The sequence below is a fragment of the Cynocephalus volans genome, chromosome 17 (genome assembly GCF_027409185.1).
Source record: "Cynocephalus volans isolate mCynVol1 chromosome 17, mCynVol1.pri, whole genome shotgun sequence".
NCBI lineage: Eukaryota > Metazoa > Chordata > Mammalia > Dermoptera > Cynocephalidae > Cynocephalus > Cynocephalus volans.
The window spans coordinates 2,087,856-2,157,130 of record NC_084476.1 but is presented as its reverse complement, the minus strand read 5'-3'; the positions used below and the strand labels follow the sequence as shown (position 1 = coordinate 2,157,130).

At 57.4% G+C, this 69,275-nt stretch overlaps 2 protein-coding genes across 3 annotated transcripts; both read right to left on the bottom strand.

Moving 5' to 3' along the window:
* Positions 1 to 24,100: 24,100 nt before the first annotated feature.
* On the bottom strand, positions 24,101 to 31,314 carry LHX3 (LIM homeobox 3). 2 transcript variants are annotated; one of them, XM_063082586.1, is made up of 6 exons: positions 31,227 to 31,314; positions 27,272 to 27,443; positions 26,405 to 26,607; positions 25,666 to 25,817; positions 25,359 to 25,527; positions 24,101 to 24,519 (listed from the first exon to the last, which is right to left on the bottom strand). In XM_063082586.1, exons 1-6 carry the CDS (start codon positions 31,312 to 31,314, stop codon positions 24,101 to 24,103), a joined length of 1,203 nt encoding a protein of 400 aa, XP_062938656.1. The 2 variants fall into 2 exon arrangements, with proteins under 2 accessions (XP_062938656.1, XP_062938655.1); XM_063082585.1 differs by lacking the exon at positions 31,227 to 31,314 and adding an exon at positions 29,616 to 29,709.
* Positions 31,315 to 32,817: 1,503 nt separating this feature from the next.
* QSOX2 (quiescin sulfhydryl oxidase 2) lies at positions 32,818 to 68,198 on the bottom strand. The gene is made up of 12 exons (XM_063082480.1): positions 67,839 to 68,198; positions 54,001 to 54,101; positions 51,833 to 51,881; positions 51,072 to 51,177; positions 50,834 to 50,924; positions 48,674 to 48,819; positions 46,883 to 47,017; positions 46,554 to 46,683; positions 43,688 to 43,810; positions 42,101 to 42,251; positions 38,362 to 38,550; positions 32,818 to 35,732 (listed from the first exon to the last, which is right to left on the bottom strand). Exons 1-12 carry the CDS (start codon positions 68,158 to 68,160, stop codon positions 35,188 to 35,190), a joined length of 2,088 nt encoding a protein of 695 aa, XP_062938550.1. The 5' UTR covers positions 68,161 to 68,198; the 3' UTR covers positions 32,818 to 35,187.
* Between the last annotated feature and the right edge of the window lie 1,077 nt (positions 68,199 to 69,275).

Here is a 69,275-nt window from a genome sequence, read left to right as displayed (position 1 = left end):
TCCCCTTACAGGTCATCTTTAAAAAAAAAAAAAAAAAATCCCCAGGCAGGGGTTGATCCTGGCTTGGCCTGTCAGCTGTATCACCAGGGCACTGCCTATGTCCCTTTCTGACCTTCAGTTTCCTCTTCTGTGAAATGGAGCTCACTCAAGCCTACGCCCCAAAGAGCCCGTCTCATGGCAAAGAACACCAGCCCACCCTCTGCTCAGCCACAGGGGGCTCCTCACACTGACCCTGGGGCTACTCCCCTCCCACTTCCACTGCCCCATGCTGATGCAGGCCCTGGCATGACCCTGCTGATGCCCGTCCCCCACCATTCATCCTCCCCACAGTGATGGGGAGTGGCCATTCAGAGTGATGTGGCCATTCAGATTATGTCATTCCTTGCCTGGAACCTTCCACCTAAGTCCCTGCCAAGCCTCAACCTCTGACCTCCTTCTGCCCCCAGCTTCTCAGCTCCCTCTGTCTCTTCCACACGGGCAACCTCCTTCCTACTCCTGGGTTGTGCCCTGCTGTTCCCAGCCTCAGGACCTTTGCACTGGCTGCAAATGCCCTGCCCCTGACCCACACACGACCCTCTCCCATTGCCATGTCTCAACTGTGCCTGGGCACTCTCTGGTCTCCACTCCCTTCTAGGTTTCCTTCAAAGCACTGATCACGTCTGGAGGTATCTTCCTGGAGCGTGGGCTTTCTGTCCTCTCTCTGCTGGACTGTCAGCCTATGAGCACAGGGACTCTGCCTGGCGCTCACCCCACCCTCCAGACCACAGCCTTTGGCCCTGTGTGGGCTCAGCTGGCACCAGGAAGCTATCCCAGGGCTTAGAAGAAGCCACGTGGAGGTTGTTCCCAGGGTAACATGAAAACAGGCCTCAAGTTTACCTTTGCCACCTGCCCCGAACTCATTAGCAGGCCTGAGACTTGGGAACTGTAACAGGACCCCCAGGTAATCCCCTCTGGGGGCCACCCCAGACAAAAGCCTAAATTAAGTCAACAGAATCGCAGGGGAACAGCTGAAAGCCTGGAATTTACCCCCCAAGAACAAACAAAGAATCTCCCCTTCTCAGATGCAGGCTGCTTGGGGTCTAATTTCCGTCCTGTGCAATTTGATGCCACCCAGGAGCCCCTTGGACAGGCTCCCCTCCCCAGCCAACGAGAGAGCTCTGAGCTCAAGGGTTGGCACCAAAGTGTCTTGGCAGAGCCACGCCACAGCTGAACGTGGCCCTTGTGTCCCACCCCCGCTCCCAAATCTGGCCCCTGCAAGGTCCCAGGGCACTGAAGGGCTAGCTCCAGAACTTCAGCGTGGGCAGAGTGGGTCCCCTCCTTCTGCACGCACTGCTCAGGGACCTCTGGAATCTGCTTCCCAGTCTGCTCCCAGATCCTGTCCCCCCAACTGTGAAGGCTGCTCTGGGGAAGCTGGCAGGTACCTCTGGGGAGATGCTGGGACCCCAGGGGCTCCAGCTCTTCTGGAGAACTTCAACTGCAGGGTGTGGGAGATGGGGCAGGAGCAGGAAACACGCCTTTGATGTGAGCTGGATATGGCCTTGAACCTGGCTCCCCACAGCTATTATGTAAACTTGAGCAAGTGGTGCTCCCTCTAGGAGGCTCAGTTTACTCATCTGGAAATGGGGTTCATGGCCCCCACTGCATAGATTGTTACAGGAACCCGCTAGGACGTCGAGGGTCCCAGCTTCCCTTGGTACTATGACTGTGGTTGTTGGTGACAATGCCAGGGGTAGGAAGCCCCATGTGTGAGAGTGAGGGTGTGCAGGGGTGGGAGGTGGGACCCCTCACGTACCCTGGCACTGCTGGAAGAGCCCTGGAAGAAAACTGAGGTATTGTTAGTGACCGGGCGGCCTCTGAACTTGCAAAGCATGTGAGTGTGTGGCCAGGCAGGGGTCAAGGGCCTGTCTGCCTTCCCGAGGCCCACAGGTGGTGAGCAAGTGGCAGGACATGAGCAGATCTATGGCTACTCTGCCCAAACCCAGACCCTGATGCACCAGCAGGAGGGGGGTGAAGGCCAGAGCAGGGCTATCAGGCCAGGGCTTGAGTACACATGGGCGCTGCCTCCAACCCCCTCTAATGACCTGGAGAGGTGGCCAGCATGCCACACGGGGCTAGCTACCGAGGACAGGAAAGCACCCATCCCCCACTGATCTGCTGTTTCCTGTGCCCCAACAGTGCAAAAATAGCTAGAACTTCAGCTGGCTCAGGCAGTTCCCCTCTAGCTGGGCACAGGTGCATTTGGAGACTTCTGTTTGAGACCAAAATGCTTCACTTGAAGAGCAGGAAAACGCAGTGGTCAGCTTGGCCTGGAGGCCTTGAGTTCTGGGCCCACCTGGCTGTCAGGTGCATTGCTCTGAATGCCAGAATCACAGGGACAGGAGGCAGGCAGCAGAGGCTCTTAGGGGCCACTGAGTTGGGCTCCCAGAGACCCATGGGATAGCTCCCCACCCTCCACATTCCTCTAAGTGAGAACCGTTGTATTCGTCCATTTTCTGTTGCTTATAATTTATAAAGAAAGGAAATTTATATCTCCCAGTTGTGGAGGCTGCTGGGAAGTCCCAGGTCCAGGGGACACATCTGGTGAGGGCCTTCTTCTTGGTGGTGACTCTCTGCAGAGCCACGTGGCAACGCAGGGAATCACAGGCGAGGGCCGAGCAAGAGCGAGTCCACACGCTTCTTCCTGTCCTGGTAAATCTGTCCTTCTACTCCCTGATAACCCGTCACACCGTTAACCCATTAACCCATGAATAGATTAACCATTCATGAGAGCATAGTCTTCACAATCCAATCACCTCTTAAAGGCCCCACTTTTGAGATGCCATCCTGGAGAATTAAGTCCAACACAGGCTTTGCAGGGGACACACATTCAGGCCACAGCACCCCGCCGCGTCTGTCTTACAGACGAGAACTCGAGGGTTCCACAGGGCTCACTGACCCCCAGGACACAGCAGACCCAGGATCTGACCGCAGTGGGCTGGATGGGAACCCCAAGAAGATGTGTCCAAGTCCTAACCCCCAGAATCTGTGAATGTGACCATATTTGGGAAAAGGGTCTTTGCAGACGTGATTAAGGCAAACATTTGAGGTGAGATCCTCCTGGATCAGGGTGGCCCTGAGTCTAATGACAGGTGTCCATATGAGAGACAGGCAGAGGGAGATTTGAGACAGAGACACAAAGGGAGACAGCCGTGTGAAGACAGAGGCAGAGACCAGAGGGATGTGGCCACAAACCAAGAGACACCTGCAGCCACCAGAAGCTGGAAGAGGCAGGAAGGATCCTCCCTAGAGCGTCCCGTGGGAGCGCCACCTGTGACACCTGGGCTTCTGACTGAAGTTTGGCCTCCAGAGCTGAGAGAGAATCACCTCCTGTTGTCTTGAGCCTGCCAGCTTGTGGTGCTGCGTTACGGCAGCCCCAGGAGACTCCTCCACAGACCCAGATGTGTGACCCTGAGGCCGACCATCCCTGAGCTCGACTCTGCCCTCCTGCTCCATGCCAGCTCTGCTCTGCCCCTCACCCACTTTCACTGCCCTCAGACGCTTCCATTGTGTCCTGATGAGACCCAGCGTCACAGCATAGGCCTGGACCATACCCGAGTGATTCCAGGTGAGGAGGGCCACGGAGAAGGCCCAGGGAGGTCAGCACAGGCAACTGACCCGGGGTTGGGGAGGCCTGGGGAAGGCAACTCGGGGAGCAGGTGCAGAAGAGTGGGCGGGCAGGGGAGAGAGCAGGTGCAATGGCCCTGCGGCTGGAGACTTGGCAAAGGAGCGGGTAGTTGGGGATGGGGTGGGGGGAGGTTGGCTGGAGGGGCTGGGCGGGAGGGGCGGCTAACAGGAAAGAGAGCTTGCTCTCGGGGAGCATCAAGTGGGCAGCAGGGACATTGTGGCAGCCCCCAGTTGGTACACACCTGCTGCCCACTGTGAGCCCCCATAGGCCAGGCAGGCTGGCTGGACACTGCCCAGGGCAAGGATAAGAGGTGAGCAGATACTTGAGGAAGCTGGGGTGGGAGCCTTTCCCAGCCGCCTCTCTGCACGTGCTCCTGCTGCTTCTCTTGGGACCCCTCTGGCTCTAAGCTCCCTCCTTATGGCTCAGGACAGCCCAGAGAGCCCATCAGGATGCCCACGGGCTAGCCCGAGTGGTTCTGTGGTCCAGCCTTCCTGCCCATCTTGAGGCAGCCATGCTCGGGGCTGGGCCCAGGGCCTGGGTTCGGGGCCAGCAGACAAACCCGCCCGCAGCACTTCCTGCCTCCCTCCCTGCAGCTCGACACAGACAAAGGTATGTCTTTGTTTCCACCGTGTGAGAAGTGATGTTAAAATCACCAGAGTCCTACACCAAGCCCAAGCTCACACCAGGCAGCAATTAAACATCCATCAGCCTTCCCAGCCCCCTCCCAACCAAAAACCGAATAAATAGATGGGACTTCCGAGGGGCCCTCTAGGAGGGGCTCTCCCGGATGCAATCAGCCGAAAAGGCCTGAGAGCCTTGGAAATGATCTGACTCATCAGCGTAATGGCTTTGCAACCCGAGTCTGAGGAAGCTGGGGTTAGGGCTTTGTCTCTGGTGCCAGCGCCTAAGCCCCTACCCAGGCAGGAATGTGGGCTCCGCAGACCCCAGCCCAGTCCCACCACCCGGAAACCGGAGCATAGGGTGGGCCGTGTTGACTTTGGCTCCGGGGCCAAGGCCCCAGCTTTTCCCAGGCTCTGCAAGATTTCGTTCTGTGCAGAGCAATTTCCTGGGCACTCTTCCTGCTGGGATCGAGTGTTAACCAGGGCTATCAATCTTTTTCTTCCAAAACGCGAACCTCATTCATTTTGGTTTCTGACACAGATTTGCAGTATATTAAATGAGAGGGGCCTGGAGCTAGGGTTTAACGTCCTAAATGATTTTGTGAAATGCTTTCCTGGCAATGCTGGTCTGCACGGATGGTGCCATCTGCGGCAGGGCCGCACACTCAGACCAGCCAGCCTGGGGTTTCCCCTTCTCCTCTGGGTCCCAGAGGGCCCCAGGGGGCCTCCTTCCCTGGACCAAGCTGTCCTTGGCACCACATCCAACACTGAACCAAGATGGGGCTGGCAGGGAGACTGCCGTCCTTGCCGGTTCCGTAAGCTGCCTGTGCAGGAGTCGGAAATCCTGGTCCAGCCTTTCTGCCCTCTGTAAGTTAGGACAGGCTTGAGTCCTCACTGCAGAGCACGGCATCTCTGGTCGAGTGCCACTTGCGTGCTGCACCAGTTCTCCCAGGTGATCGTGGCCTCATTTTACAATTGGGAAGCAGCCAGGGGGCCCGTAGGGGTGGGCCAGCCGAGCCCAGCAGTTCCACACCATGCTTCTGCCTGCCCCATGCTCCAGATGCCTCGCTGTGCCAAAAGTCACCTGGAAGTTCACCTTCCGGCATGATGCTAAGGCAGAGCTCAGAGGGGCCTCACAGCACTGCCTGGCCCAGCCCACATCCCTGCCGTCTGAGAATGGCAAGAGTGGCTTCATTCCTTATTGCTATGGTGATTTCTGGGACTTTAGACTGAGACAAAATGTCCTTGAGAGGTGGAAGATCTAGAGGGGCCCATCGATGTGTCTGGGGCGCAGGTCATCGTGGAGGGCCCAGCTCTGCCGCAGAAGCTGCATGTCCTCTCTTCTCTGCCCTGGGCCTCTTCCGCCTCCTCCGCAGCTGGCCAGCAAGCGGCCCCTTGCTGCGGGAAGGCAGCTGGAGAGGCAGGGGCAGCAGGGGGTGGGCAGCGGGGCCTGGCCCGGGCATCTCCTTCTCAGCCACTTACTTTGGACAAACACAGTGACCTAAAGCAGAGCTGGGAGCTCCAACCTTTTCATCAAGAAAGATTTAATTTATTGGGAGCACAGAGCCACAAATCATAGGCCTGGAGATTTATCGCCTCCTGGGGCAGCATTGACCACGGAGAGAAGGCAGCCTTCCCCAGCTCAACTCACTGCTTTAATAAAGTTGAAAATGTAAAATACGCCCATGCTACGCTGGGCGCCGTGGGCAGCGGGCAATGAGTTTATGGAGGAAAGTCTCATTACGGAGAAAGACGCGTCAGGGACCTCCCAGGCCACTGCTCGGGCGCTTATGATTGAAGTGCTAACAGGCGTTGACCAGGGCAGGGAAGAGTGGCTTGGGGGCTGGGGACGGGGCCAGGAGATTCCCAAAGTCCCATCCAGGCATCTGCCAAGACTGGGGCAGAGTGAGCGCCTGGTAACGGGCCTGCCGGATGCCTGGACACACTTCCAAGGAAGAGGCGACATTCCCAAAGCCATCCTGAAGAAATGGGGAGGGAAAATGCCAGAACCCGGGATGCTCAGTGGCACGTGCAGGAGCAGGACGAGGACGCTGTCACGTGTTCGTGGTGGTGAGAGCCGATGCTTGCGGTGCTGGTGCAGCTGCCGGCCCCGGGCGAGGCTCTCGGCGGATGCGTCGTCTCCGCAGCCCTGGTGCCTGGCGTGAGGGAGTGCGCCTCCTCCTCCCCTGTCCCATGGACAAGGACACCAAGTCTCAGGCTTGGAGACCTGCCCAAGGTCACCAGCTGGTGACTGCAAAGCCTGCACACCTGGGCTCCTCACCCTGCAGACCTCAGGGTCCCAGCGGGGGCAGCTGCACAGTCTCAAAGCTCCACCCACCAGGGCTCACTCACATAGGGGAGGTCAGCCCTGACCACTGAGGCAGGGCCGGGGCGAAGGGAGTCCTGGGTGCCCCTCAAGTCCAGGGGAAATCCCGATGCCATTGGAGAGGAAATGGGAATGGTGCCGGGGGTTTGGAGACATTTGTGTGAGGCCCCCTTCCTGGCCACTGTTGAGAGCACATGTTTGGAGACCTCTGCTGGAGCAGCCCATGCTGGACACCGGTGCTGAGGCCAGGTGGCCGGTGCCAGAGGACCGGTGCAAACTGGGCAGCAAGCTGTGCTTTTCTCCAGCGTGCAGACAGCCGAGTCGCTGAGTGTGTGGGGACGCCCGCCTGGATTCCCGGCCCGCCCCTCTAGGTGGGCTGCTCCAGCTCCATCCCTAAAGACAATCTCCCCCATCCTCAGTGAGGACCCCAGACCTGGAGGTGTCCTCCTTGGGCCCCTGTTCTTCAGCCCTCCTGCCTGGGGAAGGTGATACTTCCTAGAAGAAAAGCTAATCCCTACCCTGCTCAGCCCTAATCTGCTTCTCAGGAGATGTCAGCTCCCAGTGAGGAGATGAGCAGCGGCCAGTTCCCAGGCCAGCACGGCCTCTCATGTGTGCTCTCTGGCAGGACTGTGAGGACTCAGGCAGGTCAGTTCCAGAATCAGAGACTGGGGCCTGGAATCTCAGGCTCTCAGACAGCCAGGCACGGAAGGACAGATCGCCGAAGCTCTCCAGTTAGAGCTGGGGAGGGAATTCACTCAAAGCCACAGAGGAAGCTGAGAGCTACAGACAGCCCCAGCCAGTCTCCAGCAGGCAGACAGACTCTTGGAAGAGACTTGCTGGCTGGGATGAGTCAAGTGTCCCCCAAGAGATCTCAGGGGCCCTGGACATGGCCTCCTGGTTCCCTCCTAACCCACCTGCTATAAAGACGCCTCTGCTGGGAGTCAGGCCACTGTGGAAGGGCTGTCTGGATTCTGTCCTGCTCCCCAGGCAGGATATTTGCTTCTTGCTGTGGTATCAGACTCGATGGTGGAGCCCTTTCCTTGGCTTGAGCAATCTCTACGAAACAGGGGTCCACCCCCATTACCCAGTGGTGCTTTCTTGCAAGTTTATCTACATGACAGGGTTGAGGGATTCCCTTTGACAGCCCAGGGCAGGTGTGACTCTGAGCCCCTCTAGGGCATGAAGCTTGGGAAATGGGGAAGTGGCTTTGACGGGGAAAGGGGGTCCAGGAGAGGCTGGTGAGGTGTGTGCGTGTGTGCAGTGGGTGTGCACATGCCTGTGTGTGTGCACACTTGTGTGCGGTGCGTGTGCGTGCTTGTGTGCATGTGTGCGTGTGACTGGGCACACTGTGGCCTACGCTGGGAAGGGGCAGCACCTTATGTGAGAAGGTGTGTGAATACACCCGCATTCCTTACAGGTGTGTGCACAGACACCTGCAGGCAGGTGCACCTTCTTGGGACCTTCCTGCATCAGGAGTGATGCTCTGGGCCTCAAGAATCCTGAGACCCTAGGATGGTGACAGCTCGGCAGCCCCCTTGGTGCCTGCCGCCCCCCAGCTGCCCTGCTGCTCAGCCCTGGCAGAGCCCCCGTGCCAGCCACTGGTCCAAGGCCCCACTCTCTCCGGTGCCCTCCCAGCCCTCCCCAGAGGCAGTTCTCCCTTCAGCTCTGGGACCACCCGCTTGTCCAGCCCCCACCCCCACCCCAAGCACTCTACCGAATGTCTCTCTCATCAGGAGTTTTAAATTATAAGCCTAAATGAGGTCTATAAATTTGACTTCATAAAATTCCACACACATCATTTTGCAACAGAAAAGGCTCTCTAAGAAATATTCTCCCTGTGACCCCCGACGCCCCCTCCCTCTGCGATGTAACATTTATTCTAATATTAAAACGGCAGGTGTTCTATAAATCGTGGGTCGCCGGCAATCTCCATTGATTTTTCCCACAGCCTCCAGCCCAGGGTAGGAGCCATGTGCGAATATCAGTCTATTCGATTGAGATTCATACCCTATTTGGGGGTCAAAGAGCGAGACCTTGTGAGTTTGAACTTCTATCAGCCCGGGGCTGATCGATACTTGGAGATATATTGGGGGCCTGCCGCTCACACAGATTAAGGCGCCATAAATACCAGGTGAGGGGGCAGCCGGCACCTCCTGAGGGAGGCAGGAGACCCGCGACCCTGCTGCCTGCCTGGCCAGGGTCTGGGCTCTCCTGGGGACCCTGAAGGGAGGGGCCACCAGAGGGCTGGGCCTGGGCTACAGGGACAGGGGGTTTTGGGGCTCGAATGCAGGACGGGTTGGGAGCCACGTTCAGCCCGATGAGTGGCCTCTTGGCTCACCTGGACTGGCTCGGAGGTGTGGGAGCCCAGGGCACGGCCGCTGAGGCCTGGGGAGGCTCCGTCTGGGGAGGTGTCTGGACCCCTGCACCTCCGAGTCAGGTCCAGAGTGTCCCCTCCTGTCTGCACCCTGCACGGCCCCTGAGCTGGCCAACATTCATCCAACGTTTCCTAAGCACTACCGTGTCCCAGGTCTGGCGAGCCATCAAAGTCTGCACGAGGCAGCCCCTGACCTCAGCCAGGAAGCTTCTGTCTCCGATCCCAAGTATTCAGAAGGGCACCGTGGGGTCAGAGCTCACAGGACACCCCCTCCCAGATGTGCGGCAGGGTCCCCAACACTGCAGGCCCGTCCTTGCTGTGCCCTTGTGGCAGGATTCCCCCACTCCCACCTCCTCATAGACGGCCCATCCCGCCGGGCACGGGGCCCCGCTGGCCTGCAGGCCTCCCACACGTGATGCATGCCATCTAGTAAGTTATTAGGGAGATAAATAATTTGAACTCCGGCCTTTTACCTTTTCGCCTGGCGGGCGGGCCGCCCCAAACCCGGCCGCGCACCACCCCCTGGAGCAATTTCATTAGGAGCACCCGCGGCAGCTGGCAGAGGCCACCCCGGGGAGGCCCACGAAGGGAATTTCTTTATGGAGATGAGAAACAGGGACATGAACATTTAAGCCGGAGCGGATGTAATTCAACTTTGCATTATTTATCAGGGACACAAATCCTCTCTAATATTGGCGGATTTGGGAGGGCCACGGCAGGGTCGTTGGGGCCTCTCGGGGGTGGCCGAGGCTTGCTTCCCACCCCCTCAGCCTATAAAAAGCCGATCGCAGGGTCGGGGCACTGCTGGGCAGTGGCTGAAGCCGTGGGCCGAAGGGTGAGAAGGAAAGAAAAGCCCCACGGGTGCAGGAGGGGCACCGCAGGACAGAGGAAGGGGCGCCAGGCCCCTGCAGACGTAGACCCCGAAGTGCTGTGGGCTCGCCCCGCACCCACTTGAGTCGCTCAGGACTGGGTGGGGTCCTGGGACCAGTCAGCACTGGTCAGAGACTGGCCTGGGGCGGAGCCAAGAGAACCTGCCCCAGCGGAGGGTGTTGGTTTCCCGAGGCTGCCCTAACAGTAGCACAGACTGGGCAGCTCACACCACAGAAACGCCTTCTCTCGGAGCTCCGGAGGCCACAGGTCTGAGGTCAGGGTGCCAGCTGAGCACGTTCCTCCCGAGGGCTCCAAGGGAGAATCCTTCCAGGCCTCTCTGCCTGCTCTGGTGGCTGCCAGCAACCTTTGGCGTCTCTTGGCTGTGGCTGCATCACCCCGGTCTCTGCCTCTGTCATCGAGTGGCCTTCTTGTCTCCTTCCTGTTGCTGTGCCCCAAACTTCTCTCCTCTCCTAAGGACCCCAGCCATTGGATCAGACCCCACCCTAATCCAGCATGACCTCATCTTGACCTGATCAGGGCTCCAAAGACCCTATTTCCACATACGGTCCACGCATGGGTACCAGGTTCAGGAGTCAGACGTATCTTTTGGGGGACACAAGTCAACCTTTAACAGGAGAGGAGGGTGTGGCAGGGTCGGGTCCGTCATCTGACACCCGCAGAATGCTCAGAGGACAGAACAGCCTGCATTTGCTGTGGGGCAATAAGAATTTAACTCGTTGGGCCGAGCCCGTGGCGCACTCGGGAGAGTGCGGTGCTGGGAGCGCGGCGACGCTCCCGCCGCGGGTTCGGATCCTATATAGGAATGGCCGGTGCACTCACTGGCTGAGTGCTGGTCACGAAAAAGACAAAAAAAAAAGAAAAAAAAAGAAAATTTAACTCGTTAAATAACAGCGCTCTGTGCTCTTGAGTGTTTTTGGTTTTTTGCATAGAATAAAGATTATTCAGCATATTTTCTCTGGTTTTTGAAATATTCAGTTAACTCAGAAACTAGTTCTTCTCTAAGCTTTTAAGTTTAGTTTACAGATGATTTTTTTTTTTTTTTTTTTTTTGGCCTTGTTTGTGACCGCGCTCAGCCAGTGAGCGAACCGGCCATCCCTATATAGGATCCGAACCCGCGGCAGGAGCACTGCTGCGCTCCCAGCGCCACACTCTCCCGAGTGCGCCACGGGGTCGGCCCTACAGATGATTTCATGATGAAGCTTAGCAGATTTCAAGAACAATGTTAAGGAACCTTTAAAACTCTATTAAATTCCCTCAAACGTTTAAACTTAGCATTTTGTTTCCCTTTTGTTGTAACTGCTTCTCTCGTTGGACACAGCAAAGAAAACCTGCCACAAACGTGAGCGGTCCTTACCTAGCTCCAGGGGCAGAGAGAGCGAACACGCAGCGTCCCTTCATCCTGAGCACGTCGACGCTCCCGTACTTAATTCTTAATTTTTTTGAGTTAAATTACGCCTACTCTGAAGGAAACCATGAGGGGTTGTGGGGGGGTTACTGTTCCAAAATATCACGGACTGGGGGCTTCTCGTGACAGGGACATGCGGCTGTGTCTGCCCAGCACAGGGTCAGAGCCATCACCCACTCTGTGTCCTCCTTCCCGCGCTGCAGCTGGCCAGCCTCGGCTTTACGTCCTCAGGCCCCGCCTCACTGCTGGACAGAGCTCAGGACTCCTGACAGCAGCTCACGTGGGTGGCAGCGACACCAGGTATGCGTGTGGTGGGGCTCAGGGCAGACCGAGTGCCCCAGGGCCCCGGGGACAGCCCACGACCCCCAGGGCACAGGAGGAAGGGGCAGCAGGGCCCCTCTGGCCACCTCAGCTCGCCCATCCCCCACAGCTGCCCCCCTCGACCCCGGCCCATTAACCCCTCTCTTTGCCTGTCCCGTGACTCAGGAGAAGTCAAAAGACACAGTTCCGTTTAAAAATTCCTCAGAGGGTTTGTTAAAAAACAGTGACAGGAGGTGGGCCTGGCCAAGTCTGGTGGCAGAGGGGGTTGGTATCTGACCCTCCTAGACCCTCGAGTGGCGTCCGCCCGCCTGTGGCCCGCACACAAAGGGCCAGATGGACGGCCAGATGCAGGGGTGGGGGCTGCGGGCCACTGGGATGGGTGCAGGGTTGAATGGGCCAGGCAGGCAGCCAGTGCCTGCCCCTCGTCACAGGGGCGGCCACGTCCCTGCTCCCACCCCAGGCCTCACCTGCCCCCGCAGGTGACCAAGCCCACCCCAGCTCCCTAGGCCCACTGTCCCCACAGCTCACCACCTCAGGGGCAGCAGGGCGCCTGCTACAGGCTGGAGGGGTCAAGGTGGGACCACCCTCTGGGTGGCCCATGGGCCATGGTGTCAGGGCCTCCCTGGGGCGGAGGGGAGATCTGGATGGCAGGGGGACAGGAGGGCCATCACTGCATGGCGGTGACGATGATGCCGTTGATAAGAATCAGTAGCAGCAAAGAACAGCAGCCACCATGTCCCAAGTGGCCGCTGCAGGAGCCACTTTAGGCATCAGCGTTGCCGAGTTTCCTCCTGGGTGTCTGGGACATACCCGAGCCTTTCCTCCTCTATGTCAGGCCTCGCCTCGGTGACCCTCCTCCCCCCAGCCCCCTCCCAGGAGCATCCATCCCCCACACCCCCGCGGGGCAGCCATGCTCCCCCGGGGCGTCTCCTCCAGCCTCTGGCTTCAAAACCACATCCCTCTGTGCTCCGGAGAGGTCAGAATCAGAACTGCCAAAACCCTACATCTAACCCCAAACTCGAAGCTCTCCCGTCCCCCAGCCCGCATCCCAGGGACAGGTGCAATGGAGCCCCCGCTCAGGTCTCCCCTCCCTCCCCCCCTTTCTCTCAGCATCCCCCAAATTCTCCCCAAGACCGGCACATCCACCCACACGTCTCTACCTCCACGCCCTCCCCCAGGCCCAAACCCCCATCCCCTCCACCTGGTCTGGAGCCTGGTCCCCCCACCCACTCCTGCCCATGACAGCCCACCCCGCACCGCAGCCAGAAGGCCCCGAGGTGGCACGTCCCTCCTCCATGAAGCCCGAGGGGCTCCAGCCGCACTGGCCTGAACACGTGGCTCCTGCTTGGCCCGTCCGGCCCCCCACAGAGGCTGCCTCCTTCCTCATGTCAGCTCCCCGGTCCTCTATCGGAAGGGAAGCCGTCCTTGGCTGCTGTCCCCAGACAGCCCTGGGCCACCCCGATGCGACACGCTCCTGCTCTCAGACATGACACCGGAAAGGACTCTGCTGCCTTGTCTGTTGTCACGCCCGCATGGTTCCCTTAGCCCTGCCAGCAGGTCTGCATGACAGCCTTCTCGTCCCCGTCCTGTCCCCACACTGCAGGAGAGGAGACAGGGCTCCAGAGGGGCAGGAGCGCAGCCCCTCGCATCACAGACCTGGCTCGCTCAGGCCCCACGCGACTGTCCTGGAAGCTTGGAAACCTCTCCCAGGCCCTGGCACGGACATCACTGTCTTTATTGCCAGTTAAATATGTGGAAGTGAGAAGGCAGTGACGATCCCCACGCCCGTGGCTCCTCGGTGCCTGCGAAGTGCACTCGGATCGGAGCCCACAGCGTGTTGGGCTCACACGCTGCTCCCATGTCCTGCGGGAGGTGGCGGGGCCGGGGGAAGAGCCCGAGACGCGCTGGCGGTTCCCTGTGACATCCACTTCCAAGTTTTGTCAAAGCGTGTCGCACACCACGGTCTTGGCCTCTCCTGGGAGTGTGGCCGGTGTGTGGATGGGCCGCCACCTCCCCGTGCTGGGTCCTGCCACCTCCTCTGGCCAATGCAAGTGGGACCTGCTGGTGACCGGCTCCCCAGGCTGCCCACCCAGGACTCAGCTACGGGCCTCTGTCCCCAAAGGCTGCGTGGCCCCATTCCTGGAGCGTCAGTGGCAAATGCCCTCACCAACAACAAGAGGGTCCAGAACGCGCCTCCGTCCAAGTCCCGAGAAGACCCAATCGTGCGTTCTCGCCCGTCTGCTCATCGGAATCACAGGGGGCGCCTCCCTTCCCCCACCTTTTCACACACTACAGAAAAGTTGAAGGAAAGAAAACGGACCCCACTCTCCCCAACCCGGGTTCTCTCCGTTTCTCCCCTGCATGGACTCTGACCCCTGACACTCCGGCACGCACCTCCCAAGGACCAGAAGCTGCTTCCCTCGGCCGTCTACCGTCACACGCACGGAATCAATGGGTGACGCGGTGCCCACGTCCAGTGTTCAGCCCACCTGCAAATTCTACCTGGGAGCTTTTGGGAACCCTCAGTGTCTAGGTTTCAGACTGGGGGTCTTGGGGCAGGGTCTGGCCACCATGTTCTCTGTTTCTAGCCCACGGGTGATTCCAGTGCCCCGCCAGGGTTGAGAATCACAGACCAACCTGAAAACACAGTTTTAATGATTCTTGCAGGGCCCCTGGGATCCCCTGGGAGTACTAGTCCCTTGGCTGCAGCCTGAGAAACTCCCAGCCTGGGACCAGCGGAGAGGAGGGGAGAGGCGGGGATGAGATGGAAGGCAGGAGGGTGACCTTGGATGAGGTCCCCAAAACTGGTCAGAAGCCCCATCAGAGAAGAGGATTATGGACAGGGGTTGTGGAGTGGCTTGGCGTGGAAACATGCTGGAAAGGGAGAGGTGGGCTGCACAGGGGAGACCCCTAGGGGGTCGTTCCTGTGGTCAGGGAGGTGCTCCAGGGGAGGGGAGATGCTGACCCCTGTAGGTGGGTCCTGAGCCACTATCTCCGGACTCTAGGCTGTGGGGGGAGGAGCAGGCTCCAAGAGCCCCGCTGCTGCCCAGTGGCCCCGCCAGCCTGGCGAGCTGCCCGCACACCATCCAGCTTGGATGTGCTTGGTGGCTGCTGGGAACTGACATCTCCAGGAGCCCAGCAGAAACAGCAGAAGAGGCCTGCGTGGCCAGCCCAGCCGCAGGGGGCCCACCCCCACACCTCTGCCCCAGCGTGACGCTCAGGTGAAGAAGCAGGTGTCAGAGCAGTGCACCTCGTGTGACCCAGCCCACAGGTGCGCCTGTGCGTGGCGTACGGAAGCCCGGGGTGGCATCACCAGGTGCATGGGGCGGGGGGGGGGGGAGTAGGGACTCCAAGTGTTCCAAGTTTTCCACAGTGAGCATACATTACTTTCATAACAAAAAAGTAAGCCATGTGCTTAAAAACGCTGAGAGTGGCCTCCCCTTCTGCCTGAGCCCAGGCGGTAGTGACCAGGCCAGCCCCCAAACCTTGGAGATGGGACTGGAGAGGAGAGACCCTAGGAGGGCCTCAGGGTGGGAGGACCCAGTGGCCACCCTGGGTGTCTCTGTCCTGAGCCCCTGTGGGGACGGAGGTAGCACCCTCCAGCCACCTGCCCACCTTTCAGATCCCCAGTGGGGTCTGGGTTCAGTGCCCCCACCCAGGATGTCATCTCTCCAGCTCCTCCCTCCAAGTTCTGACGCAGATGTCACCTGAGGGACTGGGAGAGAATTCCACCCACCCAACTTATGACCCAACCCAGCAGCAGCCGAGGCCGCAGGCAGCCGGGAAAGGCACCCGCTGCCAATAAAAGTCCCTGCTGGCCGTGTTGTCTGTCCCCACCCAGGCCAGCCACGTATCCAGTCCCACCCTGCCCCGCTTCATTTTAACTAATAGAACACTTAGTTTAATGAGGAGAGTTTGCATAAGCAGAACCTGCTAATTAAATTTTAAAGCTTGTCATTCCAAGGATTAGCCCGAGTTCTGAACAAAGCATCTGCTAGAGAGAGCGTGGGCAGCCGCCCCCTCCTCAAGGAAAGGCTGGAGCTCCTGGTGGGGCCCACTCTCTCCCCCCCCCGGACCTGTTGGGGGTCTTAGGTGCAAACCACAGAGGGGTGTCTGGCTGACAGAGCCAAAAAGGAATCTTCTGGAAGGCATAGGACTCTTGTGGCCCCAGAGCCCCACGGCAGCCCCCAGGACAGGCCTGGCTAGGGGGCCTTGCCCTGAGGAAACGGTGGTAAGGGGCCCTGTCACCAAAACCCCCAAGGCCTGGATGCTAGGACGGGGCAGAGGGCTTCCTTCAGGGCCTCAGCCACACTGGCCCCGGAGGTTTGCAGGAGGAATTAGTGCCATGTGAGGCACGGGCATGCGGCGGGGACTCAGGGAAGACCTGCTTTCCTTCCTGCTGTCCCTCTCTTCACCCTGCCTGCCACCCCTGGGGGTCAGCCCTTTCCCCGCTCAGAGCAGGTGGTGGTTGGCTGGCCCCGCCGCCCCCGTGCTTCAGGGTCTGCACACTGCGCAGCCGCCCCCAATGCTCGGTGGCCACCCTGTCTGCAGCCCACATTGTTCTTCAAACACAGAAAGAAAATAGGGGAGAGTGTGAGGGGGCGTGTGTCACGGTGTCACCCCTGAACATCACAGGTCTAGACCTCTGACCTTTCTGAAGGTCAAACGATGCCTGGGGACAATGCCTCTTGTAAAGCCTTTGACTGGGGACAGGACAGAGCCACTTTATAAATGACCAGCAGGCCCTGGGAATGCACCCCCACTGTGTCTGAGGGCCCCCTGCCCGCGGTGGGCTCTCCCAAGTCAAGGCAAACCTGTCCAGACACAGCCTTTCCAGCCAAGTGCTGGGGGCAGCAGGAAGCCAGAGGGGCGAGGGTCCCTGGATGCTAAGCACAGACACACTGCCTGCCCCGGGACCCCCCGTGTGGTCTGGGGTCTTCCAGGAGGGGGTGAGGCAGGCAGGGCTCACAGGGACCTCTCTCAGGAGACGCAGCGTTTAGAGCTGGGTGGGCCAACGGTGCTGCCCCCACCTGGGCTGCTGAGGTCAATCCCACGGTGTCCTGTTTGCCAACCCCTGTAAACCAGGCCCTGCTGCGTGCATCCTCACAGGCAGCCCGGCGGGGGGAGACCCCCCTTTTACAACTGAGGTGAAGTTCATGCAACATAAAATTGACCCATTTAAAGTGAGCACTGTGTAGACACCACCTCTATCTAGTTCCAAAACATTCCCTCATCCCAGAAAGAAACCCCGGACCCTTGGCAGTCACACCCCACCCTCCCAGCCCCACCCAGGCCCCTGGCAACCACTAGTCTACTTTCTGTCTCCGTGGATTTGCCGCTTGTGACACTGCACATGCTTGGAATTATACAGTCGGCGCCGTCTGCCTCTGGCTTCTTTCCCTTAGCACAGCTTCAGGGTCTGTCCACGTGGAAGCGTGTGAGTTCCTCACTCCTCTTTATGGAGAAATAATATTCCATTATACGGATGGGCCGCAGTTGGTATATCCATTTATTTGTTGATGAACATTCGGCTGTTTCCACCTTTTGGCTGTCGTGAATAATGTTGCTGAGACACTCACGTCCACGTGTTTGTCCAGGTACCTGTGCCCAAGTCTTTTGGATGTATACCTGGGAGTGAAATTGCGGGATCATATGGTAATTCTGTGATTACTTTTGTTTTTCTTTATGTGCTTTGGTAATTTTGGATTCATTTTATTTATTTTTAAATGAATGAATGAATGATTACTTTTTTTACATTCTAAGATGTTGTGGAGCAGTTGTGGGGAGGAGAGGAGTAGGTGTGTGGGACGGATTGGGAGTAGGAGGAAGAAGGGCGTGGTCAAGGCCCATGTCACCCCCCTCATTCTGGCAGGGGAGCCCCGGGGGCTTCTGGTGGCAGCTCAGTCATGGCTTGGCTGGATGTGGACTTGGGGAAAGTGTGGCTGAGGCCGTCAGTAACTCCCCAACCTGGAAGCATAGGGCACTTCTGGCAGTGACTTGCTGGTCATCACTGGGCTGCATGTGGGCATCAGGGGGCATGGCTGAGGCCCTCGGTCTCCCTCAGCCCTGGCTTGGCAGCCTGGGGGCTTCTGGTCCTTCTAGGCTTTATAGGTGTTCTTTGGTGGTATTAGACCTTTACTGGTTAATATCAGAACTTTGTCTCTGATCTGTGGGTACTTTGTTTTTTCTTTCAGATCCGTGTTGGATTATTCACTGTTCCCACCACTTAAACTCTGCACTGGAACTGATTTGTTGTCCTTTGCTTACTTCTAAAATGGGGGAACTTCCTGTGGGGACCAGCACTTGAGCCCTGTGGTTGAGCTAAATTGTTGCTTTACTGCTGATTCCCTGGGAAGGCTTTTTGTGCAGCTCAGATTTTAATGTTTGACCTTGTCTGTACTTCCGGGTCTCATGAGGTCTGGTATACCTGGGTTGTGTGGAAACTCTGGTCTGGGCCCAAGTCTTTTCAGCAAACTGCACCCCATGCAGGTCTGTGTTCCTGACCAGTCTCCACTGAGTGGGCCTGCACTGGTTGCGGGATAGATCAGCTGTCCTTGCTGTGCCCCAGTGTTCCCCCAGTGGGACCGTTTCCCCCACCGCCTGTACTCCAAACACTTCCCATGGGGCGGGCCATGCACCAGTCCTTTGTGATGACTCACCAGCCTCTGAGTGGCTCCTTGCTGGCCTGGGAGCCACCAAGGTCCTCTTCTCCCCTGCAGCCTTCAGGCAACTTCATACAAAGTTTGAAGCTGCAGCTTTGGCCAGCTCTTGCTCCGTGTGGTCACCAGGCTTGAAGCAGCCAAGGCTCAGAATGGTCAGCAGTCCTTTCTTTCTCTCATTGTGGCTTCTCCCACCTTCATGCACTCCGCAGGTCTCTCCTCCTCTTCCCCTGAGCTCTAGCAGCCCCAGCTTGGCTCTTGTTGCTTTTTAATCATTGTAAACAGGTTAACTGTGGGAGAGGGTGACATTGAGGACCGTCTATTCCGCCATCTTGATTGGAAGTCCTGTGTTTACATTTTTGAGGAAGCTCCAGACTGTTCTCTGTAGGGGCTGAGCATTTTCCACTCCCACCAGTGGTGCATAAGGGCTCCGATTTCTCCACAACCTCCACAGCACTCGTCTGTGGCACGTGTGTTTTTGCTGTAGCCACGCTCACAAGCGTGGAGTGACTATCTCACTGTGGGTCTGACTTGCGTTTTCCTGGTGACCAATGGTGTTGAGCATCTCTGCACGTGCTCGTTGGCTCCATCTTACAGATGAAGAAAACGAGGCTTGAAGAGGTCCTGAGAGACCGCCCGGTCCTATGGCTGGCGGATGGCAGAGCTGGGACTGGACTGCGTCCTCTGCAGCATAGATGTGCTGGGCAGGACAATGGCCGCTCTCCCAGGCCCACAGTTTCTAGGATGGGGTCCTGTTCAACAATGCACCCTGAGCGCTCCATCTCCTTGACCACTGACCACCCACCAGTGGGGGGCAGACACTGGCTGGAGAGGCAGCTGATGGGCAGGGCCCTCCTCTGACCCTGTCTGGCCCTCCTACCCCTGGCACATGGGTCTGAGACAATGTGGATTTGGAAACAGAATTCAGAAGCACCAAGGACCCCAGCACCGCCAGACACAGCAACTCAACCCGTGAATTAGGGAAGCAGTTCTGGGATCTGTTCATCTCCCTGCCTCGGGGCAGGCCTGACCTAACCCACCCTGGGGCAGGAGACTGAGGGGCATTTTAGCCTCTGTGACAATGAGCTGGAAGGGTCCCAGACGAGGGCCATCCTCAGCCACCATGGCTCACGTGTCCGTTCTCTGGGCAAGTGTGGGTGGGGTGTGCATGTGGGTGTGATGCACATGTGGGCGTGTGACCTCGCAGGGAGTAGGCAAGCTGCTCACGCGTGGGCGTATGTGAACATAAGTGTGAGTGTTGGCGTGTGTGCACTTCATCCACCAGCAGGCCTCACAGCGACCCTGGAACGAGGGTGTACTGGCTGCTCTTCAAGGTTCAGAGAGGCTGAGTGACTAGCCCGAGGTCACACAGTGCAGCCAGTGAGCCGCAAGGATGAGAAGGTACATTGGTCACCGAGCCTGTGCTCCGGTGCCTGGTTCTACCAGGTCTTTAATATCGGGCGTGTGGGATCAGCAGGGAGAGGACGGCTTCCCACCCAGCCCGCTTTGCCAGGCTCCCCAGCTCTGAGACCCAGCCCAGCCCTACAGCAGATGTCGGTCAACCAGGTGCACTGCCTGGCACAGCACACCCTGCCACCTCTCCCTAGGACAGTCTGGGGCAAAGCACGTGGAACTGAGGACTGGAGGGCTGTTTGGCATCTGGGGTCTAAGGATGACCCCCACGCCCGCCGTGCACACTGGCACATGCATGCACGACTCACTCTGGGGGCTGCAGAATCTGGAGTTTTCTCCCAGGTTTGGTCTTGGACTCCATCCGTAGCCCCGAATGTGACAACTGCGTCTGTGTCCCATACCTGCTTTTTGAACGCTGCCTGGAGGGGCTCCGCTGGTCGGGATGGAATATTTTTATGGTAAAAAATGAGCTGCAGTTGCGTCAGCTCCAAGAGGGTGGGAGCCAGCAGGGAGGTGGCCGGGCAGACGGATGGGGACTCTGCTTATGAAGTCGCTGCTCCCCCATTAATTAGGGGGAGGGCACCCCGCACGGTGGCGGCCTCGCCCGCGGCCAAACGCTTGTCAACATTTTCCACCACGAATGAAAATGTAAATAACTCTCAGATTATTCAATGTCACCAAGGTATGGAAAGAGGTCGCCGTACTGAGTGTCATTTATCTCGTGGTGGGTTTAAAGAGCTTTTTCCTATTAAATTTCTTAAAATTAATGTTTTATGTTGCTCAGAGTAATTTGAACAATTACGGGCTCACAGAATCGATCACCACGGCCCGGGCCTGAGCGCCCCGGCCCGGTTCTCTGCAGAGCCGCTGATCTATCCGTGCGGCTCCTCACCCGGGCAAGCCTGGGGACTGGGACCCTCCCGACCTGCTCCCGCCCGGCCCGGCAGGTGGCGGGGACGGGGACACAGCGGCGCTGCTGCGGGTCCCCCGCGAATGCACGTGTAACGATGAGACACGTGGCCGGACTCCCAGGTGAACAAGCCGAGCGTGAGCGCCGCGGCGCCGCCAGCACTGCGGCCGGGCTCCCGGGGTCCGGGGGTCCTGCCGCGGCCAGCGCGACGAGCTGGAGGACAACGGCTCCGTCCCCGCCGCGCCGTCCCCTCCGCCGGGCTCCGCGGACACGGGGCGCTGGGACCCCCCAGTCGGCCGTGAGTCGTCTGCACGCGGCCCCTGCGACCCGCCCCGGACGATGGCGCGACGGCTCCCCGCTCCCGCCTCTCCCAGCCCCGGTCCTGCCGACGGCCCCGCAGCCCAAGGTCTCTCTCCGCCTGAGGTCTGGCGGGGGGCTGCCGGGGCCGCAGCCTGGAGCCGGGTATCTGCGTTCGCGCCCGCCCCGTTCAGATAGGGAAACTGAGGCCCGCGAGGCCATGCCGGCCTCAGGAGCAGGCGCGGGCAGGCCCTGGCTGACCCCGCTGACCCCGCCCCGGGTCCCTGACGCAGCCCCCCCCGCAGCGGCCCCGCGCGCGACTCGAGGCGGGGGCGGCCACCGGCTCCGGGATTATGGACGCGCCGCCAGCTGGGGCGAGCTCGGCCCGGAGCGGCGCACAGGCGGGGGGCCCCGCGGGGACACTTAGCACTTTATTAACCTGTCACTGCCTAACAGGTCCCGGGCGGCTGGGGGAGGGGCCGGGGCGGGCGCGGCCGGAGGATTTGTCCCCCACCGCGGGGCTGCAGGACCCGCCCGCCGCTCACGCGGGTCGCCGTCCCTAGGCGCCAGGTCCGCCAAGTGTCAGCTCTTCTGGTCGCCTCCCTCCCCGCAGACCGAGTGGCCGCCGGGGCCCTTGTCTCCCGCATCTTCAACACGCGCGTCTCCCGCTTCCCCCGGGGCTGCCCCACGCGCCTCCGTTGGACACCGAGGGGCTGCGAGGCCTCGGGGGACTGTCGGCCACGTCCCTCTGGGCGGGCCACGTGCTCGGGCCCGGGGACCGCGAGGGCAGCGCCCCCTCCGCCTTCCCCCAGCGGGGCCCCCAGCCCGGGACAGGCCCGTCCCTTCTCTGGTCCCCAGTCTCCCCACACACAGCAGGTTCTGGAAACACGTGCGTGGCATGAGCAGAGCCTGGTAGACACCAGAGGCCAGCGGCGGCCAGGACAGCTCTTCCTCTGCGATGTCCCTTAGAGTTCCATCAGGGCCGGGCCTCAGCCGCTGACCCCCAAGCCTGGAGGGGCTGGAGACCGTCCCTTCCCTTCCCTTCCCGGGGCCTCAGCTTCCTCATCTGTGAGATGGGTGGGGAGGGACACAGGAAGAGGCTGTGGAACTCGGGAAAGGCTGTGCCTTAAGTCCTCCCAAAACACGGCTGGTCCCAACCAGCACCCCCAATACTAGCCGGCCCTGGGGAGTCTTGGGGGGCAGAGAAGGGGGAAGACCCACATGCAGCAGCTCAAACAGCTTCCCTTGCAGGCGGCTCCCTGCCTTTACTGGGGGGACGGAGGCCACCTGAAGGTCCCCTGTGGAAGTCACTCCCCCGGCCCCTCCTACCAGCCAAACTTCCCTACCTTCTCCACTGGGAAATAAGGACACCCAGACTCCAAAAGGGACTCTTGTCTCCAGCCTCTACTCTGCCCCAGGGAGAGACCCTCAGAGAGGACGAAGAGGCGGGGGGAGGGGCGGGACCCTGCCCAGTGCTCCTGCCACCTCCCTCCACTGAGCACTCACTTTGGGGGCGAGGTGGGAAGTGCACGTGCCTCGACTCTTGCCTTAGTCTGTGCTTTGAGGGGGCTGTCACCACTGTCTTCTCTGCAGGGAGGAAAGCAGGGCTCAGAGGGGTTAAATCACAGGCTCGGGGTCACACAGCAAGTTAGCAGACAGGTTGGGACTGAGACCCCCGTGAGCATGTGCCTGAATCGCCTGACCGGCTGATGCCAGGACGCCCGTCCCAGGGCTGGGGCCAGCTTTGAGCTGTGAGCAGCACGCGGAGCCTTCCCCGTCACACTCCCCGGCCCAGCGGGCAGCTCCCTGGACATCATGGATGGACAATCTGTTCTTCCACATCTTCAGTGCTCAGAAGCTCAGCCAAGATCCAGGAACAAAAGGGAGCCAAATTCACACAGGTGCCAGCCCAAGCAAGGAGACAGCAGCTCCTCCAGCGCCGCCTCTCAACTTTCCAAGAACCACCCCCGACACCCCACTCACCTGTGCCCTGCCCGCCCAAGCTCCACGAAAGACGCGGACCTCCCATCGACTGGAACTGACAAATTTATTGGAGTCTTAGAAAGAGCTGATCACCAGAGAATAAATGAAAGACACGGGACATTCACAGAACCAGCAGGTAGCTGGAGGTGATTCAGATCACGGGAATGACTTTCACTCGCCGGCCAGCCTTTGCGTCAGGGCACAGCCGCGGTTGCCGCCCAGAAATGTCTTTTGAAAGTATCTGATGGAAGAGGCAGGGCAGGGTCAGAGGAGCCCAGCGCCCCCAGCCTTGTCGGTGGGCGGCGGGAGACTTCCCAATCCCGGGCAGGCAGAGCCAGCTCAGACAGGGAGGGCAGGCTGTTTGGCAACGACATTCGACATTGGGCATAGCCTGGACACGGAGGGCCTGAGGGTGGCTTGTGACTTGGGCGGAGGGGTTGAAACAATCTGGCTGGGCAGGGGAAGCTACTTATGGGCTTAAAGAATTGATCATGGAGAAGGAGGCACCCCAGGAATTTCCGCCTCCTCCACAGGGGTGCTCAAGGAGGACAGCACGGAACGGTCAAGACCTGGGGAGGGGCTCCTGGGGAAGGTGGGGCTGCTGGCAGGGGACCTCCAGAGGCCTGGGGAAAGGAGAGATCCTCTCCAGGATCTTGTCAGTGACATGGAGGACACAGGTGTGGCATCCCACCCTGCACCCCACCACCACCCCCTGCCTGGACGGACAAGGCTGATCCCTGACCTAAAGTGGGGGCCAAGGAGTTAACAACTCAGAGACATACGGAGCCTGGAAAACGAAAGCACAACCACCATTAGTTTTAATGTTAGAAATTAAAGCATTTTCCAGCCTGAGGGCTGTGGCAGTCTGGGCGGGGAGAGGCCCAGCCCAAAGTCCTGGCCTCGGTGGGGGGTGACATTTCATGTCTAGAAACAGCAAGTGCGCAGTTAATTGGTCGATAAAGGGGAGAGATTAGCTTACAAAACAAGTCACCAGCTTACTGGGCGGCCACCAGGCGGGCCGGCCCTGTGTCCGAGGAGAGACCCAGTGAAATAATTCCTCAGCCCGGCGGGGGACAGCTCTAGAGTGGTGCAGCGCGGGGCTCCGCAGACACCAGCCTTCCCTGACGTCCTGGTCCTGCTCCCGTCAGAGGGGGGCCGGGACTTGGGGAATGGGGAGCGCAGCCCCGCGCCGGCCAAGACCCTCATGTCCTGTGCTGGGTGGAGCCAGGGGCCTCGGTCAGAACGGAGCATGGTCCACCTCGTCCAGCCAGGAGGCAGGGCTGGCAGGGAAGTCAGGGTAACCCCCGCTGCTTCCCGTGGAAAGGTCGGAGCTGGGTCCGTTCCCCGCCAGCGCCCTCATGGGTGGGGGTCCGCCCGGGGGCCCCGAGGGCACGAGGCCCAAGCCTGTGTCTGGATACACCAAGCTGGAGAGGAGGGGCTGGGGACCGGGAAGGCTCTGTGGGGCGGCCGGGGATGGGGGAACGCCGTAGGGGCTGCCAGAGCGCAGCTCTCGGAACTGCTCTGGGCCCGCCAGGCCTCCGTGCTCCAGTGCAAAGCTGCCCAAGGCTCCCGCAGGCCGGCCCAAGGCCGGGGTGGGGTCCCCCAGGCTGGCATAGAGGCCGCTGGCCGGGCCCATTTCAGCCATGGATGGCTCATCTGCAATGGAAGCAGAGGGCTCTGATCAGTGCCCGCCCCCCTCCACCTGTGGTCCCCCTCAGTGTCCCCTCCAGGAGGTGCAGGGGTCACACAACAGGTCGGCATAGGCCCTTCTGCTCTCGGAACCTATGGCTGCCTTCTGCCCCTCCCCCACCCCTCCACCCCTGAGTTTGTCCCGCTCAGTCCTGTTGGGTGTCTAAGGAACGGCAGGACTGCTGGCGGGGTCGGGACCAGGGATAGCCCAGCCAGGGCCCAGGGTTCCAGGATGGTCCCCAGGCAGCCCGGGCACAGATGCCACCACCCCCATCTTGCAGATGCAGAAATTTAAGCCCAGAGAGCCCGGGTGGGTGAAACGGTTTCTCACACGCACTCCATGAGGGTGGACTTTAAGGGGTGGAGGTGGGATGTCCCTGGTGCCAGAAAACGAAATAAACCATCCATGTCACAGAGGACGGTGGAGCCTCGTCGCTTCCCCTCCGGGTGGTCCCTCACCCCCAACTCCAAGGAGCAGGGACTTTCCATCACTTACCCGCAAATGTGCTGTCCGTTCTCCTAAAAATCATTGCAAGAGAGATGACCCGGACCCTCTCCCCGTGAGAAAGCCCCGCTTAGGGACAGGTCAGGTCACAGGGCTTCCGTCCCCCACCGTGGGCAGGGCGGTGGCCCTGAGTGGCAATCGACAGGGCTTGGGGATGGGGACCAGGGTGGAGCAGTGAGACGCTTTTGGAAGTAAAGCTCCCGAGCCCAGGCACCGGGAGGTCCGGACCTCCAGGGTCCCCGAGCCGAGCCGCGGAGACCGCCCAGGGCGGCCGGGCTGCGCGGCTGTCGCGCTCGCGTACCGGTGAAGGAGACCTCGGCGTCGCTGTCCTGACCCTCCCGGTTGCTGTCCTTGTCCGACTTGGCGCCGCTGCGGGAGCGCTTCATGTTGCGGAAATACTGTCCCCAGCGCTGCCGCCCCGCGTCCTTCTTGAGCCTCTTTTCCTTGGCCCGGCGGTTCTGGAACCAGACCTGGGGCGCGGGGGCGCGGGGGACGCGGTGAGTGGCCGCCGCGGGCCGGGCTCTCGGACACCCCCGGCTTCTGTCGGCGGCTTGGAGGCGTCGGGCGGGAGGCGCGGGGACGCGGGGACGCGGGGACGCGGCGCTGACCTGCACGACGCGCATGTCCAGGCCCGTCTCGGACGAGAGCTGCTCGCGCACGTGGCGCGCCGGCTTGGGCGAGGTGTTGTAGGCGGTCTTGAGCGTCTCCAGCTGCTTCGCCGTGATGGTCGTGCGCGGCCGCTTGGCGGTGGCCTCGGCCTCTGCTCGGGGACGGGGGCAGGGGCAGGGGAGCGGTGAGGCCGAGCGCGCCCCCAGCCGGGCCCGGCCCCCGGCGGCCGGGGCTCCCGAGCCGACCCGCTGCAGCGCGGAGCCGGGCGCCCGGGAACGGTCGGCTGCAGAAGCTGTTTTATTTTGGATCCCGCCGCCCTTGATCGCGCCCGCAGCCTCGGTTCTCCCCTGGCAAACGCCCGCCCCTCCCACGGGGTCCCCTTTATTTTAGGGGTGTGGGTAAAGCCGGGTCTCCAGGGTCAAGAGTTTAGGGCGATAATCGGACAAGGGGTGACCATCTGGTTAATTGCGAGCAACCTCCCTGCGCTCAGAACCTGCTAAGGCCACCGGTGCTGGCTTCCTGAGCGCCGGGTCTGTGCATCGTCCCCGCCCCGCTCCCGGGCCGGGGGTCGTGGTGTCCCTGTCGCCCCAGCCCGGAGGCCAGGCGCTGCGGCTGAGGAGGGGAGGGTTTCCTGCGCCCCGGCCGGGACTGGCCTGGGCCCCATTTGACAGCCAAGGAAGGTGGGGGGCTGGGTCCCGCCGAGGCCAGGCGGGGTGACCGTCGTCCCCTTCCACTGACCTCGCTGCTTGGCCGTTTCGTAGTCCGCCTTGCACACGAGCCGGCTGTCCTCCATGAGGTAGAACTCGTCGCCTGTGGCCAGCTGTCGCTTGCACACGACGCAGGCGAAACAGTGCAGGTGGTACACGAAGTCCTGGGCGCGGCGCACCACCTGCGTGGGCGGGATGCCCAGCTGGCACGCGGCGCACTTGGTCCCGAAACGCCTGCGGGACGCACAGGGCGCGGCTCAGCGCGGCAGCGCGGGCGGCTCCTTCGCCCGGAGCGGGTTGGCGAGCGCGAGCGCGGCGCCCGGCAGGGCGGTCCCAGGAGGAAGGCTCGGTTGGGTCCTGCCGCTTGGTCAGGGCCCGGCAGCCCTGGAAGAGCCGCACGTGTGCTACGGAGAAGACCTCGGGGAGCACAGCCAGCGCTCGGTGCTGGGTCCGGGACAGGTGAATCCAGAGGGACAGAGCCCCCCACTCCCCAGCACAGGGACAAAAACAAGACCAGTCTAAGAGGGAGTGAGTCCAATAGAGTTTCACAAATTTGGGCTTATATTTTTTAATGGCTGCTTCCATGATTTACAAAATAAATTACCTTTTTCTTCAAATATTTGCTGATGCTCCAGCCAGGCCCAGCCACCCAGGGAGTGCCCATGGAGAGGCCCAATCCTGAGCTCAGCTGGACCCTAGGGTGCCTGCCTGGGGTGTCAGGAGGGGGCTGGAATCTGCCTGGAGACACGCAGGCTTCTGGGGCTTAGGACTTGCCATTATGCCAGGATGTGTGTGTGTGGGGGTTCCTGGGGTGATTGCACCCCAACCTCCTTTCCCTGGGGGAGAACAAGCCGTTGCCCCGTCCCTCCCACTCCCACACCCAGGCAGCCGGGCTCACTTGAAAAAGTCGTCTTTGCAGTACACACTCTCCCCCCGGCTGAAGCAGCGCTCGGCCAGCGGCGTGTGGCAGTCGCTGCACCTGAGGCACTTGCTGTGCCAGTGGCGGTCCAGAGCCTTGAGGATGAAGCGGTCCAGGATGTGCTGGTCGCAGCCGGCACACAGCGGGATCTCTGTGGACACGAGGAGCCGCCAGGGTCACAGGCAACTCACAGACTGTAGGCCGTGAAGCTGCCTTCCCACCGCAGCTCGAGCCAGGCTCCTCTCCTGCCCCTGGGTCCCAGAGCTCCCGACGGATCCCCTCTTCCCTGCACATCCCCTTCCCCAGTCGGCTTGGGCCGCTGCCTGACTCCTCAAGTGTGGGGAGTTTGTGGGCACCGCATGGCCTGGCAGCAGCTAAGGGGAAAACTGAAATAGGTGTAGAAATGTGTCTGTGAGCAGGAAAGAGGCCCAGATCATTCCATGAGGCCAAATACTGTCAATCACAAAATGTTCTCAGTGCAAAGAAGGGCACACGTGGAACTGGGATGCAAACTCCACCCAGAGGGACCCCTCTCAGAAGCCAGGCTGGAAAATGGGACAACAGGTTCTTACCATCACCCAGAGGCCGGGCACACACAGCGTGTGGGGCACCCAGCGCCTAACCACCTTCATTACTTTGCACAGTGAAGAGTCTGAAAGCCAAAGCGCTGGGAGCGAGGCTGATGCTTTCGAGAGACTCCCTGCAAGTGTGGCCGCCCAGCCCAGCGGCCCTGTCTGCAGGCCTCTGAGGCGAAAATCAATGCCCTCTCCATTTTGGGGGGCTGCAGGAGTATTTATGGGCAAGTGGACCCACTGCTCTCATGCTCACACATGGGAGTGGAGCACACAGTAGGTGATTTTCTCTCCCCATCCAGTCATAGTTGCGCAAACATCCAGATTCTCACCAGTTCTGCTCCCCCAGCCCAGGACTGCAGGCCTCGGGGAGAACCAGGCTGGGGAAGACTGAGGGTGCCCTGGGGAGCCCCAGTTCCATGAGGCTCCCTGTCGATTTAGAAAAGGCCTCGGGAAGAGTCACACGCAGGAGCTGGGACCTAGTCCAATATCGCACCCACCTCACCACACTCGCCCGTCTGGCTGTGGACCCCGCCAGCTCCAGACTGGCCCCGCACTGGACGGGAGGGAACGGGAAGGGGCTCTACCTCCCTCCCGCAGTGGCAGGAGACCCGCGATGGACGCAGGCCCGCGTCTGGCAAAGCCGCGGCCCTGGCTGCGAGCCTGAGGACCCGCAGCGCGCCCAGGTTCCCATCGCGGGCAGCGATCGCAGGGCGGCGAGGACGCTCGGCCCAGAGCTGGGTGGCTGGACGGGGCCCGCGCAGCGCGGATTCAGCACCGCGGCCCGGACAGCGGCTCGGCCGTGCCCACCCCGGAGCCCGCGTCGGGCAAAAGCTTCCCCCTCCCGCCCTGCGCTCCCTGCGAAGCCCCCGAGACCCTGGTCTTACGCTGCATGGCGACGCCTGCCTCGGCGGGGTCTGCTACTCCCAGCGCTGGCGCGGCCGCGGGAGCCCCGGCGCCCACCTTGCCCGTCCGGCCAGCTCTCCTGAGCCCCGGCGCCCACCTTGCCCGTCCCGCCAGCTCTCCTGAGCCCGGCCCGCCTCCCCTCTCCCTCTCCTCCGCCTCCCACCACCTCCTCCCACCCCCTGCGGCCAACCCCTCCCGGAACCGTCGGAAAATAAACAAACCAGAGGAGACAGCAAGACCCCGCAGCCGGAGGTGACCGCTCCCCTCCCGCTCAGTCCCTCCCACTCCCCACCAGCCTGCAGCCTCCTTCCCCGTGCTGTGGGTGTCGCCGGCCGGACCCCCGAGAACTGCCGACGTTCTCTGGCAGCCAAAGCGCTGGGAGCGGGTCTGACGCCCTCAGCAAACTGGGGCCCGGGAGAAGCGGGGCTTTTTGCAGACGCCAAGATCCAACTTGGGGGGATCTACGGTCGGCATCCGGCTGGACCACGGCCCCTGCCTCTGCCTCCAGTCCCCTGGAAAGCGGGGAGGATCTGGATGGGAGGCCCTCTGGGGACGCTCTTGCCCCGCGGTCGCGGGCCCTGCACTGCTCCCTGCGCATCCTCCAGATGGGCTCGGGGCTGCAGCGGTCCTAAGCCAGTCTTGGAGCCTCCCCGCCCCAGGACCCCCAGCCCGAGCAGTGCCATGTCACGACCACACAGCCGACAACGCAGCGCCGGGGGCCCCGACACAAACTCGCACCCACTCCCGCCCAGGGCCCCTAGCTCCCGCCGGCCTCCGCAGCCAGGCCCGCAAAGGCCCGAGAACCTCCGGCTCCCCCAGTGCAGCCGCTCGGCCGGGGCACCCACCTCGGCGCAGGTCCGCCCTCCGCGCCAGCAGCGCCAGCAGCAGGTCGCCGCTCGCCGGCTCCTGAGCAGGGCCCAGCTCCCCGCGCGCCTCCATGGGTCCCGCCGCCCGGCGCCGACCCTCTGTGGCACCGAACTTTCCCGGGGCTGCGCGACACCGCGATCGCAGCGGCCCGGAGCCGGAGTCCGAGCGACTCCCGGGGCTGCTGGGCGCTGCGCCCGCCCGCTGGCGGCCCCGGGGCCCCGAGCCTCGGGCAGCGCGGAGGGCGGAGCGGCCGGGAGGCGGGGCCGCGACAGGGGCGGGGCCCGGGGTCGCCGAGACAAGCGCAGGGCCTTTGCGCAGGGACCTGCGGGGCCCAGACGCTGCCCCGCGTGCCCGACCAGAGGGCAGGTCCTGGCAGGGAGGACCTGGGTCGGGGCTGTCTGCAGGCCCGAGCCCGAGCCCCACAGCTTCCTGCCCCGGCGCTGGCCAAGGGCTGAGGCTCAGGCTCCTGCCCGCAGGACCGACCGGGGATCCTGGGAGAAGGATCAGGGAGGGAGCCGGGCCCCCAGCTGCTGAGGTTTGGCATCGGGAGCTGGAGCCGACGGGCAGGAGCGCAACGCGAAACCCAGAGAGGGTAAGTGTCGCGTCGAAGGCCGCACAGCAGAGCAAAGGCCGCCGGAGGCGACCCCGAACCTCGATTCCACACGCGGTGGGACCCCAGCCCTGGAACTGTGGCCAGAGCGGGCTGAGGCGGGCGGGCGGATCTCTGTAAGGGAGCAGGCCGGGAGGTGCTGGGGGACTAGCGGGCGGGTGCCACCCTCCGGGCTGCTCTCCCCGGGGGCTGGCAGTAGCACGCTGTCCGCCCTGCCTCTGTCTTCTGGACTGTGAGCTCCCAGAGCCCAGGCCTGGAAAGACCCAGTGCAGAAGAGCGGTCCCCACGCCCGTTTCCAGCAGACCCGACACCTCAGTTTCGAGCGCGGCTTCTCTGTGGCCGGCGCTGCCCCTTGGCGTTACACTACACCTGTCACCCTAGAAGGGACAGGGCAAACACAGGCAGGGCCCGAGTGGGAGCCGGCTGCACTGGGCTGTGGGCCTGCGTCAGCTGCTGCACAGGCGGGCTGCGGGCCCGCGTGGCTGGGCTGGGGAAGGGGCGGGCAGCAGGCCGAGGCGGCAGCGGCCGCGCGCTGGTGGGCATCTGGCCTGCACGCCAACAATGCCTCCGTCATTTCCCAGCGTCCGTGGCAACGGAATGGCCCTTGGGGAGGGTGGGTCAGGCGGGAGACGCGGCCCGGGGTCCCCTGCTGGGAGGCGCGCGGGCGCTGAGAGGCATGTGCTCTGGGGGACTTGGCAGCCTGCACCCTGCCCCATCACCCGCAGCCACCCGTGTGAGGCCCCAGGGGGCCTCCGCTGCAGCCACGGCCGGCTCCGTCGCAGGCTACCCGGGGTCTGTGCCCAGGGCTTCCCCTTGACCCTTCCCGCCTCCGTGTCTCGCGGGCCGCAGACTCTCCGGACTTCACTTCCTCGGCCCCCTTCGTCTCGGCCGGTGCCTCGGTCGGCCTCTGCCGCCCGTGCGCTGCTCTCCTCGGCGTCCTCCTGCCCGCGCTGGCGGCCTCGGGCGCGCCGTGTCTTACCCCGAGTGCCGCCGAGGGAGCGGGCGGCGGCGGCCGCGGGGGCCCCGGGCCTGTCTCGGTCGCGATCCAGCTCCGGGTCCAGCAGCATCGCGGTCGCGGGTCAGGTCGCGCTCCGTCCGCCGCGTCCCCAGAGGGCTGGGAGCTCCCCAGGCAGACCCTGGGGCTGGCGCTGTCCGCGGTGCTGAAGGAGGCGCCCGCCCGCCTCCCCGACCCCGTCGCCCCCGCCTTGTCCCCGCCCCGCGCCCCCGCCTTGCCACCGGAGGCCTGGGTGGCGGCGTCCAGCGCCTCCCTCCCGCGCTGGGTTTGGCGGGACTGGGGGCCGCCCCCGCCCCACAGCCGCTCCGGGCTGTGCTCCGGACGGCCCCAGAGGTGCCGGGATTCGCAGCAAGCGGGCGTTGAGCCGTGGGGCTCGCAGCCTTCTGGAAGGCAGCGCCCAGGCCGGGAGTGGACCCTCGCTGCCCGCCAGAAACCTCCAGCCCAGGCCCCCGCTGAGGCTCCTTCCTGCAGGCACGCTCAGGACCCCTCAACTGTGGGCTGCTAACTTGGAGAAACTTTCCTCCATCACAAACGCCTCCCACTCAAAACCCTACTTCTGGCCAGATCTCAGCACCCTTCCCCGCCCGCCCCAACACAGGGCCGCCAGGAGAAAGGACTCTTGTGCTCAAACCTGCCGGCACCTGCAGTTCCCCAAACAGGAATGCTGCCCACAAGGAGTCCGGGCAGGGGCTCCTAGACCCTGACTCCAACACACACACTGAGCCAGGCTGGCATCTGCTCAGTGCCCTGCCCGCTGGCACACCAGGGCTGCCCGTGCCCTCTCGGTGGGAGGGTCCCGCAACAAGCCGAGGGATGGAGTTACCTACTGGCCTCCACACAGCGTGGCTGGGAAGGGGAAGGGCGAACACCGGGTCGGCTACTGGAGCCCTCCGCACCGGAAAAACAAACACGGGGGTGGGGCAGAAGAAACCAAAACAGCTGAGTCCGAGAGCACACACAGTGTCAGGGCAAGCCATTTGGCTGCCGACCTTGTAAGTGTAGGACCAAAACTGGGACATTCATACCTAGGGCAACAGAGGGGCACCTTAGCAAAACCAAATCCAACTGACGCCGAGCGCAGTGAGCTGAGTGGGCTGGCCGCGAGCGTGAGCTGGGGGGTCCCCAGAGGGTCCCTTAAACAGGCCTGCCTCTGGGGCGTTTGAAATAGCATAACTTATGTGTATCTCAGTTGCCACTTATGTTAATCTATTGTGTAAGATTAAGGGTGCAGTCCTATCGCTGTCACTCAGTCCACGTCAGCTCCAAGGAGATAATCTATAATTGATTTTCCACCTTTCACTTTCTATCCAACCCTTGGGATATCTTCCAAAAAGCCTCTAGTTCAATACAAGAATTCTAGAATTTCAGATGTCTAGTCCATAAACGCTAGAAAGGAAAGAAGGGTCCATTCTGCAACCCCCCCCCATCACCCCGACTCTCAATGGTCGAGCTGGATCACATTTCAAAAGAACTACAATTTTTTCAAATGTCAGATTTCTTTATTCTTTTAAAATGTGCACATTGTAGTTTACTTAAATACAAAATGTTCATTTTCCTTGCAGGTAAGAAATTTCATCAGCATTTCCATGTCAATTAGATTCTTTTTAATCAAAATCCTTCCATTAAAAATAAATAAACATTTAAATTACTGAACTATTATATTCATTAGTCTCAATACCTCTTATAATACTTACAACTTCATAAAATAGATTGTAAACCTTGCCTAACGGTGGTGTGCAGTTCTGAGCAGGCGCAGTGAGGGGCCAGACTGTGGTCTCACTGGCACTAAGACAATCCCTGTCGCCATCTTGGCACATCCCCTCCTCCATGGCGGCTCCACATGTGGCTGCTGACGGTCTGCTCCTGCCCTCAGGAAGTCACACTCCTGTCCCCCAGATAGTGGTGGCCTCAAACTGCAATATGACAACTAAACCTGAAAGCTAGCACTGCCCCAGATGGCTTCTGTAAAGGCTAAAACACACAGTGGTGTGCTCCAAGGGCGTCGCAGTTCACACCAGGTAAAGAAACTTGCTTTAGGGGAAAAAAGGCATCCGACAGGAACCAAAGGCAGTTTAATTAAGGGTTCGAAGTACCTCCTATGTGTAAACCTGCTGGTTTTCAAGCCGAATGAGAAAGAATACAGTGTCTATCATAACCCACGCATACAACCAGCTACGAAGACAAGCTCAAGTTTGGTAAAACATAGAGGCTTCTAGTGACTAAGAAGCGTCAAAGGAGAAACCTCTCGCGGCAGAAGAGAGAAGCAGCAGCCCAAGGCATCCGGCCATTTCCTCTCACCAGCCGGCAACTGTCCTCAACCTTCCCCAACCCGATCCTTCCACCCAATGCGGACAGCCATGCTCATGACAGCTGTTCAAGGGATCAGCTGTCGACTTTTTCTCAAGCTGCAACAGTAACATCAGTATTACAGTGGTCTTATAAATACACCCACGTGATCAACTGTAACTAGGAAACACATGAGTATAAAATATAAAATAGACAAAGTGGAAAAAATATTTACAACTATCACAGACAGACAGACACAGACACACACACACACACGCAGATGGGCAAATACACCTGAACCTGTCTGTCCAAATAAAAAGCAGCTCATGAGGCAAGCCAGGAGCCACAAAGGGTCTTAACACAAACGTTCCAGAAGTAGCACGTTTGTTTTGTTTGTTCAGTCTTCAGAGGCAAATTTATCAAAAGTGTTCTGGGATTTACAATGGGTTTAAATTACTAAATAGTAAAAAATAAAATAATAATAATTACCAAAGCCTGGGAGCCCAGTGCCCATGTGGGGACCCTTCTCAAAACAGCTCATGGTACTGGCCACCACAAGCCACTCTGAGGGATGCTGTGACCTCTCACCCTTAACCTCTGCCAAGTTCAACAGCAGGACCTGTGGGTGCCTCATCTGGTGCTAGGTGACGGAGAACACAAATGACACAGGGCTCACCCAGGTCTACCTGGGGACTGCACCCCTCAAGGGCAGACCAACCCTCCCCTCCACTCCCACCGGAGAGCCTGTGCTCCCAGCATCACACCCTGGCCCAGAGCTGCCCACCTGGACAGGTGGATTGAATGGCCCTCATCTACTTAAATCTCTTTTGTCAACAGATTAACAAACAAACAAACAAAGGCATTGCCTCTGAGGACAGAATGGGCCGTCCTGCACCTTCCACCCCATGGCTCCTCCATGTGGCCTCTGGGGATATTTCTTGGAAGGCAGCAACTCTGCCAGAAGCTTGCTGGCTCTTCCTGGCCCTGCACGTTCAGATCTCCACGTGTGAAGTGAGAACCCCTGCAGAGCGTGCAGACAACAAGGAAACCCTTCCTTCTCTGGGTCTGAGCTCTCTTGCTTCAGCAGGACAACCAGACAGCCACAAAGCAACAGACAGACTGCCGAGAGTCCAGCCCACTTCCTGGGCAGCTGGGGACAGCAAGGCATCTGGAAAGGCCAACTGTGCTTCCGGCTCACTCTGCATCACCACGTGGCCAAATTAAAATGCTTGGCAGCCTCCTGGGGTGGGGGTGGGGGTTGGTTTTTCTCCAAATACAAACACAAGGCCTTGCGGAATGAGACACGCAGTCTTGTGAGATGAACGCGTGTGGGGAGCACTGTGCTCTTTCGGCCTCAACTCCCCACCCTCTTTTTTTAGATCTAAAAGAGTAAAACTACAGAAATCTTTTTGCTGTAGGATCTGTAAAGGGAGCAGACTGCATATGCCAGGAATGCAAATATTCCCACAACAAAACGCCCAGTGTCTTCCCTCGTGGAAAGGGTGTTTGGACAACAAGGACTTGGAAAACGCGATGTGAAACCAGGCCCGACATGTTTACAGAATCCCTGATCATAACTATTGGTGCTGTGGCGGCACGTGGGGGGCCGCTGTCCTGTCCCGTCGCACCGCGAGGCGTGCTACACAGGCGGCTGGAGCTTGACCTTCCATCGCTTGGACCTCACTCGGAAGAAGAAGCACATCACCATCAGGAACAAGGATGAGGCCACATAGAGCACGACACAGAGGCTCATGTCCAGGCTGGAGAAGCCGACCCCGAGGAAAGGCACGGCCGCCTCGGCCTCCTTGTGGGCCCCAGACCCGTGCGGACTCTGGAGTTTTATGTCTAGTCTGTGAAGCAAGCTCTCTGCAAGGTGGGGCCTGGGGCCTGGCCCGCTGGGAGGACGAAGACTCTGGGTGTCCTGGTCTCCAGGGGCGTTCCCCAGGGGAGTGAGCCCCTTCCCCTCCTCATCCCCCCCGGCCACAGCCCCTCCTTCCCCAGAATCTCCTGGGCCCGCAGAATACGTGTCTAGGAGGTTGCTGCGGCCGTAGTGCTGCTTCAAGAAGGTGAGTACGTGGCCCTCGTTCCAGCTGTCCAGGCCCTTGATTTCCTCGTGGCAGGCCGGGCAGAGGTCCGGAGTGGGCCACGGAACCTTTGGAAATTTGGGATCCTCACTGAGATGGCCTGGGAGAAAAGGAAGAGCCGTGTGGAGAAAGGGCCATCAGTGACATGACCCCACGGCACTCGGCCGCTCCAGAGTCCTGCCAAATCTCCTCCTGCCCCTCCCAGCTCTCTTCCCACAGCCTCCCGCCGGTGTCCTCTTCTCTGAGCCTGCAAGCAAAGAAGAGACTGTCCACACTCGGCCCCACCGCCACTCGCCCAACCGCACCTGCTCCAGTCCACCCAGTCACTGCGCTTCCAAACCGGGCTGCACAGAGCTCTCCCCACTGTGCTGCTGCCCCCGCAGAACCTGTCTGCCCTTTCCCAGGCCCCGGCCATGCTGGCTGCCAGGGCACCCCTGTCTGACACTCACTGTCTTTGTGTTCCCACTGCTTCTCAGGCACACTGGCCCTTCCTGGACCCTAAAAATCCTTTCAGGATCCCCAAAACAGATTTCAGGAGTGATGCACGCTCACTGTTGGAAAACTAAGAACTAGTGATGTGCAGAAGGATGAGCAAAGATCATCTTCAACACACAGACACACACAGGTCTCTCGTCGGGAGAGGCCACACCACGTGCTGCTGTACCTGGGTTCAGCCGCAGCTGTGAGCTCACAGGTATCAATCTGCCCCGGCGCTCCTGCTGCCTGCACAGCCCCTCAGCACGCATTTCCTTGTTTATCTGACTAGCCCCTGTGGACGGCCATGTGAACAATCCTGCCAGGACAGCCTTGCACACACAACTTTGCACACTCGCCTGATGACTTCTGAAGTGGAATCTGATTCAGAGAGTGCCCACATTTTTAGGGTTTTTGATACCTACTACTCCACCACCCTTCAAAAGACAGTTCAGCGATCACTGCCGTCACTACCCGCAGGGGGCTGGACTCCTTGCCTCCTGAATCCTGCCACTCTGCCCCTCATTCATTTCTTTGATCAGTAAACACTGATGAAGCACCACTAAGGGGAGGCACCTGGCCCCCCACGGAGGTCAGCAAACATCCGCATGCAGGTGTGGACAACCCACTTCACCATCCAGCTCAGGATCCCTCTGCTAACCCCACGCCAGGACCAAACAAGCCCTCCTTGCACAGAGAGCTGCAGCACACGTTGCTGCCCAGCACTCGGGACCCTCGCCTGACCTGCTGATGCCTCGTGAGCCCGAGTGCCCCCAGAAGCAGACGCAAAGAAAACCACAGAGATGCTCCACTCTGGCCCCTCACGGCTGCACATGTGTCTGCTCACTACACGCATGTGCTGCATGTGGACCAGGAGGGGACGGTGCACAGCCCGGCGGTGGCCAGGCTGTGCCCTTCAGGAGGCTGTCTGCAGAAGATGTGGGCACAAACACACGAAGACCAACCAAGGGCCGTCGGAGAGTCCTTGTGTGAGACTGAGAAGCCAGGAGCGACACTGGACAGGAGACCTGGGTCAGCTCTCGGAGGGGCCTCCAAGGAGCATGGGTCTTGATCCACAGGCTGCAGGTGTGGTGGGGCTGGGGGGACGTAAGGGATCTGAGCAGCAGCACCAACACAGTCCCTTTCTGTCGTGGCTTGCTGAGGCAGGGCACACGTGGGCTGAGGTCAGGGGCTGAGGCAGGGGCTCCTGGACAGGGCAGGACTGGCTGGGGTCTGGGTCCGGCTGCTTCAGAGCTGGGAGCTCTGGGATAAGCACACGGACCCCTGTGAGGAGGGTGGGAGGGAGGGAAGGGAAGGAGGGAAAATCCTTGTATTAGGGCCACAGCCGAAGCACCTTACACTGCAGCTGACGGTGACAGAACAAATCCCAGCAAACACAAAAGGTGCCCGCGGCCACATGGCCCAAGGCACAGCAGCCAGCTCTATGTGCAAAGAAAAACCAATTTTCTTTAGTGCTTTGGTTGTAGTATGTTTTTATAATACAGCGGATTAAATAAAAACCGACAGTTTAGTAGCATTTTCTGTTCATCTCTATTAAGATTTATTTCTCGGTGGAATTATTTTTAAGCCTAATTTTAATCTGCCATTGATTTAGGAATAGTTTATAGTTTGAATTACTTAACTCTGAGAAAATACATGTGCCCTATTTAGTTTTTTTTAAACAAAACCACTTTGAGAGGTTTGGTTTACAGCCTGAGAAGATTTCTTTTTCTTTTTTGGTGGCAGGCCGGCACAGGGATCTTCTGAACCTGTGACGCCAGTGTTATCAGCACCATGGTCTAACCAAGTAAGCTAACCGGGCCCATGAGAACAGATTTTAACACTAAAATTCCTTACCCAAAATTAATTACATTCTAAGTTTTCCACTGTCAAATTCACCGGAGGGGCCTAGGGGGCTACCAGAGGTATGACAGGGGAAGAAAGAGCCACATCAATTTCCCTGAGGACCCAGGAGCCCCCAAGATGAGAGAAAGCTCTGGAAGTCAGGGACTCTGGCTCCTTGCCAAGGCTGCTGCAGCCACCAAGCTCTGATCACGTCGGCCCTCCCCAGGCCAAGAGCCCTGCGCACAGCAGGCGGCAAGGCTCGGGGCGACCAGTGCCAAGCCGTCCTCGCAGTCTCCAGGCCACACTGACCGGCCCGCCACAGCCCCGCTCACACTGCAATGACCCCTCCACAGCCAGGATCAAGGTCGTCCATTCTAAAGGGCCAGGGGCACTCAGGTGGTTTTTCTCACCTGCCAGGCGGCTGTTTACTGTGTTATGCTTCTTCCAAAGCCAGAGAATTGCTTGGTCTGGGGTTTTCACCGAATCCATGGATTCTTTAGCCATGTCTTCAAAGTGCTCACCACATTCTTTACACCCAAAGAAGGTGTGAATGTACCTCCTCATGGTCTGCAGCACAGCTTGGGGGTCGTCTTCAAACCCTGCAGGGGGAAGAAATACCGTTAGCTCTATGGGCAGGAGAGAGTCACCAAGCACAAGCAGACCACAAAGCTCACAGTGGCCTCCAGGAGTGGGGAGCAGGCTGTGTGCCCGACACCTAACGGGCCAGAGGTGGGAGACTATGCATGAACCAGGAGCCAGCGTTTCCCCAGACACCTGATGTAACCAGAAGGTGCCCATGGGCTGTCATGACATAGCATCAAGCACATACCAGAAAGCAGACACGTCAATGCCAAGTCCGACACCCAGCTCCAAGGACAACGAGCCACGAGATGCCAGGACGTCACCAAGCCCTTAGAAGGGCGGGGCTCCTACCTCTCCACCAGGCTCTGGCTATCTTTGCCCTTGGCCTGATGACCCAAAGGGCAGCTTCACACCAAAGCAAGGGACTTTCCTTGGGATCTGCCACCCGTCTGCAATCTTTCTTGCCTTATAAGCAATTCCCAAGGTTGGTGTTGGGAACAAGGACAGCAGCTCACTGTGAATTTGTAGTTAACTATGCTCTGAAATCCTTGCAAAGCACAGCCCAAGTGTGAGTGTGACCTCAGTGACTCTTAGCTCGCCACCCACCACATGACACAGATGGTCACTGACAGTTACAGACAGGTCAGCTGCCCGGGCTCTGCATGGGGGCAAAAGGGCAGACCAGTCAGGGCCTCCTCTCTTCTTAAAAAGGCTCCACCATCTAGAGAGACGGTGGTTGTTTTAAGAGGAAACACCCACATCTACAAGCCATACAGAGTTTATGCCATTGTATGTAAACACAGGTACTCACAGGACAAGGGCATATCTAAGTAAAGACAACGTGAATGACTAACACAATATTTTAAGAAGTAACCACCATTGCACAAGCAGAGAAAGCAGCCAGGATCACGCTAAAAGTCCCAAGAACACCAAAGGGGCGAGTGCGGGGCTGAGCCCAGCAGCCCTGCTCAGACCGGGCAGGGGATTGAACGTACACAGAAGAGACCCAAGAGATTAAAACAGATTAACTGTCAGCACTAAAAGAAATGCAGTAAAATAATTTTAAAAAAAAAAAAAAAAAAAAAAGACATGCTTTTAAGAATGAATCCGAGGAGGGAGCTCCTCCTTGCGTGCCAGCACAGGCCAGAAGCTCACCACGGCACTGCCTGCAAAGGACAGTCCTGCCAGGCCCTGTCCTAAGGTCTGTGTCTGTCATTAACCTTGACAATCTTCATTTATTTCACTCAGAGAAGGTGAAAAGCAAGCATATCACCAACTCCTCCTTGGCTTTGAGCACGTCCGGGGCATCGGGCAGCACCCAGCGTGAGACCGCGGGCACTGGCCTGCCACCCAGCCTGGTTGCCCTCCTCTCCCCACCGGGATCTCCACAGACATCTGCCTCGCACCACCGGGTAGCCCCCCTCCTCTTCCCCACCCAACAGCCGCATGCTCGGGGCCACCCTAATCTCTAAAGTGGACAAGAACCAGAAACCCCTACCTGTGGGGGAGGATTAGAGGACTCGGCAGGCGTTTTAGTAGATGGGGTTTAAACATACAATAAGGAGAAGAAAAACCTTCCAAGACTTAATCCCGCAGTCTCATCTGACCCAATTCTTTTGGCAGGAGACGTCCTCCTCAGAGGCTGCTCCAGTCTGTGCGGCCGTGCGCTCTGCTCTGCTGTCTCCACAGCCCACCACGCCACGACCAGTTCTACAGTATTTTCATATGGAATATCCTGGGGACAACCTCCTTTCTGGCCATCACCATGCTTCCTCCAAAGCCTCATGCTCGAGCACGCCTTTGCACGTAACAGGAGCAGATGGAATAGGGTGTGGAGTGCCCACGCCACCTGCCTTTTCTCACCAGAACCTTCTCCACATAAACACGAGGTTCCACTAACTCAGGCTCATGTTGCAGAAGTGGGTTTAAATGGTCTGGCTTGCATTATATCAGACAGTGCTGATGTTCTGATTTCAATTTCTGTTTGGAGAGTTTCCAGGCTTTCTCCCAAAAAAAGGTTACTCCTTGTTCTGCACAGTTCTTAAAATGGTTTGAGAATAAAGTCCACTCCTCCCCCACCAGACCTTAGGTAATAGTACGTCAATGTCACCTTGAGGGGAGCAGAGGTAGTGAAGATTCAAAGGTGGCCGCTGCAGCAACTCCCACCCCTGCACACACACCCTTTTGTGGTGGAACTTTGCTGCTTCCCCCATTAACAGTGGAATCTGTTTCCTTCACCACAAATATGGGCTGGACCCATAGGATGTGATGGGAGTGATGCTGTGTGACTTCACACTGAGGCCTCAGGGGGTCCTTCCTGAGCCTAGAGTTACCTGGTGGGGAGGCTGGGGCTGGCCTGGGGGAGCTCCTGGACCTGATGACCACAGCCACATGCGTAAGCCCAGGCAGCACTAACAGGAGAACCGCCTGGCCGAGCCTAGTCCAAATCGCTGACCCACAGACTTGTAAACAAATAAAATGGTGGTTGTCTTAGCCATGGCATTTGGGGTTTGTTTGTATGTAGCAAAAGATAGCTGTAAAGAAAAATTGTAATTTTACTGGAAAGAACACTGGGCTATGTGAGTCAGAAGACTCTACTTCCGACTTAACACAAATATTCTGAGTGATTAAAAAAACAACAGCTAAAACACAAGCGACTGCCCCATGCTGCCAGGGCCTGCTTACACTGGGAAGATACACACAGCAAAGTCCAGTGTGGATAAAAACTAACACATGTTTTAGGGTCTTGTGAAGGACAGAAAACATAGTTTTGATGTAGCCACTTCCCCTTGTGGCAGGCAGCCTCAGAGACAGCCCACGGCTCCCGCCTCCTGAGCTCACACCTCGTGTAACCCCTGCCCTTGCACGAGGTTGGGCCCAGTGCGCAGAACTCGGCAGAAGTGATGGGTGTCGCTCCATGGTGGTACCTCTGCTGGCTTGCTCTGACAAAGCCAGTGGCCGTGATGTGAGCTGCCCATGAAGAGGCCACACGACGAGGAACTGCGTCCTGCTCCAGCCCTGAGAGGAGCAGGGAAGCAATCATCCCCACTGGGCCTCAGAGGAGGCCCCAGGCAGCCTCATCCATCCTTCCGCAGAGAACACACGGGAACCTCTCTGCATTCCTGACCCACAGAAACCAAATGTGGGTTAAGCTGCTAAACTCCGGTGCAAACTGTTGTGCAGCAGTTGATAACTAACGTGCCCTCCAAATGTTTTCACTCAGTCTCATATATTTTCAAAGCAAAAAAGGGAGTTTGCTCTGCAGAAAAATTCCTGGCCAACACCATCTCCTTCTCTGGGGCTCCTTCCTGCAGATCAGCCATGTACGGCACTGTGAGTTCAGCAAAGTGGGGACTTGCTCTGCTGCCCCACAGCTATGGTGGTTTGTGCATGTGTGCAGACTCCAAGAAGATGCATCCCCCCAGTGTGGGACCCCATGACACCCCGATGACACACTGCTGTGTAAACAGCAAAACCTTTGTGTGTGCATCTGATGGCATGCGGCGTGCGCCAGCATGGGCGCCACGTTAGGCAGACCACTGCCCTGGCCTGTGTGGGGCAGCTTACCTGTGCCAACCAGTGCATCTGGACGGGCTGAGGCTTCAACAGTCAGAGTGTGGAACAACTTCCAGAGAGAGCATGGGTAGCCCCTCAACTCAGGTTGGCTTCCCTGACACCCAACCCACTTTATGTGACTAGTAAGGAATATTCCAGAAATCTGAAAAAAAAAAAAAAAAAAAAGCCACCAAAAAAGTCATTGCAAAAATTTAAAATAGAGAATGCCCTCTATCTTTTCTTTTTGGGGGGCAGCTGGCCCATAGAGGGATCTAACCCTTGACCTTGGTATTTATAACACCTCTCTCCTGATTGGGGTGGTGGTTACACAGGGGTGCACATCTATCCAATCTTCATCAACTGTACACATAAGATCCGTGCATTTCACCACATGTAAATTTAAATTCAGTACAAAAACTTGAGAGAAAAAACTATTTTACTAAAGGAGTTATCATAATATGGAAATGTGGCCTGTCCTTTCCAATCTTTGGGGAGAAGGGACAGGTTTATCTGTCTTGACAAATTCACAATATTGAGCATAAAAGACATCCACCTTTTTTTTAGTCACAATTAGTTATAACGAAAGTATTAAGAGAAAAAGCTACTAACAAAAAAAAGTCCAATTGTCAAACAATTCTTAGCCAGAGCAGATAAGATACGTTCACTCTGGAAGCGAGCAGCCGGCCTACAGCAGGGCTGGCGAGCCCAGGCCGAGCCAGCTCAGCCCAGAGCCTCGTGCTCCCACCACCCACCTCTCCCTAACAGCTCCTGAGCCCAGGACACGCTTCCAAGCGGGAGTTGTCACACATCACTGGACTGTGACGCTGGAGGACACTCCTATGCCTCAAGCTCGGAATAAAAGTGGGAGACAGATTCAGGCGAGAAGCCCAGCGCTGTTAGTCTCTAAGCGCCAATAGCAAAGGACGGGGCTGACAAAATCGTGGTGCACACGCGCGCGGAAAACCCACAGTGTGCAGGCTAGTGTGCCAACCAAGTGTGCCGACCGAGGGGAGGTCTCGACAAACAGAACACGGGCTTACGTCTTGTTAGTAAACTCTCTGGGGTCATGGAGGAGCCACTGGTCTGGACTGCAGAGGCAGCGGCAGGAGACCCTCGCCTCATGGGGTAGCTCCAGCAGGGCCACGATGCTTACTTAAGACATCATTTTTAGTAGATTTTAGGTGGAAAACATACACGAGTTTACTAAAATTAAAAACAAAACATTCCAGTGTTACACTGCTGGAGAAAACCTCCGTTCCCTCCATAGGACAGGGTGTCATAGTGCACATGTGGTGAACTGTCCCCAGACCAAAGTCTCCAGCAGGACACTGCCAGCACGGCAGGGAGATAAGGGAGTAGATACGGAGTTGCCACAGAAACAAGAGCAGTAAAATCACAGAGGGAACAGGACCCTGTGCTGTGGGGTGCAGAGGTGCTGACAGGGCCATCATGGCCCAGGAGGAGCCTGTCCACCTGCAAGGGTGGCTTTCCTGTTTCTCCCTGCAGCATTCAGGGCAGGAAGGACAAAGCACATTATGTAGAGGACAATCACGGCATGCAAGGGACATGCCATGCTTTAGCAAGGGGCCTGGGACTCACCCGCATCTTGTTGTTGACCAGGTCAAGGACGGCGTCGTAGGGGATCCTGTCCAGGGGAAGGCTGGCCAGCCACTCCTGAAGCATCTCCAGCAGCTTCCTGACGGGCGGCCGGCCAGGGAACAACTGCGCAGGGAAGGACCACCATGAGGGGCTGCTTGGGAAAAGCACCACCGCAGCCCCAGCACCTCCGCAGGAGATCTGCAGCAGCCTGGGGGCTGCACTGCAGGCGGTCAGCCCATGGAGCCCTCCACCGACACACGCCCCGCCCCCCGTGTGGCCCTCGAGTGCTGGTGCAGCGTCTCCAGGGAAAAGGATTCAATCCATTCAGGGCTTTAACTTACAATGGGGGCCCCTCTAAGAACCGAGCACTGAGGTCAGGTGTCTGGCCAGCACCTGCTCTTGGCCACCTGTGCCCACCTGTGCCAGGTGGCTGCCTCACAGTGACAGAATACCAGTAACGGTGTGACTTATCAAGCTGTCAAGGGCTGCTGGCCCTTCTGACAGCACCACCCGTCAGTCACTGGCCCTTCCTCAGCACAGTATATGCTGGCCCCACAGTCCTGCCCCCACCCCCTGCCCTGGCCAGGCAGCTCTGTCATTTTTTTTTTTTTTTTTTTTTTTTAAAGATGACCGGTAAGGGGATCTTAACCCTTGACTTGGTGTTGTCAGCACCACACTCTCCCGAGTGAGCCACGGGCTGGCCCAGCCAGGCAGCTCTGACCATGACTCTCGGAAACGGAGTGTGGGACACAGAGATGCTGGCAGCCTGTGTGCAGCTGATGCCTCACTACACTCCAGAAATGCATCTAGCTGAAACAGTCCAGTGGCTCTGTCTTCCTTTTATAACGAACTTCAACTAGACATCACCTTATTAGGTGAACAAAATGAAGACTGTGGAAAGTACTCTTAAAAACCTGAGCTAAAATCTTGCTCATGATGCTAAAACAGCTAGAACAGAAACATCACACTGCAGCTCAGTGAGGGCTTCCGCCTACACAGCTTACGAAGCACCATCACCAACTCACCAGCATTAAATTTACTTTTCGACAGGTAAGTAAACTTTAGAAAAATTATTAAGAATCATTTACTATCATCTTGACTTAAGGAGCTATCTCCACCACCTGTGTAAAACCTCAAGTGCTATGTCTGACTGAAACAGGGACAAGAGTAAAAGAAGTACAAAGAGAGAACGCCCTTCCGTGGTTCTAAGGAGAGGACATTTCCCACGTGCTACCAGCTGAACAGCTCGGTGCACTAGCCGGCTGGTGGCCACCGCAGGAGCTGCGGCTGTCCAGCGATAATACAACGGATAGATTAGCAGGACATTTCCTTAAAGGAAACGAGGCCAGCTAGAGGTTTCTGAGCTCTGAACAGCACGATGGGGTGAACAGCCTGCCCAAACAGTGTCCACTGACTCACCTAAAACCCATCGCTCATCATTCTTCCAAACATTCTACTTGTTTTTCAAAAACTATATACCACATAAGTAAACTCTATCAAACGTACTGAATATAAATCATTCTATCAGGACCTGACATTTGCACGAAAAATCTTTAAACTTTCAGCTTCCTTATCTTTTAGAGAGTAATAAGTAATTTAGGTCACAGCAGTATGTGCTGTGACCCCTGCACCAAATGCTTTCTCCTGTGACCAGCTGCGGGGACAGAGGTGGGGTGAGTTTGGGGGTTGGGCTGTCCCAGGGGTCAGAGAGCAGGAGGGCCACAGTCCAGGCCAGATTTGCTATGGCCCCTGGAAGAAGGGCTCAAGTGTCCCCTGGGAAGTGGGAGACCTGCCTCCAGTGCTCTGTCCGACACAAAGTTCTGGATCCAGAAACAGACAATGAGCCATTGATTCTTAGCCCTGGCGCTAAGAGCTCTTGGCAGGAAGGTAGCCCTGACAGCCCGTCCCCTCTAAATGCTGGTTAACACACAAGCCATCTGCCCACTTCACCCGCTGCTGGAGGAAGCAGCCCTCAAGTGCTAGTGCAGCGTCTCCACGTGGTCCTTCCCTGTGCAGTTGTTCCCCGGCCGTTCGCCCGTGTCACCTGCAGCAGGCTGTGTCCTCCCTCCCTAATCACCCAGACCCTCTCCAGCCCTGGGCCCCTCCAGCCCTGCCTTGAGTCCTGCTATTTAGAACTGGACTCCTTGAGGGAGCTGACCATCCTGGCCACTGCAGCCCCGCTCCTTCAGCTCCCTCAGGAGCCCCTCCTGCTGGGCCAGGCCACGCCCCCCCCATCCTGGCCCAAGCCATGCAGGGCACACCTGCTGCACCCCGTGGCCTCGCCAGCACGCCCTGCTCCTGGAGGGATCCTCCTCACATGGCCGCCTCCCTGGCTGGTCCTCACCCCGAGCCCTGGCTGGCAGGGCCCAAGCTCTGTCAGGCTGTCTCTTCCCTCTCCTAGTGACCCCATCAGTGATTTCAGACCCCACATCTGTGGTTAACGACAGTCCCTAGGGTGAGCCCAGGACCCGCCCAGATCTGCATACACCTCTCCCAGCAGGACCACCCACTGCCTTTCCTCATGTCCCCACCCATCAGCCACCCCCCTAGAACCACTGAGCCTCAGTCTGTCCAGTCCAGGGCCTCCTGCCATCCCCTCTCCCAAAGAAGTGCTCAGCTCATGCCCCAGCACCTCTTCCTGTCCATCGTCTACACGGAGGCAGAGGATCCACAGCCCCAGTGCTCAGGACAGCAGCAAGCCCAGCAGCACTGGAGACGCAGGGGCCAAACAGTCGAGGTGCAGGCTGGCGCAGATGGGAGGAAGGTGGACGGCACCTAGCTCAGGTCGCCTAATCCCCTGCGTCAGGAGACCCATGCTCCTTGGTACCCACTCTATGTAGAGCTGAGTCCTGCGCCCAGCACACACCTTGGCAACGATAGTCACAAAGTCCCTGAGGGTCTTCAGCTCTGCTCCGGCCAGGGACCTGTGGGTCGCCAGCTCCACCCGCAGCAGATAGTGCAATCCCGACTCCAGGTCTGCCATGTACAGCTTTGACCTAAGGGAGACGCCAGAGTCAGGCAAAGCACCACCTTCTCTTTCCCATAAACTCCCCTTCTTCAATCCTGCCCACAGGGACCCCCATGCCTACAGGGAGGTCTCCGCCAGCTGGCGGTGTGGTGACCGTCCCCATGTGGCCATCCCTGTGAGCCAAGCCTCCAAGTCTGCACTTGGTTGCCCTCAGGGGGTTCACTTGCTTGTCGAATTCTCTCCAAAACACGACTTCCGAGTTTTCCTCTTTATTTGGCTTTTCAGGCAAGCGAAGCGATTTTTTCCTCACACCCGGCAGTGACTTCAAGTAAGAGGAAAAGAAGGATCGGAAAGGCTTCGCCCTGTGGGGAAGGAGGGCGGACAGACGGCATCTGAGAGACGGGCTGAGGGCCACGCAGCCACCCTATGCCACAAGCTAAGAAGACCCTCCCTCCGGGTTCAGGAAAGCTAACGGCCCTCCCACCCAATTCATTCTTCGGGCAGCAGAAGTGGTAGTGGACACAGCAGCCACTGCCAGGCCTCAGGTGCTGACCATCCACCTTAGAAGATGAGACGAGAAAAATCAGGTACACAGATGACGGCTGAGCTTCAGCTGTAATAAGTACTATGATTCATTGGTGTTTGGTGGGGACCTTAAGACGTTTTGCAAAGCTGGTTTGAGCATCTGCCAGGATCAGCTTTATCCTGACTGATTTTCAACATGCCTAAGAGCCTTCGCCGACGCACCCGCAATCTGCCAGCTCTGAGTGGGGCATCTGGAAGCCAGGCCTGGGGCATCCGGCCCCTCCCCAATGTCTGAGCACTGGCCTCTGCACAGGGTGGGGCACACTTCTGAGGCTGTGGTGGATACGGTCACCGAGCACATGCTCTGTGGCTCAGGACTCACCAGCAACGCCCACAGCTACTTGCAGTTTACGAAGAAGGAAAGGGGTGCTATTTGTAAAAACAGCAAAATAGCAGTAAAAATGTTAACATTATTTTGTGCTAAAAAGTTGATCGTTGTGCTCCAGGCCTGGGATGGGTGCTCCGCAGGGCAGGTTCCCCAGGTGTTTACGGCACACCCAAATAAGCTCTGTGGCCGCGGTGACCCTGAATCCAATGTGTTCTTGTTTTACAGAATAGAAACACATCTGGGAAACTGTGGTGTGCTCACGGCTTCTGAGCATGGCGCCCTCACTGCCCCAGTCAATCGTTGCAGCTGCTCAGCCAGAGCCCCGGGAGGCAGGGACTGCCATCCTGTCTTCTCATCGCTGTGGCCCAGCACCGAGCAGGTGCCCGGACATGGCGACTCAGCAAGAGCCGCCGAGTGAATGGTGGCAAAACCGCAAGTGCGAGAACCCTGCTGGTGATGGAAGGACCTCTCAGTGCAGGGTAGGGCAGGGGCGGGAGGGGAGGGGGACCTCCCACAGCAGGGCAGGAACTGGCGGTACCTCCTAGGGCAGGGCCAGCTGCACACCACCCTCGTCCACCAAGTGAGAAAGCTGGGACCAGAGGGGATGCCACAGGCTCCCCCTGCAGCCCCAGAACGTTATGTAACTTTCTCATCTATTCTGCTTTTCTAGCTTTATCCAAGTTGTTCACCCTTAGAGGGGGGCCCAGTTCAAGGGCACACATGCAGAGGGGAAAGGGTGTGTGAGGTTTCTGTGGGCCTCCTCACCCCCTGCACTCTGGAGAGGGGCAAGCATGGGTGCCTGCCAGGGCGGACTCAGACCAGCCTTGAGCCAAGGGCCCGACGTAGCACAGCATTTGACAACATCTGCAAGATCTGGCTTTGTTCAGAAACCCATGAAAACACAACACAGACAGCAAGTGCCCACGAGCCCAGAACCACAGGTGGGATCAGCCGGGGCAGGGAGGCCACGGAGCCAGGGCTCGTCTGGCTTCGCCCCAGACCCAACCTGTGACCTCACAGCCTTTGTCCCACAACTCAACACGGGGGCAGTTTCCTGGATCCCACCAAATGCTGCAAATACTACTTAGGCCAAGCAAGCACTTACACGTTAACTAGTCCATGTGACCCATTTGGGTGAATCAAGTAGCAGGAGGGGACCGAAGAAACACCAAGTTTCTCCAGAAGTGCTTTATCCGCATCCAGTGCTCGGGTCACCACGATGTTTCCATACGGAATCAAGTCCAAGATAACCTGGACAACAGGAGAACAATGTGACCTCCACCAAGGATAACAGTTCTCTCAGAAAATATTACGATGAGCAGACACACAACCCTGCAGGCACCCCTTACACAAAAGTACATAAAAACCACTGAGAGCTCAGCTCTGCTGGGGGCTCATGTCAGCCGATCCCACGCAATAAGAAACAGGCCGTATTCCTCACGGAAACCACCAGCTCAGTACGAACAGTGGTCCCATCACCAATGCTGACAGCAGCACACGTGTGTTGTGCATATAGAAATCAGAAAGAACGTCACGTGGCACACCTCTGTACTGGGTGCTGCATAGTCAAGACCATCCTTATGCCTTAACTTTTGCTGCATTTTTAGGCAGCTGACTGAGACACGTGCCCGTGGGCAGAAACCGCATGTCACTTGGCGACTACACAGGCTAATCACAGATAGCATCTACCAACAAGCTTTCACTCTTTTTTTCTTGACACACCAATAACTGACTGGACACTTTACCTTTTTCTTTTTTTTAACCAAGAGTTAGAGAATGAATTTTACTTTCAAAAACCAGTGCATCCTCCACAAAATGTACATTAATTGAGTAGACACCTTCACTGTTTGTCAGCTGCACCCCAACAGCCTGTGTCCCCCAACAGCATGGCTATGGGGCCAGGCAGTGCGGGTGCCTTCATGTGGACAGCTAATGTGGCCCCAGCCAGTCCAGCTCCAGTGCCTGTCGCCTTCAAGCCTCCATTCCTTCCCTAGGCAACCTGCACCTGTCAGGTTCTGCTTCAGCTGAAGGCACAGCAAAGGTGGTGGAGGGGCCGCTGGAGTGACACCTCAGCATCTAGAACACACTGTGCAGGCACCCTCCCCACGGTCAGGCACTGCTCTTTGCTTCTCCTGGACACTGACAGAACCGGCCATTGCCTGTACAGAGGGCACTTGCTGAAAGCATGTGGGTGCTCTCCAAGGGAGCTGCGACCCTTCTGAACTGGGTGTGTTTGCAAGGAGTGGATCACTGCTTGGGCTACCCCTGGTCACTCATCTGGGCCACCCTACAAATCTGCCTGTGCTCGAGAGCACCCCTTCTCGGCAGGCTGCTCCTGGCTGCCCTGAATCCGTAGGGTGCCGGTGCTGCAGGGGGAGCGTGCCTGGCACTAGACGGACCTACACCCACCTTTCTTGTGAGTAGCCCCTGCTCTGTTCGGTGTGAGTGTGGGACGGGGTGGGTGGCGGGGGCTCTGCTAGACGGCAAGTGCACAAAGCAGCCTTGGGACAGCAGGGAGGAGACTCTGGGATAGCCACACATGGCCAGTGGCTCCTCAGCACCTCCACCTGGAATCCTGGCAGCATGGTGCCATGCAAGGTGGCCACGACGCTGTGTCTGTGGCTTCCTCCCCAACCACAGCTCCAAAGCGCTCAGCAGGAGCAAAGCTGCTTCCTCTCATCACTCTAAAGCTCCCCCAGATGATGGGAAACAGTCGCCTTTCAAGTGGCACAGAAGAGGAGGAGAAGCTTGGGGTTGGTGCTGAGCAAGATGACCTCTCTTGTCCCTGTGAAGGCCGTCAGTGTGAGCGAGCCCCCGCCAGCTCCGTGTCTTTCCTGGGCTTCACTCAGACTGGCCACAGGGAAGGCTTCTGAACCGCACACATGAAATGAAAGCAAGACAACAGTTCCTGCTAGAAACAATGGTTCACACGATCTCGGAACTGGGCAAAAATGTTGCGAGTTCAGAACACAGCAAAGAAAAACTCCTGGTGGTACTGCACAAGGTATACAGAACGACCTTGGGGGAGAGGGCTGGGCCGTGCTTCTGAACCCCCCATGCCTCCCTGCTCCCCGGCCAGCTCTCTCATTCTGACGCTCTTTCCTGAAAACCAGTGACTTGGCTGAATACTACAAACCACAGCCCTGACGACCTGTGGGAACTGAACACGAGCCAACGAGGGGCGACGCCGCTGAGGGGCCGTTCCCACCACGCTTCTCATCACGGACCCCCGCCCGGCCTCAGCGCACAACAGTGGGAGCCGCACCTCTCGTCCCAGGTAGGAGCCGTTGCTTTCCAATACCACAGCCACGTACTGGCCACCATGGTTGTCAACGAGAGAAAGAACGTCACCGGGCCTTTTAAGAGAAAAGGAGAGGCTTTTACTGCTTTCAACAGCAGCAAGCTGCGCACCACACACGAAGCCCAAATCACTTGATGTAGCTCTGCGTTTACAAAACCGGGCTCCACTCAGAACGTACCACCTTCCTTGTGGAGCTACTCACGGAATAGGGTCCAGTGGCGGGCAAGCCGGAGGCCGGTTTCCTTCCGTGTGGTTCTGCAGGAAGTCGATCATCGTCTGTCTGACTGTTTGCAGCTCTCGGTCGGGTCCTGCTGGAAGCACCCGCAATCACGCCGTGTCTGCCTGCACTCAGCAGATGAGCACGTGGGACTGGCAGCCCGCCCCAGCCCAGGGACCACAGACAGAGTGGTGCAGATCCCCATGGGTGCACCTGATGCACGTGGACAGGGTGTGGCACATGCAGTGGTGGATTCACATGACAGGTGGCTACACAGCAGCGAGAGTGACAGTGGACAGGCCACAGGGACACTGTGGACTCCACCACGTCAGACCAAATGCAGGCAGAGCCACCTCTCATGCTAGAAACCATGACAGGCACCACCCTGTGGGATGAGCCACACAGGGGCCTTGACCTGGGCATTGATCCCCTGGGTGGGCTCATCCGTAAAAATTCATCAGCTGTGCACATGTGAATTATTCATGTCTTCAAATACTTTTCAATAAAAAACGTGCTTTTTAAAAAATTTCAGTACTGCATCTGCCAAGGAAGGCAAAGCACAAAATGAAAAACTTGCTGAAGCCAGGAGTGTCTGAACTCATGAAGGACAAGGGGCAGGAAGGAGCGTGCTGACGCAAACATGCTGAAAGTGGCGTCCCACCTGGTGAGTCTCCTGAAACCATTTGAATTTTAACAGGCTTATGAGGCGACTCTACAAGATTAAAAGATAATGCTTATGTCCTTACCTTTAAAATTTTCTCCAGTTGTAAACTCCTTTGTAAATGCTTTAAAATACTAAGAGAAAAAACAGAATGAATAAGAAACAGCCTTGTGTGTGGGGGGTGTGTATGTGTTGATAGTTAAGCAACAAAATAACCATCATCTTAGAAAGAGCTTTAGTCAATTTACTCTAGAAAGTTTACATTAACTGATGATAAACCACACCATGTGTCCCTGAACATTAGTGTTCCTTCCAGATTTATGAACGGGCTGAGGTCGGTACCAATCAGAATGCCTTTATTTACATTTTCTGACCCAGCAAGGCTGGAAGCAAGACAATTCGATAGGGCTAGAATCTTAAAGATGCTTTCTTCAACTCTCGGCATTAGAAATGTATCCTAACAGTCAGCTGTGGCAACACAAAAGATTTGCAGGCAGCAGAGACACTGTTGAGAATCTTTGAGCAAAAGAAAAGAATTCTTATACTAAAATAACTAAGGTTTCTTCAACAAAAACACGTTAAAAGCAGTGGAAGAAAGTCACAAACTGGGTAAAGATATTCCTAATACAATTGAAAAAAAAAGATTAGTATTGAGAATATACAAAGGACTTCTAGAAATCAGTAGGAAAAGTACGAACAGCCCAAGAGGAAAATCAGCAAATGACAGGGACAGACATTCCACAGTGACCCCAGTGTGCAGACACAGACGTGCTCGTCTACATCAAACGAAACCACAGGGCACTCGGTACCGCACTCATCTGTGGGCGAACATGAAACCATCAGACCCCACCCAGTGCCCACATGGGAGCCCTGGCCCTCCAGCTCTGCTCTGCATGTTCCTGGATTCTGTGGCCCAGTGACCTCTCCCAGGGCTCCCACAGGGAGCTCTTGTCATGCTCACAGCAGCGCTGTTCAAAGTAGCAAAAGCCAAGAAGACCCCAAACACCCAGCAACAAGAGGGGTATCGTCACACAACGTGACATGACTGGGCAATCAGATCCAATGACCACAGCAACATCCAGAACTCGGGTGAATCTCGACATATTCAGTAAAAGAAAGAAGTTTACATATAGCACAGTATAACCTATGTGTAAAGTTAAAAACAAAATAAGACAGGAACACATCTTGATGTGATCAAACTCTAGGACAGGACAGCAAGAGAAGGTTGCTCGGGCAGGGCTGGCCTCGCAGTCCCATGTGGGCATCTGTTAGGGGACAGATCCACAGGTGCCATTACAACAATCAACATCAGCCACTTTGAAGGTACACCACACAAAGCACAGGACTTGAGGGCTGAAAAGAAGCTGGGGATCATGATGCTTCCTTAAAAATTATCTTCAAAGGCACAACACATTGTCGATGCCATCGTGATGCGTCTGTGTGCAGGCATGTGGCCACACATACATGTACACACACACACAATGTATGTATTGGACCCTCAGGAGGGTCATGTTTACCTCTGCCCCCTAGTGGAGGAAACGGGTACAAACTTGTCTGTGGGGCCAACACAGCAGCTGGGATGGCACTGACCAGCCTGGAGCAGACGGGCCTGGCACTGACTGGCATGGCACTGACCAGCACAGCAGGGACTGGCCCGGTGTTGACCGGCGTGGCACTGACCAGCATGGCACTGACCAGCACAGCAGTGACTGGCCTGGTGTTGACTGCCATGGCACTGACCAGCCCAGTGTTTACTGGCCCAGCACTGACCGGCCTGGTGCTGACTGGCATGGCGCTGATCAGCACAGGGCTGGGTGGGCAGTGCTCATAGCACGCTACACTCTCATATGTCATTATGTATGTGTGACCCACCAGGGGGAGACCCAGTATCACAGAGACCACACATGTGGGGGAAACACTGGGCAGACAGGCCTCAGGCCAGGGTGCTGGCCCTCGTGTGCTCCAGTCACCCCCATGCCCACCAGTCCTGCCGGCTGCAGGTGGGCCTCTTCGCGCATCCCGTGTGTGTGGGTGGGGCTGTGTACGTGTGGACAGTCCCGGAACAGACTTCCATGGCTCGGCAGGGAGAACAAAGAGGTGACCCACTGCAAACGTGCATTGCTACTAAGTTTCAAAGAGCAAGCCAGAAATGCTAGAAATGTATGAACTACCAGTGTGCCGAATTTCAACTTGTAAGAAGCCCTTGTGGGGAAGGGCGGGCCAGGCCACAGATCACGGGGGCTCTCCGCTTACCCTGAAGGTGGGGTAGAAGTGGATGTCGTAGGTGCGGCACACTTCCTGGTTCTTTTCATCTGCACAGTCCAGGGCAGCAACTCGGATGGCAGCAGCCCAGTCTGAAAAGCAGGAGCATGACCTTCAGTGGGGCAGGTGCTGGACTCACCGGCTCCCTACAGCCCCAGCACCAAGCGGATCCCACCCCAGGCCACGAGACATCAGCCCACACACCTCCCTCCATGCCATTATCTCACAACAGAGTGTTTCTGTGGCGAGGTGGGAGAGAGAGAGACAATTTCAGCTGACAGGATGGATGCATCCCTACACCGAGGACAACGGAGCAGACTGACTTTTGCTGAATTTGCAGATCACTCAGCAGCTACAACCGTGCAGCCTCTTAATTAAACGACGTCCTGATGGGTGAGACACGAGTCACAGAAGTGCTGCCAGCGGCCAATGACTAGCCCTCCATCAGAGACAGCACACAGCCCCTGCAGCCTGGCCGTGGTCAGCCTGCTCCCCAGGCCCCCGTGCACGTGCTCGGTGAGAACAAGCGGGCCGGCATCCGGCCGCATCCTCCCAGCCAAAGGCACCGCTTCGCAGGTGTAGGCGAGAAAGCCCCTCACGCAGCCCCAGCACTCCTCCCACTCGCCCCCGGACACCTCTGCCATGCTCGGGAGTAGAAAGGAACAGTTTTAAATATTTTTCTTATCTTTAAAGTGTTTATCATGGAAAATTCCCAACATATAAATAAAACAGAAGTAAGAATATAATAAATCCCACAGGTCCCTCATCTCAGAATCAACAATTTTCAGCTCATGGCAAATCTTGTTTCATCCAAGTCCTCATGCATTCTATCCTGAAGCAAATTCCAGACTGCACATCACTTCTATCATAAATCTACCAGTACATATCTCTGAGACAAGACTCTGTCCCAACACAGCCATACTGCCATTATCACAACACGCCACACACACTCCTTAACACCAAACACCTAGTCAGGGTTAAAATGTCCCTATCAGTCGCTTTTGCTTGGTTTGTCTGAATCGGGCCAATGAGGCCCACACTGCCACTGGCAGGTCCATGTTCCGACCTCCCCCCATGCCAGTACATTGAAGAACCCGGCTCCTTCGTCCCGGGCTATGCCACTGTCCAGGTCCATGGCCACACGCCACCTGCGGACCTTTGGTGAACCGGCACTTGGACAGGTTTATGACCGATACTCCTGGCGAGGCCGCCTTGTGGGTGGTGTGGGGTGCTTCCTCACAACTATGACCCAAGCACATTAATCTCTGAGACTGCGGCCACAGGGCAGTGCCTCTTCTGCCGTCCCTCTCCACCCAGGCGCTGGGCTGTGGAGGTCCAGGTCACACGAGAAAGGGAAGCCTGCTCGCCCTTAGTCACCAGCATCAGGGGGCTTCCCCAGCACCCTGCAAAGGTGACCTGTGAGATTTTCTTTCTAAAAGACATGTACTCTTCCTCTCAGATGTTAAAATCATGCTGCTTATGACTTCCAGTCCAGCTCCTCACCCTGCAGGGGTCCTTTCCAGCCCTGGGGCCACGCGGGGACAAGGACAGCACAGGCACTTCACAGGTCACTAAACAGCAGAGCATACACACACACCATGAGGCACGAAGGCTCCGCAGGTGGACCAGCCTGGAGGATGGGGACGGGCCACCACGGGCTGGCCGGCCTGCCACTTGGGTGCTGAGGGATGGGTGAACGAGTGCGCATTTGTCACCGAGGCACTGACAAGGCTCTGCGCTGCCTTGTGCTCTAATCAGTACCACTGGTCTAAACCAGTAACTTGTCTAAAACTCATGTAAAAAGAGTGAAAACACAGTGTTCTCTGAGTACTAGCTCGATCTAAAACTTCAGGGGGGTTTTAAAACACACACCTGGAAGAAGAGAGAAAACTTTCACTAGATACTCTACAGATGGCAGCGCACATGCAGCAGGGACCCAGTGACTGCTACGGCTGCAGGGGACACGCCGCCTCTGCCTGAAGCACACCAGCTGCCTCTGCCACGAGGACAACAAAAGTGCGCCACGACAGGCAATCACGCTGCTCTCACCCACACTGGCTGAGTGAAGCCCAATCCGTCCTGAGGCCTCTTTCATGGATGGAAAAGAAATCAGAATAACTCTCCTGAATCACAGGTCACGTCCTGCTGGCATCTCCAACTGTGTAGCACTAAGGAAGAACAGTCAACACTCTCATCTGGTCTCACCCAGTGCAGCAGACGGCAGAGGACACTGAGGCGGAACACACCTCCAGCAGCATCACCGCGTTGGCAGTGTCGCACAGCTGTCGGGGAGCACCCGGGGCTGCATTACGGGGACCCCTTCACTAGCACGTCATCCCAGCACCTTGTCCCCATTCGTCTGGGCAAAGCATCACTCCCTGCTCCCTCTTACCCAGCTACAATCCCATATGGTTTCATTCTTTACTGGGAATTTCCATGACACACTTTCATTCTACTCTTTTTTTTTTTTTTTTTTTGTCTTTTTCGTGACCGGTACTCAGCCAGTGAGTGCACCGGCCATTCCTTTATAGGATCCAAACCCGCGGTGGGAGCGACGCTGCGCTCCCAGCGCCGCACTCTCCCGAGTGCGCCACGGGCTCAGCCCCATTCTACTCTTTTAAAAAAGCACCCTTCAGCCCAGAGAGAGGAAGTGAGAAAATGAACGGAGAGCCCAAACTGTGCACACAACAGAGTCACAGCCATGTGAGGCAACCAAGCCAACCTAGAAACAGAAAAAACGCTCAAAGACATTCACCCGGGTTTGGATTTCCTGGTGGGACTTGGTCCTACTTTCTCTGGTTTTCATATTTGTCTTAAGTATATGTTACTTGTAAGAACAAACGTGAAACACACTCCCACTGTCCTGTGCCTGCCGACGTCGTGCACTGCGCGTCTGCCCTCTGCGGTCGCCTGTGTTGTGTTTCTCATGGCCTCTACCTGCCTGGAGTCCCCACTGTACGGCGGCTCCACACAGTACCTGGCAAAACAGACTTTTTATAACTCTCCTAAATCTAACACAGCACTAGAGAAAAGGTGGCTGGTGGGAATGGCTGTCAGCCCTGCATTAAAAAACGTCCTAACACCCAGAATGAGGGATCCAGATGCTGAAGGGCCAGGTCCACAAGAACAGGGGCCTGACCTGCCCTGCTACACCTTGGCGCCACAGGCCTCGGTCAGAGCAAGCCATCAGAACTGCTGGCTGATTCCCGTGCCTCCCACCCCACCCAAAACATCCACTGTGGGGCGCTGCCCAGAAATATGGGATGATCAACAGTCGGCTCCAGTGACGTCCTCGTCACATCAAAGCACTCCAGGACGAAGTGTTTCCCAGAGTGGCAGCGGGGCCTTCAAAACCCCAAACCCACCCCACACTGACTCTTCACAGGCTCTGTCTTCCCAACCAGGCTTTAGATTCCTCGGGACCAAACATTGGCTAGTTGTTTCCATCTATTTTTCTCCTGTGATAAGTAAACACTCAAATCAATTTTTTTTTTTTTTTTGCAGCTGGCCAGCACAGGGATGGAACCCCGGACCTTGGTGCTATCAGTACCGCACTCTAACTAGCCGAGTTAATGGGCCAGCCCTCAAATCAGGATTTAAGGATGTAATTCTTCAAGTCCTGAGCCCAGCTGGAAGGGGCCTTGGAGTCCGCCAGAGTCAGCAGTGGTACACCGAAAAGCTCCCTACCAGTCTTGCTTCCAAACAAGTAAGTGTACACAGCACTTCATAGTTTACAACGTTTCTTACCAAATTATCTGGCATAGAGGTGGCCTGGTGGAAAAAAACAGGGTACTACAGGTGGGGGCTGAAGTGTGGAGAGGCTGAGGAGTCTGCCCAAGGCTCAAGTCAGCCAGTGGTTCCAGGGCCCGTCACCCACACACAATGCACGCCCCAAGTGTGGAGGGCCAACGTCCTCAAACAGACATGCCTGACTGACACTAGGTGTATTTCCAGAATATTCTCCACCCCTCACTGTACTACCTCTGAGAGGACACCCTCCCCTCTTCAAATTCATTTCACTTCCAACACTGCATCCCAAACATTCGCTCCTCTAACCTGAGGACAGACACACGCAGAGTAAATAAATTACCTCGCCAATTTCTTTAAAAAGGCTTGCATGTGACATTTTGCTTCTCTAAACATATAGAAAATCAATTCTTTGGAAAAACAAATCACCTTTGTTTTCCCAATGTATTTCGCACCTTCTCTCAGCTAGATCATAAGGCCCTACATGCAGAAGGCAGGCCCCGGCCCCCCATCAGCTTGGTGCCCACCCCAGGGCATGGCAGGGGGCAGCCGGGTGACTGAGCTGGGACTGAGTCAGAGGACAGGGCTGGGGAGCGGTAACCCACTTCGCAGCCCCATGTCCAGCACTGCTGGGCTGACGGGACTGTGCCCAGGGGCTCCTCGCGGTTGGCTGTTTAGTGCTCAGTGTGCCAGACACCCTCCAACTCCCACTTTCCCACCTGAGCTTCCTCCCATAGCCCATTCCATGAACATCATCCAGCAAGCGATGTTGCTGAGGCCCAGCGAGCCGCCCCTCACGCGCCCCGTCTGCCAGGCTCTCCTGGTGAGGACAGACCACAGGCTCTGGAGCCATCCCACTCTCCAACTCCAAAAACTCCAAACACTAAACAGGGAGGCAGGGGAGACCACGAGGTGGGGTGGGCTCCTCCCCTCCCATCTTTGTCGAGAGCGCTGCTTTCCTAACACCCCAGAAAAAACCGGCAGGGGTAACACCTCATCCAGCCCAGCGCTCACAATGCGCATCAGCAGGATGGTGGCAAATTCTTTTCAGCAAAGAAGACACTTAGCAAAGAGACAGGAGATGGAGCCCACGGCACACCTGATCCACACTGTGTTAGTCTGTTTCTGCTGCTTATAACAAAATACTTGGAACTGGGTGATTTATAAGAAAATAGTTTCGGAAGCTAGGAAGTCCAAAATACAGGGAACACATCTGATGGGAGTCTTAGTGGTGGTGACAGTGACCCAGGGGTCTCACAATGCAAGATGGTGGAAGCAGAGAAAGCAGAGAGAGAGACAGACTCTCCTCTTCTTTTAAAGCCCTCAGAACCACGCCCCTCACCACCATTTTTAATCCATTCACTACTGCAAGTTCCTACAACCCAATCATGTCTTCAAGGCTCCACCTTTCAATTACCATAACAGGATTTCCCACCCTCTTACCAGTCACAGTGGGGGCTAAGTTTCTAATGCATAAAACGTGGGGGACACAATTCAAGCTTCAGTGAGTTTTGGGGGAACACAATTCAATCCACTACACACACTGTCCCTAGAAGCCTTCCTGGGAGTGAGGCAGGTGTCACCATGACTCCTCACATGGGCTGAGCTGCAGCAAGCAGAGACTGGAAAGGGCCCTGAAGGAACCCCCAATGGCTTCCGTGGTCTCAGAAGCAAGGCCATAGCTCCCTGAGGCCCATGACCCAGCCTCACCACGTCCCACCCCAACAGGCACAAGGCCAGTCTCTCCAGCTCTTACTCCGTTGGGTCCTCATGCATCTGGGCCCTCTACCTGGACCCCACCTTGTCCCTTACAGGGCCCGTCCTATCTGAACGAAGCTTCCTCTGGCAGTCTTCCTGGACAGCTCCTCTTGCTCAGTACCTGCCATGAGGCCCAGCCACGTCCACCACCCACGGGCCCAGCCCTCAGCAGACGTCACCTTTCAGGTCAAGACACCGACCTGGACCAGACTGTCCAGCCTCACGTTGGGCTCTGGGCAAGTTATCGATGTCCTTGTGCCTTGGTTGCCCCATCTGTAAAGTGAAGATGCCAAGTAAGAGCCACTTCTCCAAGGTGTGGGAGGATCAGACGCACCAGCAAGGCAAGTGAGTCTCTCCACTACAGTGAGCCAGGGCACTCAACACAGCCTGGCACTCGCAGGTGCTGGGGACACAGTGCCGAGCAAAAGCCTGCTCACAGCCCACAGAGCAGGGCCTAGAGCAACATGCACACACAAAGAAAGGTCAAACTCATGGTGACCGACAAGTGCCGTGCCAGGGACACTGTGACAGGGACACTGCCTGGCCCTAATGGAGAGTGACGACTGACCAGAGTCCCAAAGTGGGGGGAGGGGAACTCTAGGTGGAGAGACCCCAAGGCAGGGGGGGAAGGCGGCCCTGCAGGCAGCTGAGGACTCAGCAGGGCTGGTCAGCAGAGTCAGCAGCCGGACCACGAGGCTGCGGATCTCAGTGCGGGTTTTGTTCTTTGTTCCAAGAGCCACGGGTAGCCACTGACAAGCAGGAAGAACTCATAAACACTGCGACATTTAACCAGATTAAGGCAGATGACTCTGACAAGCAGCTCGGTGGTCATGCTGGCCAGCGAGAATTGCAGACTGGCTGCCACTCCTTGCCCTGCATGCCCAGAGTCACATTCAGGCAGCTGCTTGATGGTCCTCATCCAGCCACGCACCTTGCAGGCCATCTCCTCATATTAACGTGGTAACCAACAGCCCTGTCTGGTCTCAGAGATTTGGGCTGAAGAGAGCAGGTTTCATCGTAACATCGTGTATGTAACTCCGTGGCTACAGATGACTGGCGCAGCAGCCTCCTCCCTCCATGTCCTGAGTTGGCAGCGGGGCAGAGGGCGAGGATGGCTGCCCACCGTGATTCAGCCTCCTGGCTCCTCCCGGCCTCACCCCAGCCCCCAGCCCAGACTCCTCCACCGACTTGACCTCTCCACTCAGCTGTGCAGGCCAGGCATCCCTCCCGAACCCCCGATCTTCCTGCCCAGGGAGGCAGCGCTCCTAAAGGGGCACCAGGAGAGAGGAAGGAGTGTACTGGGCCCCGGGAAACCCATGGTTTGGGCTGCAGATGCAACCACGCAGGGAACGGGGCACAGTACAAAGCCTATCCAACAATTCTGGATTTGCCCTCAACCTTAATAGGCCTCCAATAGGTGGAGCCTGCCTTTTGAAATACAGACACAACTGCTGACTTGAAAAGGAAAAAAGAAAAAAACTTGGTTTTCTCCCAATTTGTAACCAATATGACACTCTTGTCACGTGGGTGAAAAGAACCACAGGCACAGTGCTGGTTGCACAGGCGACAGTCACTCCACAAAGTGGCTCCAGGGTGCGGGGGAGATGGCTGCCAGGCTCACTTCCACTTTGACACCTTTGTTTTGTTTTTGGCAGCTGGCCAGCCGGTCCAGAGACCCTTGGCCTTGGCATTATAACACTGCAGTGCTCCACCAACTGAGCTCACTGGCCGGCCTACACTGACACCTCTGATCAATACAATGCTGGGTAAATTTACCAGTGTGAGCATTCCATGTTCGGAGTCTGCCCTATGCCAGTGTCGAAGTACAGTCTTCAAAAAGCTAAGAGCGCAATTCCCACACACATGCAGGGTAAACACGTGTCCAGGATGTCCTTCAACTGACTGCAGAAGGGGCCGGTCGGAGGGTAAGCCCGGGAAAGGGAGCACTGGGGGACCTCACGACGAGGCAGCAGGGACAGCAGGGCTGAGACAGAGATACGTCCTACAGGGCAAGAAAAGCCATGACCTCTGGGGTCTCTTCTGCTGCTGGACAGAGGTTGTTTGCTTCTTTCCCAGAGGAGGTCTGTGAGTTCATGTGCAGCCTCAGAGGCTGGCTGAGCGGTGAACAGCAGGGTCAAGCAAAGGGACATCCCCAGATAATGAGCCATCAGTGAGCCCCAAGATGACACTGAGAGGATATGAGACCCATCTTTTTGTCATAGTTCCAAATTCTGACAAGTATTTCCTGAACAGCAGGATGTAGAAGGAAACTAGCCAGAAGGGGACACTGCCTGGTCAGTGCCCAACCCCAGGCAAGTGCCAAGGCCGTGCCCAACCCCAGGCAAGTGTCTCCTTCCCTGTACTCTCTCGTGCTCCTAGGAGACAAGATGTGGCCTTAAGTAAGTTCTGGCCAAAAACCATCTACAAGCCTAAAGTGCAGTTCTACCTGGAAGGCAGAGCCCTGGCTTCTGCTCATTGGCAGGACACTCACAAACCTGAAGTCACCTCAGAAGGACGAGCGTGCCTGTGCTTCTCTCTCTTGCCCCCCAGCCCAGGCCCCACACACCATCAGCTCTGCCCCAGCACGCTGGTGCTGACCCTGTGCCCCGCTGTATGCCATTGTTGCCCAGCTGGTTCCTGGCCATCGGCTCTCCAGAGAGCAGCCAGTGACTTTTCATTGAAACTAGATCTCCCTGCTTAAAAGCATTCTCTGGCTTCTTGACTGCCGAGGCCCACAAGCCTTGAGCCCGTGGCCACCTGCTGCCAACCCATCAGGAACCTTCTCATTCGCCCCCCTCGAGCCACATGGGCCCATGCAGAGTTCTCTGGACACAGTAGTCCTGCTGCCTTGGGCTTGCACACTCACTGTTCCCTCCGCACAGCCCTTCACTTGGCTGCTCCTCCTCTTCTGAGTCTCAGACACTGCCTCCTCCAGGCCCTCCTCCACTGCCCTGTGCCAAGCCTTTCAGTCAGCCTGCTTGTTTTTCTGGGGCTTACAATCTGTGGTCAGCTCACTTACTTTACTTGTCTGTCTGCTGTCTGCTGTTCCCTCAAAAGTGCAGGTTCCAGCGGATAGGGACCGTGGGCACTGCCGATCTCGGCCTGCCACAGAGCTCGGGGCAGGCAGAGCACCCAGTACACATCCAAACAGGTGCGTGAACTACTGCAGAGCAGACCCAGGCTCTATTTTCACCTACAAACGCACTGGCAGGGAGAGGAAAGTCTGGTTCCACCAGGGCGCAGAGGCAGAGGATCTGCCCTGATTTCTCAACCTTCCCGTGCATCAGCAAGTCAATGGCAAAGCCACAGTCCAGATAAAAGGCATCCCACCCCACGTCCTAGTGAAGGGGCATGCCGACATCCCACACAAGGCCTCTGCCTCTGAACGAGCGCCACCTGCGCGAGCTGGGAAGGCCAAGGCGGATGAGGGAGAATTTCAGTTGCACAGGCCACCCTCCGCAGCTGAACAGGCGCCAGCAGTCACTGCGAGGGTCCCGGCAGATGGACGGGTATTCACAGCAGCACAAAAGATATGACAGTCTAGTTTATCAAGTAAAACACAAAACATGACAAGGTCTGGCTCCAGGGTACCAGTCTCATTCAGCGGGTAGCCTCGCCTCTCCTGCCCTTCCCACCTGTCTAGGTCCCACTACACAAAGGAAAGAAGCCTCTAAAACAATGCAAATGGAAGCTTTCACTGGCCGTGTGCCCCCCGCCCCACCCACACTCAGGGTTTTTAAAGCACCAGCTGGGAGGCACAGAGGGCCACCCCTCCTGGCTCAGCACAGCTGGGACTTCCAGCAGAAGAAGCCCACCCACGTGCCGACTCTCACTCCCACTCACCAGTGTGGCTACATCAGTGCCGCAGGCTTAGACACACTTATGACATAATTTCAAATTTGTTTGTCAAGTATCTCTGTTCCTTGACCTAACAAGATCAAGCCTTTCACCATTCCTTGTCATGTTCTAAGGGAAAAGTCTACAGAGGTCTGATTTATGATCAAGCATCAATTAGTTCTAGAAAATGGTTAAAGATTAATTAACCTCCGAGGTTCAAATGAATGCGCTGAGTGCTGTGTTTAAGGTACAGAGCTCCACTACGGCTTCTTCACCCTCATGAAAAGCCCAGGCAACACAGGCTCTCTCATCCCACATCCAGCCATGAGAGAACATTCTCTCTCTGGTGCAGGCCTCTCCTGGCTGAGCAAAGGTCTTCTTGGAGAAGCTCCAAGTTCAAGCCACAGGTTTAGGATACATAGGCCTGGGTAGAAATTAAACCCACATACCAACCAGTAGAGCCTAGCACAAATTATCCAAGTCACCTATGGCCGGTTTGAGAAAACCCAGGTGCACTCCACTGCAGCCTTGACTGGGTGTGGAGTGTGGGGTCTGGTCTCCTCTTCGTTCCCAGCATTTCGCCCAGATTTGTTCAACCAAAACTGTACACAGTACAGTCCTCAGCACTCCAGGGTGTTTCAGGGCAAACGGCAATTCCAATGATGTCAACCTCTCAGTTAAATGTTAAAGTGTCACAACGTTGACAGACAAGAAAGGAAAAGCTGCAGAGAATGGTCGAGTCCCCCAATTTGCCTTCAGTCAGGAAGGAGGGGCGGTGTTTGTGGCCTGGGTCCCTCTGCTACATGAACTGTCAGTTCTCTGGTCTGTAAGGCTCTTCTTAGTGGACAGTCCCGTGCTGTGCCTTCGACAACGTGCGGGCAGCCTGGTCTCACAGCTGAGCCTGCCTCACTAGCCGCGGCTCCCGTGACAGTGGGGCTGCATTAGGCGACTTCTGGGCCCACAAGGAGGCTGCCTCCACTGCCAGACTCTAACTTTCTCTCCCACCATCTCAGCGCTGCCTCCAGAGTCCGGGTGCGCTCCCGCAGCCCTCCCGGGCCAGGCCCTACCACCTGCACCTCCTGCCTCCCTCAGCCCTTCTCTTGTCTTCTTCCAGTGAACAGATAACAGGCCCTGTGGGGAACACCATAGTCTAATGCACCTCCAGGAAGTCCAGGGCAGACCAGGGACACCTCCTGGCAGCAATAATGAGCATCCTGCCCCCTGTCCACAGGAGACATGGGAAATGACCATTTCCCAGCCACCCGTCCATATAGGCACAGGACGTGAGCCGCTGCAGCAGAGCCCAGTCTGTCACTCAGCTTGTGACCCCAGGTAAGCAAGGCAACCTCACTCAGCCCCACACACCACCTCCCTCAGCATAAGAGCATTAAGGCCTTGCAGGGCAGTTCCAGAAATACTGCACGTGGGGTGATCTTTCGAGTATCCTTAAGAATTCTAGGGCCAGTGACAGAACACGTGCCCTGCTTCCCAGCTCTCTGCTTGGCAGAGAGTGCCAGACAAGGACACCCGCTCCACCTTCAGGGCACACTCCTGTGGTCCACTGAGTCTTTGCAGAGACATTTCAGAGATTTCAGAGGTCAAAGTACAGATCAAAGTGTGGCCTCAGGCCACAGGTGTCCAACTTCCATCACAAAAGGAGGTGGCATCACAGACAGAGCTAACCACCACAGCTCCGGGCCAAAGGATTTTCAGGAACACAGCAGGGTTTTGTTTTTCAAAGTACTTAGAAGTGACAGGCCTAAGCCAGATCTACATAAACACTAGAATGGCACTTAGCTACACCAAACAGTAGATCTTTTGTTTGCTAAGCCATCTTCTTATAAGAAAAAACATTTCCCCAAACTTGAAAAAGCCAGTGAAAGTGAAGAGCTAAAGCTCCTTTAGGGAAAGGAAGGTGAGCTGAGCTGTGGGTAGGGCACTGAGTAGAGCTGGGGAAGAGCCCCCACCCTTCCCTTTCTGCTCATTCCAATTAGGAGGCAACAGGGGCACAGGGGGTGCAGACGCTCATGTAGCTCAGGCTCCCCCCACCGAGGCTACCTCAAGCTGAGGAGCAGAGCCTGCACCATAACAATGCTCTTCCTAAAAGCCACAGGTGTGCAGCGATTGGGGGCAGGGGGGCTGGATGGGGGAAACTGGCTGGAAACTATTTTCAGGGAAGCAGGAAGAGGCAGCCGAGAGGGCCCAATTCAAGGTCTGTGTGCTCCAAGGGGATCAGCAGCATGACCCAATTCGCAGGTGACTGGTCTGGATCAAAGTGGTGACAATGGGAACAAAGACTACAGACACAGCACACACTGGACCTCTGCACTGCTGTGGGTGACGGGCACCTCTCCACTGAGGGACAGCCCTCTCAGGGGAGACAGCGGAGAGCATGGTGCCATGCGGAGGGGCTGCCTGGCCTTCAGAGAGGGCAGCTCTTTCCCACATTTTGTAGGGAGTTTGCTGAAATCAGGCACAAAAAGTGTCCTGAAGTCAATCACACAGGAGGCAAAGGGTTAGAGTGAAGGCCTCCTTTACTGATGAATTTGCTGATTCTAAGGTTCTTGTGTGGTGGATGTCCACGAGGGGGAGTTCATATGCCACGTTTCCCATCTCCCTTGGTCACGGGCCCTTTCTTGCAGGTGTCCTGCGGGTTAATGCCCTTAGATCAGTGATCCTCCCATTTTGGGGCTTGTGCTGGCAGGACGCTGGGCTCCCCCGACCCCAGTTTCTGACTCAGTAGGCCTGGGCTGGGGCTGACACGTGCATTTCCCAGGTGACACCACTTTGAAAACCACAGCCTTAGAATGAGTTCTGGGGGGGCCGGCCCGTGGCTCACTCGGGAGAGTGCGGTGCTGATAACACCAAGGCCACGGGTTCGGATCCTATATAGGGATGGCCGGTTGCTCACTGGCTGAGCGTGGTGCTGACAACACCAAGTCAAGGGTTAAGATCCCCTTACCGGTCATCTTTTTAAAAAAAAAAAAAAAAAAAAAAAGAATGAGTTCTGGGGACCATGAGTGGGACAGTCCTCAGCGCCGAGGGCTCTGTGTCCCTTTCCACCCCACCTATGCCTGGGGAAACCTCACGGGCTTGGTCTGGCTCTGGGACCCTCTGCCTCAGCACCCTGCAGCCCCCTCTCCTCCTCGCCGTGCTATTGCCCCCACTGGGCAGGCCGCGGTTGCCTCTCACTTTCAGCCACGTCTGGCTTCAGTCTCAGGCCCAATCTTTCTGCCCTGTCTGGGAAGATGGACAGCCTTTCAAAGGTTACCTTATTTAGTTAATTTCATCACACCATTAGGTATAGATTTTACTATTTCAGACCTAACCTTCCTTCCAAGTTCCAGGGACAATTTTCAAGTCTCCCTACATGCTGGCTCAACTCCAGAATCATCTGCAATATCTGAATCTGGTTTATGATTTTTATATTTCAGGTACTAAACTGAAAAAAACAAAACCAACATGCACAAAACAAGTGACAAAAGTCTCGCCAGGGTGAGCTGCATTTGATTTACATATCCATATTTACACATCTGTGTTTCCGCCACAGAATAACGAAGAACTGAAAAGTCTCCATATTACTGAATTGCTTGTTTTTCTAAAAGCAAAGTCTATTATAAAACCAAAAAGCCCACTAAGGAGTTTTCTGTCCCTTCTTTGCAGTCTCCGATCTCAGTTCTGACTAGTGAGAACAGTAGGGACTTCAGAACACTTTAGACCGGAGAGAACAGACTCCTGAATCAAACAGCCCCAACACCCTGAGATAAGAAGAGGATGCATTTTAAAGATAATCACTGACATTTATGTCCAAAAGCCCTATTCAGACTTGAAAAAAAGTTTGCTTATAAATCTGTTTGAATATGAGAAAAACACAGCTTAAACACAAAGGTTGAGGTAGAAAGAGCAGCAATTAGTTGCCGCTCTCGCTCACTGAGATGTGTAATTAGAGGTTAGCACACACTAGCCGAGTCCTGCCACCCTCCGTCCTGCGGCGAGGCGCTTCCACTTCAGAGACGTGCACACCGTTCCGAAGCCCCCGGGAGGGAGCTGCGAGCCCTCCTTGCACCTCTGCGGGCACAGCAGCCAGTGACTCAGGGTGCGGCACGAGGCGGCGCGGAACAGACGCGCCTGGGGACACCCGGGGGCCTGGGGGCGGACGCGATTCCGAGGGCTGCAGGTCTGTGAACAGGCGACCTAGACGACATGCCTTGCGGGTCCCCGGACCACTCGGATTTCTCGGGTGTGGGCTCGCTCTGCGTATCCACCATACGGGAGGACAACGACGCCGACGACCCAAAGGGAAGGGGTGGCCGGGGGTCCGAGGCAGGAGCGGGGATCCTGGGCGCGGGCTGGGGTGCGCGCGCGCGTGTCAGGAAACGGCCGGACGGGAGGGACACCCGGAGGGCTCCGACCAGGCTCGGGGAGGCGGGGGCTCCCTTCCTTCCGACTCCGCCAGGCGACGGGAGCGCCGGGCCCGCGCGCCTCACCTCGCACGTCCGCGGCCAGGGCCCGCCAGGTGGGCGCGTAGCCGATGCAGTGGCCGCACCACGACGAGTAGAACTGCACTAGCCACGCGGCCGAGCTGTTGGTCGTGGCCGCGCGCACGCCGCCGCTGTCCAACACCCGCACGGCGTCCTCGCCCGCGCGGTACAGCCGCGCCGCGCCGCCCGCCCCCGGCCCCGCCGCCGCCGCCGCCGCCAGCAGCACCAGCAGCCGCGGCAGCCGCGCGACCCGCGCCGGGGGCGGGCACCGGGCTCGGGCTCGGGCTCGGGCTCCCGGGCCGCGCGTCGCCGCCCCGGCCGCCGCCATGTTAGAATGCCGCCGGCGCGCCGACCTTTCACCTTGGCAACGGCCGTCACGCGCCGCGCGCCGGCCACGCCCACACCCGCGGCCCCGCCCCTCCGCCGCGTCGGCCACGCCCCTCCGAAGGCGCTCCCTCCCCCCTGCAGCGTGGATCGCCCCCGACGGGCCCCGCCCCGCCCCCGCACTCGTGGCCACGCCCCGTTGGCCCGACCCCGCCCCGCGCTCGTGGCCGCGCCCCGCCCCCGCCCCCGCCCCCGATTCCCGGAGTCTGGGCTTGGGTCGCCAGAGTCAGCGAAGTGGAAACTTACGAGGGCGGATGAAGTGGGAATGTCAGGCAGACAGCGAGTCGTGATTTTAGTCTAACCGTGTCCCATATGTGAAATGCACATTTAACGGGACTCTCTTAAACATAAAAACGATTCGCTGTGTATCTGTGTAGCCGGGCTCCCGTGTCAGTGTTCTCCGGGCCACCCTACCTAGGGCGTCGGAGGGTCTGCGGCCCTGGCCTCGACTTTTGAATGAGATTTTAACTCTTAGGAAATGTAGCAAAAGAGCCACGCCAAGTTGGACGGCTCAGTGAGAAGTTTTCGGACGTCCACGTCGACCTCGGCTGCAAGGCCCGTTCCTCCGCAAACCTGGAAAATGAAGTTCCGTTCACTCTTTTCCTTAGTTGAACAGGACCCTGGTTTTTAAATCGCTATTCCTCATTTTCACACACATCAAAATCTTCTCCCCACTACGTGACCCAATGAAACAGGGGATGAGGAGCTGATTTGGGTCGGCAATGGTCATCCACTGGCCTGAAGTTCAGATTCTTGTTCTAGACGGCCGTGCACTTACGGGCCATTAACTGTTATAGAAGTAAAGGTTATGATTTCAACTTAAAGTGCATTTATACCAGTGCAGTCGTCTATCTGCTCTTTATACAGCAGTCCCTTGTTATCCTCGGAGGGTTGTTCCACCCCCAGTGGAGGCCTGGAACCTTGGGTAGCACCGAACCCTGGATACGCTATACCTTTTCCTGTACGTACATACCTATGATAAAGTTTAATTTTTGAATTGGGCACTGTGCTCTTATGCTTTAAGGGCTATTATTAAGTAAGGGCTACTTGAACACAAAC

Excerpts from the sequence above, each read along its gene's own strand:
- LHX3 (XM_063082585.1), bottom strand. The coding sequence starts at position 29,709 with ATGGAGGCGCGCGGGGAGCTGGGCCCTGCTCAGGAGCCGGCGAGCGGC. Across the intron at positions 26,608-27,271 it reads TGCAAAGACGACTTTTTCAA|GCGTTTCGGGACCAAGTGCG; the intron begins GTGAGCCCGGCT and ends TGCGTCCCGCAG. Across the intron at positions 25,818-26,404 it reads CGAAACGGCCAAGCAGCGAG|AGGCCGAGGCCACCGCCAAG; the intron begins GTCAGTGGAAGG and ends GTCCCCGAGCAG.
- QSOX2 (XM_063082480.1), bottom strand. The coding sequence starts at position 68,160 with ATGGCGGCGGCCGGGGCGGCGACGCGCGGCCCGGGAGCCCGAGCCCGA. Across the intron at positions 43,811-46,553 it reads TTGTGACTATCGTTGCCAAG|TTGTTCCCTGGCCGGCCGCC; the intron begins GTGTGTGCTGGG and ends TTCCCTGCGCAG. Across the intron at positions 38,551-42,100 it reads AGATGCACTGGTTGGCACAG|GGTTTGAAGACGACCCCCAA; the intron begins GTAAGCTGCCCC and ends TTCCCCCTGCAG.